Raw genomic sequence first — 72,089 nt, 5'->3', positions numbered from 1 at the left:
TGGCATAGATTCCCAGCTTTCCAGTTGTTTTCCCAGCGTTCACTGCTGTTCTGCTAAGGCCCCTTTCAGACTCTGCATTGTGATGTCCAGAACTGAGGCTGCTGAGCTGAGCTGAGCTGAGCTGGGAGGGGGACCCGGATGCTTGGCCTCACAGGTGACACTAGCTGCAGTGGCTCATGGCTCTGAGGTCAGTGGTCTCTGACACACAAGCTGGTGGAGGTGGCTGTGGTGGGGTCTTGAGGATGCAAAGACTTCCAGGGTAGAGGTGAACAGCTGCACATCTGGGCGCACGCTGCATCTCACAGGGGTGTCAGGAGAAGGGAGGAGACCTGGTAGTTTCTGCTCCCTGGGGTCTGACTAGGGTCATTGGCTGAGGAGCATGAGGAAAATATTAATAGTAACTGCAGTGGTTTGTATTTATGTGTAACTCTTTTAGGAGAATATTTCAAAGGTAATTAGCCTTATATTGAATCAATACTGCAAGGGGTTGTGTAAAATGCAATGAGTGAATTGAGTTATTGATGTTGCATTCTTCAATTTATTGGCTCATGTAAATAAATGGTTTAAAGGGTTGATGGTTTAAAATGTGTAAATTTTTAAATAGGAATTTTAAAAATGACTCAAATGCTGGTTCATCAAGTTTGTAGTAAATAGACTCAAGTCTGTAACCACTGGATCAAAAAATATGAATGCACATTAATCCTATTACGTGCCAAATCACTAATTTAGTTCCAGCAGAATAACATTACCCACCACATTAAATTATTGTTAACTTGAATTTTATTGCTGTTTCCATGTTTATACTTTAAATTTTTTTGATATAAGACAAGCATAAGCATGTGTAGATTTTGTATTTGTACATCTTTGAGTAAAGTAATTATTAAAAATTTAAATCAAAATTGGGATTCAAAGTGTACATGGTGAATTTTACTTGTATCTCTGATATCAGCCCTGGCACTGGTAGTGTCCTCCACGCGTAATGTCAGTGACACCTAGTGGCTCGAGGCAGAACTGCAACCTCACTGAGTGGTGGCCCCTTTAAGCAGCCTCCCCTTGGATAAACCTGCCTTCTTCTGGTGGGGTCTTGAAATAAGGTGACCACCAGTCCCTCGTCTCTCCTATGTTGGCCTGTTCCACACTGTGGCTCTCCAGCTATATGAAGCAACTATATGGAGGAGAGAATTAGACTTCATGTGCCGGGAACAGAACATGGAAACAAATGATGACTTTCAGAGGGAGGAAGATTTCAGGAATGCCTTTCTAACAGAGTGATCCAACACTGTACACAGTTTGGCTAGAAATTCTCTTCTCTTCGATTTTATTTATTTATTTTTTTTGTAGCTCTAACATTTCTTGACCTTGTGCCCTCTGAGTAATACATTCCTTGACACCGGAAGTGTTGAACCAGCAGCTAATGACCACCGGCCAGGGATTCTATTGAAGGGTCTCCTGCACTTTGTGAGAGGATTAGAAGGCCTCCTGGCCCCACTGCAGCCCTGAGACTTTCTGGACTCAGAGTTGAATTTGATTCCAGTGACTGTATGATGGTGGGAGGAGGAAGAGGAGCAGGTGGGCAAGACCCCTTGGTCCAGGTTGTTGGGCTCAGGCCCTCTCTGCTCCATCCCCTTCTGGAAAGTGTCCTTTCGGGCCTCCGTCTTCACCGTCTTCAAGTCCTTTGAGCCCTTATTATGGTCAGTTGAATAAAACCTTGCTGCTGCCCTCTCCCCTGGGGTGTCCTAGAAGTGACTATGCTGACCAGTGGGCAGAGATGCTCAGCCCTTAGACTGTCCTGAGCCGGGTTTGGGGGCATCTCTCTCTCCTGTGGCATCTTTTTCCGAACAAGTGAGGAGATAATCCAGTCCGCTCGGGGCAGCTTGGGCTCAGAATCCTTGTCCTGGGGGTTGGGGATGGCCTGGCCCCCACCTGGGCACAGTGCGGGAGCTTCATGGAGCTTGAGACAGGAGGCGCCCCACGAATGGAAGCCAAGGAGGCCTTTCCCTGACCCTGTCTTGAGCAGCCCCAGGAGAAAAAGGAGAGAAGTGGAACCTTTTCCTTATATAATAAATAGCAGCTGAACTATAAGACCTATCGTTTACATGAGGAAACTTGATTAAAGGTTACAGAATACAGGTGTGTCATTGCTTTAGTTTTATGTCTGGTGCTTGTGTGATGATGGCAGTCAAAAATATGTACAAGATTAGCCAAAAAGTTGGGGGCACACACGCCCCAAATCAACTCAATGTGAAGACATACCCTTAAAAGGCAAAATATTATGTGAGAGATATGTGTTGAAGACTGACCCAGAGACAACGCTGACCTCCTGGTTGTCACTCCTGCCTCCCATATGGGGTGTGACTTTTCTCAGCTCCCCAGGGTTGAAGGTGCCCTCTTGGAAAATGGTGGGTTTCCTGCCCTGGGAGTAATGGAGCAGAGGCTGGAGGAACTCTTGGCAAAGAGGTAATAGAACAGCGTGATTCTTGAATGTTTTTGCCCCAGACCCACAATAAGAAATACATATTACATCACTGACCCTGTGACGTGTGATGAACTCTGTGACTTCTATTCCATTTTCTGGTCCACTAATTTGCTTTTACAACATTGGGACTATGAGATTTTGTTTTATTTGTTAATATATCCTCAGTCCCCAGAAGAATACTGCTTGGAAGATAGTAGATGCCTAATAAACACTGGTTCAAGGATGAAGAATTAATATGGAGTTGTGACTTGCACCAGGACATTTGTGGTTTGGGATTGCCCTGAACATTCTGTGATTTGTCGATGTGTGTCCTAAAGTTATGTGTTGCATCTGACTGTTTTGTGATTCATTAATTTTAACTGAAAAATGTAACATTTTGTCTTTTAGAAAGTAGGTCCTTGCATTGAATTGATTTGGAGTGTGTGTGCCTCCAATTATTTTTGTTTAATTTTGTACATGTGTTTGACTGCCATAGTCATGTAAGTACCAGACATAAAACTGCAGCAATGACACACCTGTACTTTGTAACCTCATGTAATCAAGATTTCTTATGTACAAAATGGGTCTTATTTTTTGGCTCTTATTTACTATATAAATAAAAGTTTCCACTTAAAAGAATCTCCCTGCATTTCTGACTCACAGGGCCTGGTGAAGGAGATCTCCTTTGCACCAGGGCATGTTGGCAGCTTGGGCACATGTGCTCTGACACTGGAAGCCAAGGGCAAGAGATTGTGTGACAGTGTGGCTCGGTGGGGACAAGGCACATGTGCTCCAAACCAACAAGACTCTCTACTCCAGAAACAATGATACTGCTTAAGCCAGTGGTTCTCAAAGTGTGTTCCCAGGACCAGCATCATGGACATCATTTGGAAACTTGTTAGAAATGCAAATTCTGAGGCTCCACCCCAGGCCTTCTAAATCAGATACTCTGGGGGTGGGGCCAGGCCACCTGTGTTCCAACAGGCCCTCTAGGTGGTTCTGATGCAGCCCGGAGTGTGAGAATCACTGCTCTAGAGGAGGCTGCCTGGAACAAAAGATGGTTCTTAAAGCTCTTTTTGAGAGAAAAGGTACTCCAAATTGCCAACAGATCAGGGAAAGAGTTGTGCCTTTATCACTATGAAAGAATCAAAGGTTGCCATTGCTCAACGTGTGGCAATATGTGCAGATGGGGACTCAGGAGTCAGAGCTGGAGATTTGTATAGTAATCCCAATAAGAAGAGTAAGTGCAACCCCCAAAACACCTCCACAAGTGTGAGGCCTGTCCATTATCACCCCTGACGGGAAAACCCGCAGAGGCCAGGAAGAAGAATGAGGACAGTATAAGACTGTTTAAAACAAACGTGACAAATTCAGGAAGGTCATGGGCAAAATGCAATTGAAAGGTTATGAGATATTCATCGTGAGTACTGCTGTGACCAAGTTCCTGTTTAGAAAACAGGCACTTATGGGAATCCTGAGATAAGAAGATCTTGTAATCTAAAGAAATATTGAAAACAAAGCAAAACCAAGAAACTTTCACGGTTCCTACAGAACTGGAGAGCAGGGGCAGAACAACAGAGTTCTCATTACATGAAGGAGGATGCCTATCAGGTTAAGAGGAGTGTGAAGGCCTCCTGGGAGTCCCAGGTTCCCCAGGACTGGACAGAGATCAGATGCAAATGGTTTCTGCATAGCCCTTCTCAGCAATGCCCCGAGGCCTTTCCTTGGAATCTGATTTCTGGCCTCAGAGCCTCTGTGTCATAGGCCCTGGATCTGTGCTGTTTGTGGGAGGTGTGCCCACCCTGGAAGATCTACCTGATCAAAGATCCGAGATCCACATGTTATGCTGGTGACCTGACCGTCCTCTCCATCGTTTGTTTCCTGCCTGCAGACAACCAGCTGGAGACTGTGTGCGCCCTGGACGAACTTGCCAAGAATTTTCTTAGAATCATGTAACACTGTGATCTTTTGCCCAGGGAGCATGCAGACTTCTTCAGGGAATCTGACCTTTGGGCCCCTTTGGGGTGCCCCTGGCAGCGTGGCCACGTTATTGACTGCGATCCCAGGCTTTCCATTTGGAGTCAGAGATGGTTCCCATGGGATGCAGGTGGGGCTGATGCTCTGTAAGAATCAGAGGGAGTTTTTGTGGCCTGGGGATAGGGTATGGTTTTGTGGGTCCTACATGTGACCGACCACCTGGAGACATGCTCTGAGAGCAGAGATTGAGTATGTAGGCTCTGTAGACAGATGGGCAACTCTGTCACTTTCTAATTGGGTGAGATTGGGCAAGTTAGTTGAACTTCTCTGAGCCTTAGTTTCCTTTCTTTATAAAACAAGAATATGAATATAGTAATTGCACCTACCCCACAGGGTTGCATGAAATAATGCATTGAGGTGCCTAGGTCAATGCAAGATACACAGGGGGACCTTGGCAGAGGTGAGCTACAGTTACTGCAATACCCATGAGTAAGATAGAGCAGGGCCAAAAGGGGTTGACTGGTTGTCTGGGATTTTATGGGAGAGGGCTTATGCTGTAACATGTTAAATGGTTTGGATTATGAAGATTGGATTTATAAAATTTAGGAAGCCTATAGAGACCAATCGTGAGGCATCTCTCTCTCTTTCTCCCCCATCCCTGGCTGCAAAAAGATAATTATGAAAAGTCCAGAAGTGTTTGGTGCCTCCATGATGCTACAAACAACTTTCTCTGGATGGCCCATGACTTGGATGGGAAAGCTTTCATGGTAATGGGAGTGGAGTCAGGCATGAGCTGCCGAGGAGGGAATGTTGTAAAGACTGTGATGACCTTTGGAATTCTGTAACTGAACGTCAGTGGGTTTGACTATTCATGAATTACCTGAAGGTCTGAGGCATCTAGTAATTTATAAATTTACAAATACAAAACTTCAGGGGCCGGCCCGGTGGTGCAAGCGGTTAAGTGCGCACCCTCCTCTGTGGTGGCCCAGGGTTCGCCGGTTTGGATCCCGGGCGCGCACTGACGCACCGCTTGTTAAGCCATGTTGTGGAGGTGTCCCATATAAAGTGGAGGAAGATGGGCACGGATGTTAGCCCAGGGCCAGTCTTCCTCAGCAAAAAAAGAGGAGGATTGGCAGATGTTAGCACAGGACTGATCTTCCTCACAAAAAAATAAAAATAAAAAACAAGTACAAAACTTCAAATCATGTGCTCTGTGAGGCTGGTATGGGCTGTAAGTTGCTAGGCTAGTGAGTGAGCCTAGCAGACTGCCCAGCAATCCCAACCAATGTGGTTCTCTGCAGGTCTTCATGAGTATAATAACTTTGGAGACTTGGTTAAGAATGTGTGTGTGTGTGTGTGTGTGTGTGTGTGTGTGTGTGTATGTGTGTGTGAGAGAAAATGGCTCTCCAATGAGAGAAACACGTTGCTGAAAGACAAAATGCCATTGACTTACTGCAGAAAAATATTCACAGGAAACGTGACTCTTAATGAAAGTGTGATTCTGGGGACAGGAGGGAGGCTGCCCCAATGGCTTCTTACGTGTGAGTTTGGGGATATTCACATGTGTTCAGAGAGCTCCTAGAAAATATCCAGAGTGTCCTGGATGATTCTAATGTCCTGGAGGAAGTGAGGCCTTGTCTGCTCAGACTCTGAGGGTGTCCATCGTGCAGGGGCAGGGACCGGCCCAGGCTCCTGGCTGCTATCAGAAGCCGGTCCTTTTGTGATTGGGGCTTGGGGTCTACCAAGTGGTAACAATATCCAGTGACGTCAGGGTGTGACGGCACCGTGGTGACCCATCTATAAATTGTACTGACATTCTGGTAACCTTCCTTACAATAAGATCTTAAGCCTGTGTGCTAATGCTGTGACCAAAATGATGAGAGTTGAATGGAGGCTAAGAAATCACTATGTGTCTCTGCTTTAAGGAAACCTGACCCTTTATGACACTTCCCCTTTTGACCCTTTCCACCATCAGGGCTGACAAAACAAGTGTGTTCGTAAGAGGAGATTATTTTCTCTACTCTTCTCTCCTCTCGCCCCTAGCTGGGAGAAATACACACACGTCCTCTCGCGAGGGTCCTGGACACAGGAACGCTTTCTCCCATCATGTTGAATGTTTCTCAGCTTCTTCATGTGGGGCACGAGTTTTCAGTGTGTCCATGGATGTCGGTCCTGAGACCAGGGAGAGAGCAAGGTGAAAAATGCTGAACCATCTTGCCTCCCCTCCCTGCCACCGCCCTACCCAATGGCTTTCTTTCTGGATGCTTCTTGGCTTTGAGAGTGAGGCACTTGTTGCTCAGTCTTTTTATACCCCTCCCTTTTCCTTTAATATGGGCATGCTCCTTTGCTGAGTGTTCACAGAAATACCGGAAATAGTCCCACATGGTACAGCTCTTGCCTGACTGAGTGATAAATTCTTCCATATGTGCTGAGGCAAGCTGATGTTCTTACAGACGTTGATAAGTGATATTTATGCCCTAGTAAATCATCTTTCCATCTTTCCGTGATTTTACCAAGGGCTCTTTGCAGTCATAAGTAGCTTTCCAGGGCCGGCCCCATGGCTTAGCGGTTAGGTGCCTGCGCTCTGCTGCTGGCGGCCCGGGTTCGGATCCCGGGCGTGCACCGACTCACCACTTCTCCAGCCATGCTGAGGCTGTGTCCCACGTATAGCAACTAGAAGGATGTGCATCTATGACATACAACTATCTACTGGGGCTTTGGGGAAAATAAATAAATAAAATTAAAAAAAAAATAAGTAGCTTTCCAGACTGGGGCAATGGTCTGGCTGTGGGGGAGGGAAGGTGTAAGTTCTCCATGGAGAAGATGTGAGCTCTCTAGTGGGTCTATGGATTTCTGCCCGGTGGAAATGAGGCTCTCCTGAGTTCCTCTGTCAGGCTAAGGACACTTCGCACGATTTGTCTTGAGACGTTTTTCTTTGTTTTTTTCTGTTTGTTGGTTTTTTTGAAAGAACTTGTTTATTACTTAGATTGGCAGTCTTGTGAAAATAGCTTTTCACAAAGAATAAAATATAGGTGTTACTCTAGAAAATATGTTGCGAAAGCCTTTTGCACACAAGTGGGGAGTTTTTGAGGCCTCGGACACTACATCATCAATTATCAAAAAGTTGACATTCCCTTTGGGGAAATGGTTGTTAGCTCCATATGACAGTAGCAGGCTGACCCCAAAAGGGACCTGTGAGAATTTGTGTTGTGCGTCCTTACACAGCTGTGCCAAGGTCTGCACTATCTGAAAAGTTTTTCAAGTCCACATGGCAATATTTTATTATCATGTTTTAATTTTTTGGTTTTGTTTATTGGTTGATCTTTTACAAATGGCCTCTAACCAGATGAGCGGAGGTGAGTGGGGGTGGGAGGGACTGGGCAACGGGAACCTCTGAGAAGGGCACTGTCAGCATCTGTCAGGGGCTCAGTAACTAAGAGCCCAGTTTTGAAATGATCAGTGAGGACTTTTATGTGTTTGCTTGGAGTGTACAGCAGTCTCCTTATCTGTGGTTTCATTTTTCATGATTTCAGTTACTCATGGTCAACTGTAGTCTGAAAATATTAAATGCAAAATTCCAGAATGAAATAATTCACATAAATTGCCTGACGTTCTGAGTAGCATGATGAAATCTCACATCATCCCACTCTGTCGGGCTGGGACGTGAATCATCTCTTTGTCCAGAGTATCCACACTGTGTACACTACCCGCCCCTAGTAACTTAGCCGTCTCAGTTATCAGACGACTATGGTGGTATCACAGTGCTTGTGCTCAACTAACCCTTAGTTTACTTCATAACGGCCCCAAAGAGCACGAGTAGTGGTGCTGGCCAATGGATGTGCCAAAGAGAAGCTGTAAAGTGTCTCCTTTAATTGAAAAGATGAAAATTATCGACTTAATAAGGAATGAAAAAATCATATGCCAAGATCGCTAGGGTCTACGGTAATTCTTATTATAGAATACTGTTATAATTGTTCTATTTTATTATTAGCTATTGTTGTTAATCTCTTATTGTGCCTAATTTATAAATTAAGCTTTATCATAGATGTGTACATATAGGAAAAAACATAGTCTATATAGGGTGGGGTACTATCCGCAGTTTCAGGCATCCACTGGGGGTCTTTGAACATTTCCCCATGAATAAGAGGGACTACTGTATTTTTCTCAAGCTTCGTCTCAGTCATTCAGCACTTTCTGTGATGGAAAATCTTGCTCTGATGCTCAAACATCTGCCTATTCCCACCGACTCTTCTAGAAAACACTGTTGATGAAGCTTCTCTCCGGAGCCCTGACAGTCCCGCCTCACTGGCTGGCCACACACCCACCACATGTCCTGCTTTGGTCACTTGAGTCCTGCACCTGTTATGTTTCCGCATCCTTGTGTTGGTGGTCTGTGCAATTCATACACACCACACGGGGCGAATAGCTCTCAGCGGTCTTAGAGGAAGGACAGAAACTGAAGACTCTTTCTGTTTTGAGGCCGGTGACCTCACGAATGTGGCTCCCAGTCCCACTGTGGATTGAGAGTCTGAAGAGTGTCTGGTGGTCCCACGGGCCTTCCTATAGGAATTCTGGCCCTCCCTGACCCCCTTCCCTTCCCTCCCACAGGACCAAGGGCCTAACTTATTTTTCTTATCTTTTAAAGCTTTCACCAGCCAATTTAACTGGGGTTTTCTCTTCCCTTGACCCTGACTTTGGATCCAGCTGCCTTGTGTTTGCATGTTCCTGGGCCCTGTGTTTTCAGGGTTCTACTGGTCTTTATTCAGGGGATATAGACTAGGGATACAAAAATAGGCAAGTTATAAAGTTCAGGACTTGTACATGTAACCTGAGGCTTAATAGCTGCTGGGAGTTTTTGTGAAAACCTCGTGGTTTTGGTGCAGGCCCTGGGGTAGCTACCAATGTGCGAAAGCTGAGACTGGGTGGCAAGTCACAGCCAAAAGCCTTGGGGGTATTTTTCCACTGCTAGTGGGGGCTGGAGAGAGGGCAGAGTTTGTTTGAGATGTGAAGACAGTGGTTACCAAAATGAAATCACTACATTGGCTTTAGATTTAAAAAAAAAAATTCAGACATCACTTAAAATTTTCTTTTGTTGGAAGAGAACAGTGAAATTGTTCCCTTGACACCACAGTGATATTTTCAGCATTAAAAATAAGTCTTTGAATACTATGCACTTAAAAAGTTTGATGTTTACTACTGAGTTGTTTGTATCAACCTATGTAATTTTCCAAATCACCTTTCATTTTTACCTTACTTATTTTCTTATGACTTAAATAATTAATCTAAATATTTCAAGTCCTTCAAACTATTGAAATGTGAAGGTTTTAATGTGTATTATGTGAGAAAAAATGAACAAGCTTCATTGGATTGGGGAGTTCTCTTTACCATGGTTGGTTAGAAGTTTGTATATAGTAAGTGCAGTCAAAGCAAAACAAAATAAACTGAAAACAAAACCGAATGACAACAAATTTTTGCCCTGAGACTCTTTCTTTAAATCTTGATTCCAAGAACTTTACTGATTAGAGCTGTTGTAGTCAACTAGAGATGCTGTGTTAGTCAGGGTTCTCCAGAGAAACAGAACCAATAGGATGGATGGATAGGTAGGTAGGTAGACAGATACATAGATAGATAGATGGTAGGTAGGTAGGTAGATAGATAGATAGATAGATAGATAGATAGATAGATATAGATAGATGATAGGTAGATAGATAGATAAATAAGATAGATAGATAGATAAATAAGATAGATAGATAGATAGATAGATAGATAGATAGATAGATAGATAGATAGATAGATAGATAGATGACAGATAGGTAGATAAAAAGGGATTTATTATGAGGGATTGGCTCACTCAGTTATGGAGGCTGAGAAGCCCCACAATCTGCCCTCTGCACGGTGGACGCCCAGGAAAGCTGGGGGTGTAAGGCCCAGTCTGAGCCACAGACGCAGAAATCAGGAGCACTGACGTCTGAGGGCAGGAGAAGACGGACGTCCCAGCTCAAGCAGAGGGCGAGTTCACCCCTCGTCCACCTGTCTGTTCCATTCAGACCCTCAACCGATTGGATGATGCCCACTCATACTGCTGAGGGTGATCTTGTTCTTGGTCTACCAAGTCAAATGCTAATTTATTCTGGAAACACTCTCACAGAACACCCAGCATTAATGTTTTACCAGCTATCTGAGCATCTCTTGGCTCAGTCAAGTTGATACATAAAATTAACCTTCACAGCTGCCGTAACAAAATACCACAGGCTGAGTGGCTTAAACCACAGAAAATTATTCCTCCACAGTTCTGGAGGCTGGAAGACCTAGATCAAGGTCCTGAAGGGTTTGGTTTCTGGTGAGAGCTCTCTTCCTGGCTTACAGAATAGGCTGCCTTCTTGCTCTGTCCTCACAGGGCAGAGAGAGACAGAGACAGAGAGAGAGAGTGAGTGAGCTCTGGTGTTTTTTCTTATAAGGACACTAATCCCGTCATGAGGACCCCACCCTCATGACCTTGTTCAACCTTAATTACTTCATTACTCCAAACACAGCCTCTCTGGGAGTAAAGGCTTCAATATATGAATTGGGGGAGGCACAAATATTCAGTCCATACCATTCCACATGGCCCCCGAAAATTCATATGACAAATGCATTCATTTCATCCTAATAGCCCCAAAATCTTAACTTGTTGCGACATCAATTCTAAAATACAAACTCTCATCTAATTATCATCTAAATCGGATATGGGTGAGATTCAAGGTACAATTCTTACTGAGGCAAAATTCCTTTCCACCTGTGAATGTGTGACACCAGACAAGTTATGTGCTTCCAAAATACAATGATGGGACAGGCATAGGATAGACATTCCCATTCTAAAAGGGAGAAATAGAAATGAAGAAAAAGGTAGTGGGAACCAAGCAAATCCAAAACCTAACGAGGCAAGTTCCATTAAGCTTGAGAATAATGTTCCCTGGCTTGATGCTCTGCCCTCCAGGCTCCTGGGGTGGCAGCCTCACCCCCATGGCTTTAGGTGGGGGTCCTGGCCTCCACAGCTCTGCAGGGCAGTCCCACCCCACAGGTTTTGGGAGGAGGTCATCTGGCCTGTTGAAACTGAGGTGATGGCCCTTATGACCTCAGAGTTGCCTTTGGGGTTATTTTTCCCTCCTCTGGAAGAGTAGAGTAGTTAGCAGCCCTGAGAGAGGAGGTGAACCTGGGCGGGTGAACTTGAACTTAGAGGAGAGATAAGATGCAGGAAAGCCCAGGTGAGGAGATGAGAGAGGACCATAGGCCAGAAATAGGTTTAGCAGGTGTGGATCTCATAGTCATTTTATGGTGGTTTACCCACTGAAAAGGTGCCTGTTACCACATTGTGTGAATGATGAGGCTCTTGTTTCACCTCAAAATATTTTGGGGGATGTGGCAGTGTTTTTTCCCTTAGGCATCCCTAGAGTTATAACCATTCATTTCTCCTGCATTATTTCTCAACATATATCACTTTATTTAACCAGTTGATCTTAACATTAACCACAGATAATAAACTAGAAACATTTTTTTATTCAGATAAAATTAGTATATAACATTTTATAAGTTTAAGGCATATAACATTGTAATTCGGCATCTGTATACACGACAAAGTGATCACTACCATAAGTCTAACTACCATCCATCACTATACGTTGAATTTCTTCACCCATTTTGCTCATCCTCTAATCGCTTTCCTTTCGGTAACCACCGATCTGTTCTCTGTATCTATTAGTTTGTTGTTGTTTTGTTTGTTCATTTGTTTTGTTTTTTTAGGTTCCACACATGTGTGAAATCATACAGTATTTGTCTTTCTTCATCTGACTCATTTCACTTAGCATAATACTCTCAAGGTCCATCCATGTTGTCATGAATGACAAGGTTTCGTTCTTTTTTATGGCTGAGTAGTATCCCATTGTGTATGTGTGTATATATATATCTCACATCTTCTTTATTGATTCATCCCTTGATAGACACTTAGGTTGTTTCCAAGTCTTGGCTATTGTAAATAATGCTGCAATGAACATAAGGTTGCATATATATTTTTGAATTAGTGTTTTCATGTTCTTTGGATAAATGCTCAGAAGTGGGATAGCTGGATTATATGGTAGTTCTATTCTTAATTTTTTGAGGAACCTCCAGACTGTTTTTCATAATGGCTGCACCAGTCTACATTCCCATCAGCAGGATATGAGAGTTCCCTTCTCTCCACATCCTCTCCAACACTTGTTATTTCTTATCTTTTTGATAACAGCTATTCTGATGGGTATGAGGTGATATCTTGTTGTAGTTTTTATTTGTATTTCCCTGATAATTAGTAATGTTGAACATTTTTTCATTTGCCTGTTGGCCATCTGTATATCTTCTTTGGAGAAATGGCTATGCAGATCCTCTGTCCATTTTCTAATTGGGTTGTTTGTTTTTTTCTGTTGCATTGTATGTGTTCTTTATATATTTTGGATACTAATCCCTTATCTGATGTAATATTTTCAAATATCTTCTCACATTCAGTAGGTTGCTTTTTCATTTTGATGATGGTTTCCTTTGCTGTGCAGAAGCTTTTTAGTTTGATGTAGTCCCATTTATTTATTTTTGCCTTTGTTTCCCTTTCCTTTGGAATTATATCCACAAAAACATTGCTAAGATCAATGCTAAGGAGCTTATAACCTATGTTTTCTTCTAGGAATTTTATGGTTTCAGTCTTACATTCAAGTCTTTAATCCATTTTGTGTTAAGTTTTGTGCATGGTGTAAGATAGTGGTCTAGTTTCATTCTTTTGCATGTGGCTGCCTAGTTTTCCCAACACCATTTATTGAAGAGACTGTCCTTTCTCCATTAAATGTACTTGGCTGCTTTCTCATAAATTAGTTGACCAAATATTTGTGGGTTTATTTCTAGGCTCTCTATTCTGTTCCATCGATCTATGTGTCTGTTTTTATACCATACTGTGTTGATTACCATGGCTTTGTAATATAGTTTGAAATTAGGGTGTGTGATACCTCCAACTTTGTTCTTCTTTCCCAAGATATTTTTGGCTATTTGAGATTTTTTGTGGTTCCATACAAATTTTAGAATTATTTGTTCAAGTTCTGGGAAAAATACCATTCCTTCCTTCCTCCCTTCCTTCCTTCCTTCCTTCCTTCTCTTTCTCTCTCTCTTTCTTTCTTCCTTCCTTCCTTCGCTCTCTCGTTCTCTCTCCCTTCTTCCCTTTCTCCCTTCCTTCCTTTCTTCTCTTTTCTTTTCTTTTCTTCTCTTCTCTTTCTCTTTTCTCTCTCTCTCTCTCTCCCCCCCACACCCCCCCTTCCCTCCTCCCCTCCTTCCTTCCTTTTTTTCCTTTCTTTCTTTCCTATCTTTCCTCCCTTCATTCATTGAAATTTGCTTTATGGCCTAGTACGTAGTCAAGTTTTATCAATGTTCCATGTGTACTTGAAAATAATATGCATTCTCTAATTATCGGCTATCAGGCTTGGTATTTATTTATTAAATAAAATTATCAATTGTATTGTTCAAATCTCTCTCCTTAATAATTCTTGTCTGTATGCTTTTTCAAATACTGAGGGACTTGTATTAACATCTCCTACTGTGAAAATGGATTTGTCTTTTTCTGCATGCGGTTCTGCCAATTTTGTGTCATATATCATGAGATTATATTGTTGAAAGCATTTTCATACGTTGCCAGTATATTTAGAATTGTGATATAACCCACTTTTTCCCTAATAATGTCTCTTGTAAACATTGTGTAGCTGGATTGAGTTTTCTATGCAGTCTGTGCATATCCATGTCTAATTGCTGAGGCATTTCTCCATTTAAGATACTGTGATTACTGATGTATATGGCATTATTTCTATCATATTGTTAAATCTTTCTTTTTCTTCTTTTTGTCTATGCTTCTTTTCTTCTTTCCTTTATCTAATTAAGTATAAATTTTTTCTCCACATTTTCCTCCACTTTTTTGGAAGCTATACACTGTACTTCTATTCAATTAGAGATTTGACAATTTTTAACATACATATATAATTCAAACTCTAAATCAATAACTCTACTCACTTCATTAAATGAAAAAAATCCTTCGAGCATTTTCCCTCCTCTAATCTCCCTCGTCCTAAATATTATTGTTATCCAATATTTTTGTTATGTATTTCCTATCATTTTATAAATTCTCATTAGTTTTACCCAATCTGTATACAGGTTTACTGCCTGTTTATCACTTTCTCTGCTCACCATTCCTTTTTGTTTTCAAACTACCCTTCTCGATCATCTTTCTTATTCATGAAGTGGTCCTTTAGGGTTTGGCCATTCATGGTAAATGTTCTCAGTTTTAGTTTCAGGCGATGTCTTTATTTACCCCTTTCTCTTGAATGATAGTTCAGTGGAGCATACAATTCAAAGCTGACAATTATTTTCTCGGAAACCTTTGAAGACATTATACATCATGTATTATAGCTGTGCTGTCATTGTCCTGTCATTCCCCGTAGATGATCTGTCTTTTCTACCTCTGGCTATTATAAAATTTTCTCATTGTCTATGGTGTGCACTAAAGCTGTAATGCATTTTGTTTAGGTGGAAAATATCACAGGCAAAGCCAGTGTAAAATGAGGATCTGAGAAAGTCAGACTGATTAATCAATTAAACGAGGAGAAAATGAACACAGAAGATGATACGATCAATGTTTCCAGTGAAAATGATGTGCATAGGAAAGGATTAAGAGAACCTTGGGGGAGGTGAAATACCTATACAATGAAAACTAAAAGACATTATTGAAAGCAATTGATGATGACATAAAGAAATGGAAAGATATCCCATGCACATGGATTGGAAGAATAAACATAGCTAAAATGTCCATGCTACCTAAAGCAATCTACAGATTCAATGCAATCCCAATCAGAATCCCAGTGACATTCTTCATGGAAATAGAACAAAGAATCCTAAAATTCATATGGGACAACAAAAGACCCTGAATAGCTAAAGCAATCCTGATAAAAAAGAACAAAGCTGGAGGCATCACAATCCCTGACTTCAAAGTATACTACAAAGCTATAATAATCAACACAGCATGGTACTGGCACAAAAACAGACATACAGATCAATGGATCAGAATTGAAAGTCCAGAAATAAAACCGCACATATATGGCCAGCTAACCTTCGACAAAGGAGCTAAGAACATAGAATGGAGAAAGGAAAGTCTCTTCAATAACTGGTGCTGGGAAAACTGGACAGCCACATGCAAGAGAAGGAAAGTAGACCATGACCATTATCTTTCGCCATACACAAAAATTAAATCAAAATGGATCAAACACTTGAAAGTAAGACCTGAAACTATAAAACTCCCAGAAGTAAATATAGGCAGAACACTCTTTGACATTGGTCTTAGAAGGATCTTTTCGAATTCCATGTCTACTCAGGCAAGAGAAACAAAAGAAAAAATAAATAAGTGGGACTTCATCAGACTAAAGAGTTTCTGCAAGGCAAAGGAAACTAGGATCGGAATGAAAAGACAACTCACAAGCTGGGAGAAGATATTTACAATCATATATCTGACAAGGGGTTAACCTCCATTATATATAAAGAATTCACACAACTGAACAACAAAAAAACAAACAACCCAATAAAAAAATGGGCAGAGGATATGAACAGACATTTTTCCAAGGAAGATATACAGAGGGCCAACAGGTATATGAAAAGATGTTTAACATCACTGATCATCAGGGAAATGCAAATCAAATCTATACTAAGTTATCACCTTACACCCGTGATAATGGCTATAATCACCAAGACAAAATATAACAAATGTTGAAAAGGAAGTGGAGAAGAGGGAACCCTCATTCACTGCTGGTGGGAATGTAAACTGGTGCAGCCTCTGTGGAAGACAGTATGGGAGCTTCCCCAAAAAATTAAAAATAGAGATACCTTATGATCCGGCTATCCCACTTCTGGATATTTATCCAAATAACTTGAAATCAACAATCCAAAGAGGCTTATGCACCCCTATGTTCATTGCAGCATTATTCACTATAGCCAAGAAGTGGAAACAACACATGTCCGTCCACAGATGATTGGATAAAGAAGATGTGGTATATATATACAATGGAATACTACTCAGCCATAAAAAAAAAATCATCCCATTTGCAATAACATGGACGGGCCTGAAGGGTATTATGTTAAGTGAAATGAGCCAGACAGAGAAAGACAAACACTGTGTGACTTCACTTATATGTGGAATATAAACGAACACACGGACAGAGAGAACAGTTTGGTGGTTACCAGGGGAAAGGGAGAAGGGGTGCATTTATGTGGTGACTGACAAATAGTAATGTACAATTGGAGTCTCACCATGTTATAAACTATTATGACATCAATAAAAAATTAAACACACACTTACCATATAACCCAGGGGGAAAAAAAAAGAAAAGAGAGAACCTTGGGGAAACTGGGGCAGCCCATGCCAAGAGTAAGGTGTCTGGTGTTAACCAAGCCCCTGGTTCCACCACTGGGGCTGGAGCACCTGCTGCCCCTGTGAATTGGAGTTGACAGGATCCCACTGTGGCCCTTAGTGTAACAGTCAGTCAAGGAGGCTACTCCAGACGGGCACAGACTCCGAAGGTTACAACTCACCCGACTGACTCACACGGACACATCCCTGCAGCAGATCGGCAGATCAGCTTGAAATTTGTCTGATTATGGATATGTATTTACCATCAATACATATTTCAATTTACTAGTCTTTTTTACCTATTTCTTCATTCAAAATTTCTGTTTTTGTCCACTCACTTCTGCTTGTTCTTTCTTTAAAATGTTTTGGATTTACACCATAGGCTTGATTTCTTCCTTAATCTCTTCAAACTGTTAGTGCACACAAGTGCCCTGGGCAGAGGAAGGCTCCCCATAGGTCCATTCAGTGTTCACCTTGCTGGGACCTACAGGCGTCACCCAATTTTAAGGTATTTCTGGGCTCAGAGTTTCAGCGCTTAGTGGGAATTCCCACCAACACCCTGCACAGTGCAGGCGTGGATTCCAGTTTCCTCTCATAGTCCAGAGCAGGTGGCAGCCCCCGGGCTGATGTCCCAGGACAGAAGACAGGAACTCTTTCAGCCTGTATTGACCTGAGCCCCTTCTTGTAGCATCCCTACATGCACAAAGCCACACACAGGCTGGTCCCCACTGAGGGATGTATAACATGGGCCTCTGAGGTTTATATCTGGTCCTAATAACCCCTTGGGACATGAGAACTTCCAATCCCACCCCTCCCTTTAATACCCTTTTAGTTCCCTCCTGTTTCTGTAACTGGAGTTTTCTGAACCTGAGATATATTATTAAACATTTTTATTATATTTTTATTAAGCATTATTGTGTGGTCAGAGTATGAGGAGGGGCTTGGAGTCAGTTCAAGGGCCTTCTTGTCTGGAGGTTTCCTAAGCATTTTTTCCACACCTTTGATCCCCATTGCCCACAAACTGCCAACACTTAGGGGTGAGGCAGCCGTTGCTTCAGGCAGAGGAGAGAAGACCATAGAGGATGTAAACTCCATGTTTATCTTTTTACTTCCAAAATAGGCAAGAGCCATATTATTTTGATTGAAAAAGGAGATTTGCGTACTCCAAAACTAAAAATTGTAGATGCAGAGAATAGAGTTCTTTCTGTAAGTCACAAATAAAAACCCTGCCAGGTAAGACAGGAGAGTGGTTTATATATATTACTTTAATTAAGTAAGCATTAAAGAAGTGCATTAAGGATAAGACTCTGATTAAAATTTGAAAGGAATGTGATGTGCTATTCCCTAGGGACTCAACAGCAGGGGGCTGTGGGATAGGGTGGGAGCAAGCCAGGGGCCAGGAACTCCAGATAGGAAGAGCAAGAACCCCAAAGTGAGGGAGCCTCCGTCACACTTATCACTTCTCTGGGAGGAGATGTTCGCTGCCAAGGCCCACAAGGATTACAGAGAACAGCAAAAAGATGGAGCTCCCTTCCCACCTTCACAAGAGCAGGGAGGGAGAGAGGAGCAGTAAAAGTATGGAGATCGGAGGCTCAGGCAGGGCCTTCCTTGACTCCTCCTGCTGTGGAAGTCAGGCAGTTGGTTTCTCTGGGTGTGATAGTGTTTAGGCTGATTCTTTCTCTCATGGGGCATTTTCCATAGGATCCCTGGATACCCCTCCTCTGTCATGCTGGGGATCTCTTGCCTACCTTGTCATAGGTAATGCACAAGATGGCTACTTGTGACTTTCTCTTTGGCCCCTGCTCTTGGCTGGTCCATTTCCACACAGACTCTCTCTGTTGGGGTTCCATGGCCTCTCCAGATGGCCCTGTTATCAAAATTCTTTTAAGCTCCTACCTCTAGTTGATGAAAATCATGTTCATTTGACTTACTAATGCCAATGCAATTTCTTCCAATAAATGGCAGCCAATATTTTACTATGGGCTGTTTCAGCAGCATCTCTTCCCTTGGGTTTATCAGGTATAAATCAGCCACCTTTCCAGTGCTTCCCCTGCTGCAGGGGACACAGGTCCAGCTAACTGAATGGTCTCATTGAAGCCCCTCTCACCGTGTTTGAGGAGAGAGGCAGGCACCCATCCTGTTAGGGAGTGGATTCACAGCAGCACAGCTCTATCCAAAGAAATTCTCTTCCCCCTTATCTCCAAGTCCTAACTTTTTATTTTTTTTTAAATTTTTTGTTTATTGCAGTAACATTGGTTTATAACATTGTATAAATTTCAGGTGTACATCATTATACTTCTATTTCTGCATAGATTACATCATGTTCACCACTCAAATACTAATTACAACCCATCACCACACATATGTACCAAATTATCCCTTTTACCCTCCTCCCTCCTCCCTTCCCCTCTGGTAACCACCAATCCAATCTCTGTCCCTATGTGTTTGTTTATTGTTGTTATTATCTACTACTTAATGAAGGAAATCATACGGTATTTGACCTTCTCCCTCTGACTTATTTCACTTTGCATTATACCCTCAATGTCCATCAATGTTCTCACAAATGGCTGGATTTCATCGTTTCTTATGGCTGAGTAGTATTCCATTGTGTATATATGCCACATCTTCTTTATCCATTCGTCCCTTGATGGGCACTTAGGTTGCTTCCAAGTCTTGGCTATCGTGAATAAGGCTGCAATGAACACAGGGGTGCATGTACCTTTACAAATTGGTGTTTTCAAGTTCTTTGGATAAATACCCAACAGCGGAATAGCTGGATCATATGGTAGTTCTATCCTTGATTTTTTGAGGAATCTCCATACTGTTATCCATAGTGGCTGCACCAGTTTGCACTCCCCCCAACAGTGTATGAGAGTTCCCTTCCTTCCACATCCTCTCCAACACACGTTGTTTCCTGTCTTGTTAATTATAGCCATTCTGACGGGTGTGAGGTGATATCTCATTGTAGTTTTGATTTGCATTTCCCTGATAGTTAGTGATTTTGAACATCTTTTCATGTGTCTGTTGGCCATCTATATATCTTCTTTGGAGAAATGTCTGTTCAGGTCTTTTGCCCATTTTTTAATTGGGTTGGAGGTTTTTTGTTGTTGAGATGCATGAGTTCTTTATGTATTTTGGAGATTAAGCCCTTATCAGATGTATGGTTTGCAAATATCTTCTCCCAATTGTTAGGTTGTCTTTTCGTTTTGTTGATGGTTTCCTTTGCTGTGCAGAAGCTTTTTAGTTTGATGTGGTCCCATTTGTTTATTTTTTCTATTGTTTCTCTTGCCCGGTCAGACATGGTGTTTGAAAAGATGTTGCTAAGACCGATGTCGAAGAATGTACTGCCTATGTTTTCTTCTAGAATTGTCACAGTTTCAGGTCTTACATTCAAGTTTTTAATCCATTTGGAGATAATTTTTGTGTATGGTGTAAGGTAAGGGTCTACTTTCATTTTTTTGCAGGTGGCTATCCAGTTTTCCCAACACCATTTGTTGAAGAGACTTTCTTTTCCCCATTGTATGTTCTTGGATCCTTTGTCAAAGATTAGCTGTCCATAGGTGTGTGGGTTTATTTCTGGGCTTTCGATTCTATTCCACAGATCTCTGTGTCTGTTTTTGTGCCAGTACCATGCTGTTTTGGTTGCTATAGCTTTGTAGTATATTTTGAAATCAGGGAGTGTGATACCTCCAGCTTTCTTCTTTTTTCTCAGGATTCCTTTAGCTATTCGGGGTCTTTTGTTGTTCCATAAAAATTTTAGGGTTCTTTGTTCTATTTCTGTGAAAAATGTTGTTGGAACTTTGATAGGAATTGCATTGGATCTATAGATGGCTTTAGGAAGTATAGACATCTTAAATATGTTAATTCTTCCAATCCAAGAGCACGGAATATCTTTCCATTTCTTTGTGTCTTCTTCAATTTCTTTCAGCAATGTTTTATAGTTTTCGGTGTACAGATCTTTCCCCTCTTTGGTTAAGTTTATTCCTAGGTATTTTACTCTTTTTGTTGCAATTGTAAATGGGATGGTATTCTTAATTTCTCTTTCTGCTACTTCGTTGTTAGTGTACAGAAATGCAACTGAGTTTTGTATGTTGATTTTGTATCCTGCAACTTTACCATATTCGTTTATTACTTCTAAAAGTTTTCTGGTGGATTCTTTAGGGTTTTCTATATATAAAATCATGTCATCTGCAAATAGTGACAGTTTCACTTCTTCCTTTCCAATTTGGATCCCTTTTCTTTCTTTCTCTTGCCTTATTGCTCTGGCTAGGACTTCCAGTACTATGTTAAATAGGAGTGGTGACAGTGGGCATCCTTGTCTGTTTCCTGTTCTTAGAGGGATGGCTTTCAGTTTTTCACCATTGAGGATGATATTAGCTGTGGGTTTGTCATATATCGTCTTTATTATGTTGAGGTACTTTCCTTCTATACCCCTTTTATTCAGAGTTTTTATCATAAATGGATGCTGTATCTTGTCAAATGCTTTCTCTGCATCTATTGAGATGATCATGTGATTTTTATTCTTCATTTTATTAATGTGGTGTATTACGTTGATTGATTTGCGAATGTTAAACCATCCCTGCATACCTGGAATAAATCCCAATTGATCATGGTGTATAATCTTTTTAACATATTGTTGTATGTGATTTGCTAGTATTTTGTTGAGGATTTTTTCATCGATGTTCATCAGTGATATTGGCTTGTAATTTTCATTTTTTGTGTTGTCCTTGTCTGGTTTTGGTATCAGGGTAATGCAGCTTCGTAGAATGAGTTAGGGAGCTTACCCCCTCCTCTCATTTTTGGAGGAGTTTGAGAAGGATAGGTATTAAGTCTTCTTTGAATGTTTGGTAGAATTCCCCAGGGAAGCCGTCTGGTCCTGGACTTCTATTTTTGGGGAGGTTTGTGATTACTGTTTCGATCTGCTTACTGGTGATTGGTCTATTGAAATTCTCTACGTCTTCTTGATCCAGTTTTGGAAGGTTGTATGATTCTAAGAATTTATCCATTTCTTCCAGATTGTCGAATTGGTTGGCATAGAGCTTTTCATAGTATTCTCTTATCATCTTTTGTATTTCTGAGGTGTCTGTTGTAATTTCTCCTGTTTCATTTCTGATTTTACTTATTTGTGCCTTCTCTCTTTTTTTCTTGGTGAGTCTAGCTAAAGGTTTGTCAATTTTGTTGATTTTTTCAAAGAACCAGCTCTTGGTTTTATTAATTTTTTCTATTGTTTTTTTGTCTCTATTTCATTTATTTCTGCTTTGATTTTTATTATTTCCCTTCTTCTACTGATTTTGGGCTTGGTTTGCTCTTCTTTTTCCAGTTCCTTTAGGTGCATTATTAGGTTGTTTATTTGAGATTTTTTTGTTTGTTGAGATAGGCCTGTATCGCTATAAACTTCCCTCTTAGAACCGCTTTTGCTGTATCCCATAAATTCTGACATGTTGTATTTTCATTTTCATTTGTCTCCAGGTATTTTTTGATTTTTTCTTTAACCCAGTCATTGTTCAGTAGCATTTTGTTTAAGCTCCACGTATTCGTGGCTTTTCTGATTTTCTTCCTATAGTTGATTTCTAGTTTCATACCATTGTGGTCAGAAAAGATGCTTGGTATTATTTTAATCTTAAATTTATGGAGACTTGTTTTGTGGCCTAATATGTAATCATTCCTGGAGAATGTTCCATGTGCATTTGAAAAGAACGTGTATTCTTTGGTTTTTGGATGGAATGTTCTGTATATATCTACTAGGTCCATCTGTTCTAGTGTGTCGTTTAAGGCCAATGTTTCCTTATTGATCTTCTGTTTGGATGATCTATCCGTTGGTATAAGTGGAGTGTTAAATTCTCCTAATATTATTGTGTTACTGTCTATTTCTGTTTTTATGTCTGTTAATAATTGCTTTATATATTTAAGTGCACCTACATTGGGTGCGTAGATATTTACAAGTGTTATATCCTCTTGTTGGATTGTTCCCTTGATCATTATGTAATGCCCTTCTTTGTCTCTTTTTACAGTTTTTGTTTTAAAGTCTATTTTGTCTGATATGAGTACTGCTACCCCAGCTTTCTTTTCATTGCCATTTGCATGGAGTATCTTTTTCCATCCCTTCACTTTCAGTTTGTGAGTGTCTTTAGGTCTGAAGTGTGTCTCTTGTATGCAGCATATATATGGGTCTTGTTTTTTTATCCAATCAGCCACCCTATGCCTTTTAATTGGAGCATTTAGTCCATTGATGTTTAAAGTAGCTATTGATAAGTATGTACTTACTGCCATTTTTTAACTTTTTTTTTTCTCAGTGTTTTAGTAGTCCTTCTCTGTTCCTTTCTTCTTCTATACAGAATTGATGGTCACTTTAGTTTGACCTCTGTCTGAAAGCTGTACTCTTTAACTCCCCTCCTCCCTCCTTTTATGTTTTTGATATCATATCTAACCTCTTTTTGTGCGTTTGTATCCATTACGTTCTTATCATGGAAATAGATAATTTTTCCTCTTTGTGGTCTTCTCTTTTCCCCTTAAATCAGTCCCTTTAACATTTCTTGTAGCACTGGTTTCTTGGTGACAAACTCCTTTAATTTTTGCTTGCCTGGGAAATTTTTGATCTCTCCTTCCATTTTGAATGATAACCTTGCTGGGTAGAGTATTCTTGGCTGTAAGTTTTTTCCTTTTAGCACTTTAAATATATCGTGCCATTCTCTTCTAGCCTGTAAGGTTTCTGCTGAGAAGTCAGCTGATAGCCTTATGGGGTTTCCTTTGTATGTAACTTGACATTCTCTTGCGGCTTTTAGGATTCTCTCTTTATCTTTAATTCTGGACATTTTGATTATGATGTGTCTTGGTGTGGGCCTCTTTGGGTTTATCTTGTTTGGGGCTCTCTGGGATTCCTGTACCTGGATGTCTGTTTCCTTCCTTAGGTTAGGGAAGTTTTCATCTATTATTTCTTGAAATAGATTCTCTGCCCCCTTGTCTCGCTCTACTCCTTCCGGGACACCTATAACACGGATGTTAGTGCACTTGATGTTGTCCCAGAGGTCCCTTAGACTGTCCTCACTCTTTTGAATTCTTTTCTCTTTTACCTGTTCACCTTGGGTAATTTCTTCTAGTCTTTCGTCCAGCTCACAGATCCGTTCTTCTGTATCCTCTACTCTGCTTTTGAGTCCCTCTAATGAATTTTTCATTTCCAGTATTGTATTCTTAATTTCTGATTGGTTCTTTTTTATATCTTCCATTCTTTGTTGACATTCTCACTGAGTTCATCTATTCTTCTCCCCCGATCAGTGAGCATCCTTAACACTCTTTGTTTGAACTCTCTGTTGGGTAGGTTGTCTCATTTCTGTTTCACTTAGTTCCTTTTCTGGGGTTTTGTCCTGTTCCCTTATTGGAATGTATTCCTTTGCCTCCTCATTTTGCCTCTTTCCCTGTCCTTGTGTCTACATATTAGGTAGGTCAGCTATGTCTCCTGCTCTTGGATAGGTGACCTTATGTAAGTGATGCCTTAGGAGGCTTCCAGTGTCCTCCCCTCCATTCTCAATGCTCCAGGTGTGACCCCTAAGTGTGCTACGTGTGTCCTTCTGTTGTGGCCTGTTTGCTCTCCCTGTAGGCACCCAGGGAGGCCGAGTTATGCTCCTGGTCAGCTGTTGTAATGCTCTGCTGTTTGTAGTTGTTGTGGGCCCTTCAGTCTCTTCATCAGGTGTGAGCAGCCCCAGCACAGTTGGCTGCAAGTTCTAATACCACATTTGTGTTGCAGTATTTCTTTTAAGTGAGTAGGCCCCCAGGGCGGCAGGTTGTTAGGCTCAGGGCCTTACAATTGCTGTAAGCCTCTAGCCTATTAGGTCTCTTGTCAGCTCTCTGAGGATTGCAGCTGGGTGGGGCTGGCCTCAGGCACAGGAGCACCCAATTGTTTCAGGCTTTGGAAGGTGGGGCAGACCCCCTATGTGGGTCTTTGAGAAGCACAAGTCTTCTGCAGCTGACAATCCCTGCCGCCCACAGGTCCACACATACAGTCAACACAGTCCTGCCCTGTGTGCGCGCCCCGACCACCCGAAGCGGACCCAGTCTCTCCATGGCGGGAGCCCCACACACTCTGCCACTGTTCCACAATCTCCACCTGCTCCTTGTGCACACCCTGCCCCACTAAAGTTGGCTCAGTTGCCAGGCTGCAGAGGATCCAGTCACCAATCTATGCAGGCCCACAAGTTGCCTGAGGGCTTGTTGTTGGGTGGGGCCAGTCTCTAGGGTGGGCTGCCTGCCCTGGGTGAGCTGGATTAAATAGGTTCTCTAGCGGGTGGGGCAGAGTCTGGGCTAGCAGGCCTCAGGGAGAACTCCAATGGAATCTGTGTCAGCATGCCCACACCAGGCCACAACAATGGCCGCCGCCAATGTCCCAGTCCCTGGAGAGATCTCACCCCTCACCGAGATGCACTCAGGGCCTATTAGGTGAGTCTCTTTTCACCACAGCACTGTGCACCTTTCTTTCTGGTGATTTTAGGATGCTTTCTGAAACGGGTGAGTTTGCGCGTGGGCCCTTTAAGAGCCGGTTTTAGTTTCTTTGTAAACCGGGTTTTCTGGGGGTACTCCCCAATGTTTTAGTAGCAGGCAAAGTCAGATATTATGCCGCTGGTCTCGATTGTGCTGGGTCCACAAAATGCCCACAGCGGGGGCGCTCCCCGGCTCAGGGCCTCGCACCTCCAGGGAGGGCTGCGTACCTGTGGGCAGCCGTGAAGCCAGAGGCTTGTTAAGGCGGCGTTTTTCCTCTCCAGAAGGGAGTCTCTGCCTCTTCTACCTCAGTTAGGATTGTCCGTTGTTGCAGGAGTTCCTCTTATCCAGTTTTCAGTTCTGTCTCAGGGGTAATTTTTCCATGAGTAGTTGTAAATTGGCTGTGTCCACGGAAGGAGGTGAGTTCCGAGTCTGCTTACGCCACCATCTTGACTCGAGATCTCCTAACTTTTTATGTGTGCAGTTTCTGTGAGAGAGGGTTAACAGTCTTAAAGCAGTTTCTAGAACCTTCTTTGAAAATTCTGGATACGGAGGTATTTGCCCCAGAAGTTTGATTAGAGCTTCCATGTGCTCTGGGGCTGGTGAAGGATCTGATCATGTGTGTGGAGGGCAAGCAGGCGTGATTTCAGCTGTGTGATGAGGCCTGGGGGTGTGAGTGTTGGAGAGAGTTCATAAAATGGCTGTTTTCCCTTCTCAAAACTGAGATTCTGTATCACCTTCTCATTATACGACTTTGAACAAACCGTTGCACCTCTTTAAGCTTCAGTTTCTCTAGCTATGAAATGCCCTGCCTTCCCAGCAGGGCACTCTGGAACAAAATGAAGCAATGGATGGATAAAGTGCTCTAAAAAAGCAATTATAATTATTTTGCCCCATTTTGGCACAGAAGCAGTACCCATTCCCCAGATCCTGGTTGAGTCATTGTCCATCACACCAGGCTGGTGCAATGTCACCCTGGAATCAGGGCCATGGGAGCCACAGAGGACCTGAACGTGACCTGTGAGAGCAAGGGCCTCCTCAAGGACCTGGAGCAGAGAGGGACATGAGGACCAGCCCCCAACCACTACACCCTGGCTGTGAGGCAGCCTCTGAGCCAGCCCAACACTAGCTACACCTGTGCAGTCAGCAACCATGTGGACCAGAAAACTGCGAACAATGACGTTGGGGAAGTCTGTTGGGATCAAGAAAATGCCCAACAAAGTGAGTGTGGCCAGCTCCTCGACACTCCCTTCCCAGGAGATTAGGGGTATGATAGGTTGGTGCTCACCATCCCCAGGAAATGTGATATCCAACATCTCCAGCCCTTGGGACAACACCAGGTGAGGTGAATCAGAGACAGTAAAGGTTCGCATGTACCCCAGGAAGCACTGAGGGATGGTGGAATTGGGACTTTATGAAGAGCAAGGAACAGCTATGCCAGGCACTGATGTTTCTGTCTGCTCTGCTCTAAATCCCACTTGAAGGGCCATCGAGTAGACAAGGAATCATATTTGCTATAAGTGACGTCAAGATGGAAACTTGAAGCTAAAGAAAGGCAGGTTTTGACTCAATATTAGAGGAGAGATTACTGTAGTCAGAGTCATCCAAAAGTGGAATAGATGCTTTGGGACACAGTGAGGTCCCTGTTGCTGGTGGAATGTGACCACAGGCAAAGTCATTTGGTGGGTTGTTATAAAGTATAGGATGGAATAGGACTCCACAGTGAGTTCTCCTCCAACATGGACATTCTCAGATTCTAGGAAATTTTCTGTGGCAAAATCACGTAGGATTATTCCAAACCCCAAAGTCCCAGTTTCCTCAGAACCATCAGGTGGGGAGAATGCCTGCACTGAGCCAGCCCCCTGCAGGGAGTGAGGCCAGTCCAGGATCCATCACCCAGAAGCCTCTCACTTTCTGTTCTGTTTCTGACTCAACAGGGATGAGAACTCTGTTCTTATCCGCAGTACCGTGGACAAGACTGGCAAAAGGCCTTTGCTTCTCTTGTTCCTTGGGAAGCTGGGAGTTTAGCTCACAAGAAGGGTTTCCAGAAGGAGAAGGGACGTGAGAGGAGCCCAAGCAGCACAGACAGCTCGATTGGGACCTTGTTTCTTCTCTTGTGCTTTGTAAAGTTTTCTAAATCATAAATGGATAATTTCTATATTCTGCCAAGTTTTAAAATGTATTTGATACCACAAAAACTTGTTATTTTTTAAGGTTTGAAGGAATCCACTTGTAATAACATGTGGCTCTTATGCCCTTAAAGAGAAAATACTTCTGTAAGTTTTACAATATATTCTATGTTGATGTTTTGAGGTCTATACACACATGTAAATCAATTTTAGCAATTCATCTTTTTCTAGAAATTCTCCATTTCATGAAGATTTTTAAATTGAATAGACATCAATTACGTATTATATTCTCTTAGTTTTTTCTAGTTGTTATTGTTGTTTTAAATATGAGAGGGTCTTACTGAAAGGCTAAGTGATAAATTGGGTGAAGACTCCGGTCCTGAGAGCTATGGAATCTCATTATTCAGTTATGGCTTTTCTTTTTGGGTCTGTTTGCAAAAGCATTTTAGCGATTCAGCTGGTGGTATGTGGTGTATTGAGGGGGTGTCCTCTCCCTCCATTCCCTGCACTATGACTTGAGAGAAATAAATGAGGGTATTTCTTTGTTTGTTCTTTTGGTGTTTGGAGGTTAAATAAAACGTCACATACCTGGATCACAGGAGAAGTATAGAGATTCCAGATCAGAGACCAAGGCAGGACTTAATCTCGCAAATGAACGTTACCAAAGAAAAATATGTTAATCCGAAGGAGGTTAATAAGAAATGGAGCATAAAGAGAGGTGAGTGACAGAGACAAGTGAAGTTCTGTCAGGCTGGCAGGAGAATCCCGTGCATCAGGCAGGTACATCCTACCATGGAGATGAAGAACTACAAAGCCGTTGGCGTCCAGACCAGCAGTGTCTACTCACCTGCCCTGACTCAGGCTCACCAAGCAGCCCAGTGGCACTTTATTTCCCATGTGGCCTGTCTTTGGGAGATGACACACCGGTCAGGCTCACGGGACTATCAGGCCCAGTTAGCAAGTGTGCTCCTTACTGTAAATTAATAAATTGGCATTCTGGTTTTATCTTGCAGTGTCTTTTGACATTTGTTAGCAAGATTTTGCATCCCCAAGGCGAATCTCACAGGGCAATGGATGAAATAGAGATTCTGGGCTCAGGTTTGGAGTCTAGGTGTCAGACTCTGAAACTTGGTGAACACATCAAAGTAATTCCAATGTGGGTTCTCGTCATTCACTCATTCTTTCACTCAACCAACATTTCTTGTGCTATGTGCTGAGCACACACCACGAACCACCTTGATGACAAACTCTCAGTCTCTCCTTGCCATGTACATTCCCATTTGAATTTTATAAATTCTCCATGTAGACCAAAGGTTTCAGTTCTCAACTCTGATCTTTCATCAGAATCACCTATTGTGTTTTTTTTAAAATACAGATGTTATCTATTTTGGTGATCTAGTCCAAGCCCCTGTTCTTAAAAGCTCTCCAGTTGATCTGATGAACAGCCAGGGTTGTTAACTGGGTCATGGAGAGTGTCCATTTGAATCAATTAGACCAAAATTTTCACTTTGCTTGTACTGTGTAGACAGATCCAGAGATATTTGGGATTATTTCAATAAAGATTCTGAAGGCATCAATTCAATCCAATAGAAAGTGAAAACAAGCATAAACACTTTAATGAATTTCCAAGACGGTAGGCTTCCTGTTGGCACATATGTAGCTTTATCTATCTGATACACAGCTCTGCTCATGTCACTGCCCTGCTCAAAAATTTTAATAATCTTTTTTCTAGTAAGTGTTACAGAGAATCTGATTATACAGAAAAAGTGACAGATTCCAGAAGTTAATCACTATTAACCTCTTGACATATCAGCTTTTAGACTTCCTTTATGCCGACATAAACATATGTTTATATATATTTGTAATAGAAGATAATGCTATGCATACTGTGCCATAATTCATTTAGTATTTCTGGGACAATTTCCCACTTAAATATATACAGATATAATTTATCCTTCCTGTTACATTTAGAGTATTCCATCATGTGGTTGGACTATACTTTATTTAACCGGTATATAGTCGTCAAGAGCAGGGGCTTTAGAATCCAACTCTGAAATCTAATCCCAGCTCTGCCACTTACTAGTTATGTGACCTGGAGCAAGTTCATTAACATATCAGTGTTGCAGTTTCCTGGGAATAGTAATGGTACTTGTGTAATAGGATTTGCGGTTTATACATTGAGGCATCAATTCCCATTTGCCTTTAAACTACAGCCCAGATCAATGCACATTGACTCACAACCTTTTGAAGTACTATGAAGGAAAATAGAGCACAGAGGAGGGAGGATGGTACCTGGAAGAGTTTGCAGCTGTACCTAGGGAGGTCAGGGTAGACGTTACTGAGAAGATAACATTTGTACAAAGACCTGAAGGAGGTCAGGAAATGAGACATGCAGATACCTGGAGGAAGAGAGTTATAGGCAGAGCAAAGGCCCTGAGGCAGGAGCATGCATGATATACTGAAAGAAAGGCAAAGAGCCCAGTGTCCTAGAGTGAATTAAGGGAGGAGGGGAGCATGAGAGATAAGGTCAGATGGTACAGGGTCTTGAAGATAAAGTAAACCCATGGGCGAGTTCTGAGCTAAGGAGTAATGTGATGCAACTTAGATTTTGAAAAGATCCCTCTGGATGACATTTTGATAACAGATGTTAAGGCAATAAGACAAAAGTAGAGAGACTGTGGCTACTGTAATAATTCAGGTGAGAAATGATGGTACTTGGACCAGGGGGTGGTGAGAGGTATTTTGTTATGAATATATACATACAAATATTTGAATATATATATTGAATGAAAATTTATCAGTATTTGCTGTCAGAGTGTGGGGTATGAGAAAAAGATTGAAGTCAAAGATGACAAGATTTTGTGGCCAGAACAAATGGAAGGATTGAGGTGACATTTTTTTGGGATGAGAAACTGTGTGGGCAGCATGTTAGGGGAGTTTGAATTTAGCCATGTCCAGCTGGAGATGCCTGTTATAAATTTAAGTGGAGATGGCAGGTAAACAGTTGAATATTTATAATGTGGAGTCCAGGAAAGGGATCGCATCTGTAAGTCCTTTTTGCCACATAAGGTCATATAGTCACAGGTTCTGGGGATTAGTGCACGGCTATAACATCAGAAGAGAATGAGTGTAGGTAGTGAAGAGAGGTGATCTGGGTGGTCTGGGTGTGAACCCTGGGATATTCCAAATCTTAGAGGTTGGAGAGGTGGGAAAGAAACTGATAAAGGAAACTAAGGACCAACCACAGAGTAGGAGGTAAAGAATGGTGAGTGGGGAATGTAAGGTGAAGACAGTGTTTCAAGGAAGTATAGGTCCATTGCTGCTGAGAGGTCATGGGAGATGAGGACTGAGAATTGACCACTGGATTTAACAACATGGAGTTTCCTGATGACCTAGACAAGAGCAGATTCAATGGAGTGGTGGTGGCAATGCATGGCGAGAGAGAATTTGAGAGAATGAGATTTCTTCAAATAAGGTATACAAATGGTCAATAGGCACATGAAAAGATGTTCAACATCATTAATTGTTAAAGAAATACAGTTCATAACCACAATGAGACACAACTTCACTCACACTGGGATGGCTACAATCAAAAGATACTAAGAGTTGGAGAGGATGTAGAGAAATCCTCAGACAATGCTGGCAGAAATGTAAAATGGTGCAGCTGCCGGTGGAAGATAGAAATAAAAGAATTAGTGGAGGATGGAATACCAGAACCATTATGAAGGATAACCCAATGGAAGATGGTAACTGGTTGTCTGTCTGGGATGAGGGAGAAGAAGGCAAAATGAGTGAAATAATGATCCCCTGCAGACCCAAATCATGCCTACGTCACTTACACTCGGGAGAACATGTGTGAGGTACTTAACGTCTATGGATTTTATTTTTCCATGTGTACAATGGGGATTTCTGCAACATAGAATGGTTGAAGGTCTAAATGAGAACCTTAGAGAAAACTTATTGAATGAAGTTATGAATAATGCAAAAGGGAGTTGCTCTGAGGATGGGGATACTGAAATACACAGCACATCTTGGACCAGAAGAAAGAATTCCCACAAGACACAACACGGAGAAGCATCTCATCATTTTGTCTCTGCCAGAGTGCAAGATCTCTCTTTCCACCTCTCCTGCCCACCAAGGTCCCATGGTCCACTTAAGGAACAATTTCTCTTTCAATCATCAACTTCTCTATCCATCATCAGGATGAGATTCCTAAGTTGGGTCACCTGAGTCAGAAGACCAAGATCCTTGGGAGAGGAATAAATGGAGGATATTCCCATCTGAATATTTCAGGATTCCAAGTTCTACAATGACCATGTGGTAAAGGATAAGATGTGAATGCTGGTATCATCTAGTGTTGGATTTATGGCTTTGTTCTGCCACCAGCTAGCTTGGGACATTGGTTACATGTCATGCAAAATGGGTATAATAATACCTACACTAGAGAGTTCTTGAAAGAGTTAGAAGAAACAATGTTTTTAAAATCCCTAGGACAAAAATGCCAGCCCTGGTGATCTAGTGGTTAAGGTTCAGTGCTCTCCCCACCACGGCCTGGGTTTGTTTTCAGGTCAGGGAACCACACCACCCATCTGTGGGTTGTCATATTATGGCAGCTGCGTGTTGCTGTGATGGTGAAAGTATATCAAACACCAGCAGGGTCACCCATGGTTGGCAAGTTTCAGCAGGTGTCCCAGACTAAGACAGACTAGCAAGAAGGACCTGGCCACCAACTCCCAAAAAAATGGCCATGAGAACACTATGAATAGCAGTGGAGCATTGCCTGATACAGCACCACAAGATGAAAGAATGGTACAAAAAGACCAGGCAGGTTTCTGCTCTGCTGTACACCAGGTCTCTAGGAGTCGGAATCAGCTCAATGGCACTAACAACAAGGGATAAAATATGGTTCATGATAGGCTTGGAAATTCCAGTTCTGTTCCTTGTTTTTTTTTTTTTTAATTCCCTGCTTTAGGTGGGATGGGAAGGGTCAATGGGTGGTTATTGCTTCTGGCCTGATGGGCACTGACACCCAACCACGACGGGTCACCTTGGATGCCAGTGAGGAGATGCCATCTTTTTCTCTCTCAGCTTTCTGCTCAGCTTGAGGGAAAAGAAGTTAGAAACAGCCTTATTATGGATCCCCCTACTCTTCCCTTATCCATGCACCATCCAGCAGGCTCCTAGCATTGCTTCATAATGCTCAAGCCTGTAGCTCAGAACGTTGCCTTCTGAGGTCAGGGATGAAGCAGATGAGCTGAGCTGGGAGGGGAACCCAGACACCAGGAATCTAGGCTGGCAGACCAGGTACCACAGTTCATAGTACTGGTTAGTCCATCTCTGACCCAAGAGCTTGGATACAAGGCAGGAGGCAGAGGCTCTGAGGAGGTGAAAACTCCCATGGAGGAAGAAGATCCCACACACCGCAGTGCAGGCTGCATCAGGTCCTCAGGCAATGTGAGGCTGGAGGTGGGGTGGGGAAGTCCCCACCTCAGATCTCTGGGCCAGGGTGAGGCATGAGGCATCATAGGCAGGGTCATGGGAGGTCATTATGTCCATCCTTGTTTCCATGTGGACCCACCACTAGAAAGATCTTCAGCAGCTTCTGTGCTCTTGGTCTCAGTCTGATAAGCCCCTGTGGGAGGAAGGGTGGCCCAGACCCTTCACAGAGAGAGTTCTTCTTGGTCCTGGCCTTCTGCAGCCCCAACACCCTCCTGAGGGACCCCCAGCCCCAGGTTAGTCCAGCAGGGCTGACTCATGACTAATCCAGGGCAGACTGTGGCATTGGCCTTAGTTATGTCCAAGGTATTTGAAAAAGTGAGATGTGGCAGAGACCATTTCCAAACCTTTGGGAACCAGAAAGGATCCCCGGGACATGTGACTTGGAAAGGAGGTTGGGGCAGGGTGGTAGTATTTCAACAGTCAGGGATGGGAGCAAGGAACAGGAAGAGGGAACTGTCTTTCTAAAAAGAGAGATGTGAACGAGCAAAGAGGAGCTGACCTAGGGTGTGAGGCCAGCATGGTTGTAGGGGATGAAAGTCAGCAGAAGAGTCTGCAGAGGGCTAATTCAGCTTCACCCCACACACCCCATAGCAGCCCCACCAAGGTGGATAGGAAGACACTGCATATCTATTCTAACTACCAGTGCCCCCAATCAGGACAGGGGAAGAGCTGAAGGTGTTTTCCTAAGAATGCAACTCCCAACTTTAGGCCTCTGTGGTCATTCTCTGAGAAACAGAAGACTTGAAAGGGCCTGAAATAGTAAAGATTCCTCTTCCCACTCCACAGGAAGGTGGGTTTGAGACCTATGGACTGACGCTGAGGCTGAGGTCCAGGTCAACACAGGTGGCCAAGAGCAAGGGCTCTGGCCATTGTATAATGTATACTAGATACTCTCCGCAACACACACACACACACTTGCACACACACACACACACTGCCCCACACCCCAAGGGAGCCCTATGCAAGGCACAAAGGAAGTCTCAGACCAGTCCTTTGTGGGCTACCAACCACTCGTGCTGCCTCCATTGACCCCCTTCTCAGCATCCAGCACCAAGGGCCTCACTCCCTCATTTGTGGCATGGTCAACACCTCTACAGAGTCCCCACTCCTGGGCTCGTGTTCTCAGAAAGACACACACCAGCAACACAGTAGAAGCTGTGGGGATTAACACATGCACAGTCAGGAAAGTCCCCTTTGGGAAGCTTCAGGAGGAGAGGGGTCAGGAGCTGAGTCAATGACAGAGGAAGAGCACTCATCCTGCAGGAGTGAGGGTCATGAGTGGGATGGCAGCTTGGGGAGGTGTCAGAGGAAGTGACAGGGCCACATGTGCCCAGGGAGATGAGGATATGAGGGTCAGAGTAATGCAGACCAGGGGCAGCTGGAGCTGGACCAGAGCTGGAAGGGGGGGTTGTCTGCAGGGATCAAGCTCTGCGAGGAGGTGTCCTAGGAATGACGATTCTCCTGCTTTCTGCAATAAATCATCTTCATATGGCCTGGCTAGCTTCTGGACCTCACTGTAGACAGTAGTGAGAGGCTCCTTTTCTTCTAGATGTTGTTCAACCATACCCTAGGAATGCAAGACAGAGGGTTCCTAGAACAGCTGAGGGATAGAGAGGCCCCAGAGGGACCCACAAGGTGCCAATGCTGCTGACGGGAACTGCACATGAATTCCCCCAAAGTGCCCAGCACTACACTGTCCCTAGTTGTAAATTTTCTTAGTAAGTGCTGGTGACTAACTGGAAAGAGTTAAAGAGACGGCAGGGCCAGAAATGTCCAGATCTAGGCACAGAGGGACCTGGGAGAGTCCAGGTTGGGCACCGCTCCCAGCTCTCATCACGTCCCTGCCCTCTCGAGACTCCTGTTGGCTCAGCTCCCCACACTGGATGTCACCATCCTGGTTCCTGTGTTCCTCCTGCAATTCTGCACCTGAGTCATGCACAGAGTGGAGCTTGAATCTGGGCCTTGGAAACCTGTACCCTCCCCCACTGCTATGAACCCCAAGGCCATGTCTACACTGCTATGAACCCCAAGGCCATGTCTACACATCCCTCCAAAGGGATATTCCCTGAGCAGCAAAATGCAGGAGAAAGGGAGCCCAGGGCCCAGTGGGGGAGGGGAGGTATCTGAGCCAGGAAGGAAAAGTGCCACCTGCCTCTTCAAGTCTCCATCTATTTCTTTTTCTCACGTGTCTTCCAAAGGCACAGTCCAGCTCCAAGGAAGAACAGCACAGCCACGATGCTCCTTAGGATGACTTGCAGGGGGCCAGCAATGGCCTCTCCACGTGAATCTGTTTCCCTCACACAGAGAGAGTGAAGAAGGTTAAGGCAAGGGAGAACCTGAGACATCCATTCCCAAAGAGATAGAGAGAGCAGGGGGAGAAGACTGAAGGTCTTGGTTCAGAAGCTGAAGAGGAGGAGCATGGAGGTTCATTCATTGAACCAGTTGCCGAGCTCTTGCCTGGTGCCAGGGATATTGAGACGAACAAGACTTGGTCCACACCCTTGGAGCTCATCACCCAGGGGGGAAGACTGAGAAAATAACAAAGTCTGCCAGCCAGAGAGATCGCAGTGCAATAGAGGTTTACACCTTCTACACAGGTCTTCAGGGATGGCCTCTCAGAGGAGGGGATGAGTAACCTGAGTCTTGAGGGAGGAATAGGAGTTTATCAGATATTCAAGGTGGGCATGGCATTCCAGGAGGGAGGAGAACCACGTTCAGGAAATGGCTATGTCAGAAAGCCAACTTCTGGGATTTGCCAGCACCACACTGTGGCAGGCAGGAGGGGGACAGGGCACGGAGGAGCTTGGCAAAGGAAGGTCAGAGAGGACAGAAGTCTGTTTTCAGAGAGTCTTGTGGGTCGTGCTGAGCATTGATCTTTCTCTGAGGCTCCAGTACTGGGGCTGAGGGGAGGGTAACAGAGGGTTTTATGTGATGCTGACACATCAGGTCCCTCCAGCAGCTCATGGAGGATAGGTTAGAGGGCCAAGGCTGCACAAGGGGGTACCAGGTCATTCATTCATTCAATGAAACACTGTGAACAAACTGTGCCAGAAGCTGTGCTTGGCACAGGGATTCAGAGGAGAACAAGACATGGCCCCTGCCCTCAAGGTGTTCCAGGCTACAGAGGAGACAAGTACATAAACAGAGCATTGCCACTCAGTGGGGGGCCAGCGACCCTACTTAAAGGTGATGTCTGAGGGCAGGACGGCTACAGCCCCTGCAGGGCCCTGTGCAAAATAAGAATGAGGAGCCCTTTGTTCAAAAATTGTTAGAAATGTCAAGATGGCCACTGCAGAGCTTTAACCCAGCACAGGGACTGTGTGACAACATGGGTCACATGTTACTGAGGTCAGCCATGCCTGAGGGAAATCCTTCAATAAGAATAAGGCAAGAAATGAAGGGAAAAGGTGGGAGGAATGATGGGAGAAGAAACAGCATATCCAGAGGCTTAAATCTGGCAACAGCAGAATATATCTGAGAACCCCAAGCAAGCCGTGTGGTGTGAAGTGTGTCACTGAGGCCAAAACCATGGGCAGAGGAGCGTCTGAGCCCTGAATCCTACTGGGAGTCACTGGAGATCAAATCCTACAGGTGACACAGACAAATGGAACAATCCAGTTGCTTTTCCAAAAGACGATTCTGGACTCACTGTGGATGATGAGTGGGGTGGGGAGAGGGACTGGACAGCTGCTGCCTACCAGTAGGGGCATGAGGGCAGAGGCAGAGACGTGAGAGACATTTGAAAGCAGAAACGAGTTGGATGTGCCTCCCAGACTTCTGTATGGGGTGACCAGGTGGAGGGGGGGATTAAGAACATGGTGGGGAGAAAAGCCCAGAATCCTTAGACACCAGAGCTCCCTGAGGTCCCAGAGCACCCCTCCCCTCTGGCAGGTTACACTCACCATGGTCACAGAACTCCCCAAGAGCTGAGGTGACAGTTTTCTGGTCCTCAGAGTTGCTGACCACACAGGTGAGGTTGGCATTGGGCTGGCTCAGAGGCAGGCTCACATTCAGGGTCCAGGAGTTGGGGGCTGGTCCCGGTGTCCCCCTCTGTTCCAGCTCCCTGGGGAGGCCCTTGCTCTCCCAGGTCACATTCAGGTCCTCTGTGACCTCCCCAGCCCTGCACTCCAGGGTGACGTTGCACCAGCCTGCTGTGATGGACAGTGACCAGACCAGGATCTGGGGACGGGGCACGGGATCTCGGGTGGGAGGGCCAGGAGAATGGAGCCTCACATGAGCAGAGAACATTACAGTTTGCACATTCTCATCCATTATCTCACTGAAGCTCTGGCTTCCTCCCTCTATGGAAGGTGAGGCATTTTATACATAAAATAGAACTTGCCCAAAGCTAAATACATAGCAAGAGACAAGAAGGAAGGGAGCCACTGACTTAAGCCTTATGTGATGTCACTAGACTGAACAAGTCTTAAAAATCTCCCACAAGAAGATAAAGCCTGCACTCCACCTACTGAAGGCCCGCTATTTTTAGAACCTGCGTCTTCCCTAGAAGGAGAAGAAGTTGAGAATGAAGGACTTGTCCTTATCCACAGCCCTCCCCCTGCTTCTCCTGCTAAGATGATGTCTGGGACTATACACCCCATGGTGAAGATGGACATCTGGCCAGCTCTGGGAGTCCAAAGAAAGGCCCCACGTGCCCAAAAGTAGAGTCATATGTGGGAGATGCAGTGGTAGTGACTAGGAATGACAGCCTCGAGTGTGGTTAGAACATGACACTGAACTTGTGGTACAGAGAGGAATAGAAGTGACAGATTTACAAGTCCGTCATAGATATTCCATGGGGACCTAAAGCTGTCAAAGCTACTCTCTCCATAGCAGGGTGTTTCTCTATGCAGAGTAACTATAGGGAAAGAAAGAGTTGCTGAATGAGGTTCCTTTTTTTTGTGCGCAAGATTAGCCCTAAGATATCATCCGATTCCAATCCTCCTCTTTTTGCTGAGGAAGATCGGCCCTGGGCTATCATCCGTGTCCCTCTTCCTCTACTTTATATGGAACACCGCCACAGCATGGCTTGACTAGCAGTGCTTTGGTGGGCGCCCGGGATCTGAACTGGTGAACCCTGGACTGCTGAAGCAGAGCATGCACACTTTTAATGGCTACGCCACCGGGCCAGCCCCTAAATGAGGTTCTTAAGAACTGTGGCAAGCTAAACTTTCTCCTACATCTATGAAGGCAATTAGGGCTGGATTTTGTGAGTGAGGCTGGCCTTGGGCTGGGGCTGAGTAAGAGCAGAGGGGACAGGGAGGGTGAATTACACAAGGATTTCTGAATTATGGTGGGCAGAATAGTGCTCCCCCCAAAGATGTCCATGTCCTAATCCTCAGAACCTGTGAATATGTTCGGTTAATGGCAAACGGGAATTAAGGTAATAGAATTAAGGTTGCTAATCAACTGACATTAAAATAGTGACATTATTCTGGATTATCTGGATGGGACCAATATTATCACGGTCCTTATAAGTGGAAGAAGGAAGGAGAGGAGTTCAGAGGGTTGTACTGTGAGGAGGACTCATCCCATGATTGCTGGCTTTGAAGATAGTGGAACGTGGCCACGAGGTGGGTTGCAGGCAACCACTAGAAGGTGGAAAAGGCAAGAAAATGTTTTTCCCCTGGATCCTCCAGAAAGGAAGACGGCCCTGCCAACACCTTGACTTTAGCCCAGTGAGACCCATGTCTGACTTCTGACCTACAGCACAGTAAGATAATAAACTTGTGTTGATTTAAGCTGCTAAGTTTGTAGTACAACAGTCTCCCCATATCCATGGTTTTGCTTTCTGCAGTTTCAGTTACCCACAGTCAACCACAGACTGAAAATATTAAATGTAAAATTCTAGAAATAAACAGTTCATGTTTTAAATTGTGAGCTATTCTGAGTAGCATAGTCACGTCATCTCACTCCATCCCGCCTGGACGTGAAACATCCCTTTGTCCAGTTTATCCACACTGTATACACTACCCGCCCGTTAGTCTCTTAGTAGTCATCTCAGTTATCAGATGTCTGTCATGGTATCGCAGTGCTTGTGTTCAAATAACCCTTATTTTACTTAATAATGACCCCAAAGAGCCACAGCAGTGATGCTGGCAATTTGAACATGCCAAAGAGAAGCTGTAAAGTGCTTCCTTTCTGTGAAAAGTGAGAGTTCCCGACTTAATGAGGAAAGAAAAAAAATTGTATGCCAAGGTTGCTAAGATCTATGGTAACTTTTATTACAGTATGTTGTTATAACTGTTCTATCTTATTATTGGTTATTGTTGTTAACCTCTTACTGTGCCTAGTTTATAAATTAAACTTTATCATACATATGCATGTTTAGCAGAACACATAGTTTATACAGGATTCAGTACTATCCACGGTTTCAGGCTTACACTGGGGGTCTTGGAACGTATCCCCATGGATAAGGGGGACAACTCTAATTTGTGATAGCAGCAATAGAAAACTAATACATAAATTAAGTAAACCTAACCCTATAAACAACAATAAGTGTTATGGCAAAAATTCCATTTCCCCCCAATTAACATTTTCCTCTCCTAAAACACTGAAGTGATTTTATCCCTGTTGTGAATCTCATCTCTGCTCTACATTTGTGGTGATCCCACTTATCCTAATTTCAAGGGAGAAAATAGAGCCTGAAGGCTGGCAACTGTAAGGAGTCTTGCAAAATGGGGCCCATGTGACACTCCTAGGTACAAAAGAAGGCTGCAGCCATGGGACTGAGATGAGAGGGTGTCACATACCATAGACAGTGAGGTGGAAAATCTGGGTAGATTCCACTCCGCCAGTGAAGCTGGCTCGAGCCCGGTAGTACCCACTGTCCTCATGGGTCAAGCTCTCAATCCTCAGGGACGTTATGTAGGGCACATGGACCCTCTGCTTGTACTTGTCCTGGAGGTAGACCAAGGTTGGAGTCTTTTCTGACCCATTATGGACTCGCAGCATGACTCTGTATTTTAAGCCAGGGCCAAAGGACCACGAGATTTCCTCCAGCTCCACTCCTGGCTCCTCGATTACATGAAACAACACAGAACCTCCTAGGATCCTTTTCAGAGGAACGTGGACCCCAGAATCCTGACCTCCAGAACGATGTGCTCCAGAACTCTTGACTCCAGTGCTGCAGATGCCTACGACATTACAAACAGGAACTGTGAGTATTTTTTGATCAACAATAAAAGAGGGAACCACAGAACCCATCTTTTTGGTGTAATCCATCCAATATACTCCCTTGATTCTTGGAAGGCAGCCTAGTACAATGAATTTGAAGCAATTCTGGAATCAAGTCTGGTTCTAGCAGAGTGTAACCTTGAACAGGTTACTTAAACTTGCTAACCTGCAGTTTCCTTACCTGTGTCCAATGATAGTATGAAATAAATGAGATCAAGGATCAAAAGCACCAGCACATTTTCTGACACATATTAACAGCATATCTGTAGGAGGCAGCTTCCAAAGTGGGTCCAAAGACACCCATCCTCATGTTTACACCCTTTGCAACCCTCTCCCCTGGAGTGTGGTCTGTACCTAGTGACTTGTTCTGAGGAACAGGATATAGCAAAGGGGATGGGATGTCACTTAGTGATGGGAAGTTACACAAGACTGTGACCTGTCTTGCTCGCACTGTCTTTCTCCCACCATCTGATGAAGCCAGTTATCATGTTGTCAGCTCCTCTGTGGAGAGGCCACATGGCGAAGAATGGAAGGCAGCCTCTGGCCAACAGCCAGGGAGGAACTGAGGCCCTCGGTCCAACAGCCACAGGAACTGCATCCTATCAGCAATCACACGAGTGAGCTTGGAAGTGGATTCTTCCCCGATGAGCCTTGAGCTGACTGAAGCCCCAGCCAAGACCTTGATTTCAGTCTGAGAGACTGAGCCAGAGGACCCAGCTACACCACTCCTGGATCCTGATCCTCAGAAGCTGTGATACTGTACATGGTGTTGTTTTAAGGAGTTAAGTTTTTGAATAACAGGTTACGCAGCAATAGATAACTAATACAGTAATGAAGGTTGCTCTTCCTGCCCCCTCCTTCTAGGCAGTGTAGTAGCCAGGATGGGCTAGGCTGCACTGCGGTAACAAATAATTACAGTACCTCAGGGTCTTAGAACAAGGAGAGTTTGTATCCCACACCACATGTCCCATGAGAGAGGGAGGGAGGGGGCCTATCACACGTGGTGGAGCCTCCACCACCTTGTAGCTTCACCACATGAAACCACAGAGTCCTCATAGCCTCTCAGTTCACTTCAATGTATGTTTTTATTGAAATGGACTGAGGTATCAGACTGGGTGACCTAGTGTAACGGAGTGGTCTAAAGTTTGGTCTTCAGAGTCAGTGGGACTTAATTTGAGGCCAGGTCCTCCATTTTCTGGCTTTGTCAAATGAATTGATATTCAACTTCTCAGGCTTCAGCCTTCTCATCTGTGAAATGGAAATAATAACAGTGCTTACCTCATAGAATTATTCTGGGGGTTTAAGAAGATAAAAGCTTTCAGCACAGTGCTCAATAATTGTTCCATAAATGTGATCCTTCTCATTATGATGATAATTATTCTTGACCAAATCTACCTGGGATCAGAACCAGACATTCCCAGGTCCAAGGGTGGTGCCCTTTCCTCTCCACCAGCTGCCCCTTCCCCGGGTCTCCTCTTGGGGATGGGCTCAGACACCCGTGGGTGCAATCCCGTAGGTGGCTGTAGGGAGTCGAAGTTCAGCCAGGGCCTTCCTGTGTACCAAAGTCCTGAGATTGGAAGGAAATTTACTGCTGTGTCCACAGCAGGTGGCTTCCATGGCCACTGTCGGCTCCTGTGCTATCAAATACCTGAGGACATCCGTGCTGCTGGGGAGAGGGGTAAAGATGGAGGAAGGACAGGCTACAGGTTATCACAAGCTTAGATTGAAAAAAATTTATATTATCAAGTCTATTTCCTGTGGGCATTTCCCCCTTTCTTTGGTGAGTTGCTTTGTAATTGTAAAAGTATGACGTGTTCATAAACAACTATTATAGGGATTATGGAATTGATTCACGTATAAGTTCGAAGAGTGCCTCCTCGCAGAGGTAAGCACTGTTATTGATGTGGATCCTTCCACACCTTTCTCTATGTAGCCACAAATACCATATACTCTGTAAACACAGGGCATGTGATGGTAAATTTATTCCAGCATTCCCGATGGCCTACATGGGTGTGGTCTCTGCCTCTTCTTTTGAACAGGTTCTAACAACCTGCTGGTTCTTTTATTAAGTAATGAGTGAAATAAAAGTATTCTTCAACATCTCAATCAATCATGGCATTCAGAGTTAATCTCATGTTGAAATATGCAATTATTGGCACAGCAATAGACACTAACCAGAAGTGCTCTATTTAACCTAGAGCTCAAAGGAACAGCACTGTTCCAATGGAGAAACATGTAGATGGACTTTCTGAGAGAGAGAATGTCAGCCTCCAGTGTGGCAACTTCCTAAGGGATTTTCATCAGTAATTCTGACCAAACAATCTTTGTCTATTTCCCCCCAGTGTGGGTAAGAGGGGGTCAGCACCCGGGGAACAGAGTGAAAGAAGCTGGTATTTTCTACTAAGCAGGCAGAAACTGAGAAGCTCTGGCCAAGGTTCTCAGTTAGCTGCTTCTGAACACACAGCTGTAGCGTGCTTTCCTGAGCAGGGTTTGCAGACCAAGTTTCCACACTGGGGGAAGGAGATGATGTCCTTCCAGGTGGTCTGGAGACCCCTCTCAGGAGCAGACACAGAGAAAACAGGGGGCCAGGCTGGATCCTAAAGATGATGCTTGAAGAGGGGGATGCCCTCCCTCCTTGGAGGGCTGAGGAAGTGACCACAGGGACTGCCAGGGGTCTTGTCTGTGAAGGTTTCCTAAACAGGCTCCCAGGTGGAAGTCCCTGTCACGACACAGGAAGGGGACAAAGCAGGATGGAGACAAACAGTAGAAGCCTTGAAGTAGCCACAGGAGAGTCCTCTCTGGGAGAAGGCAGGAATCCCAGAATGTGATAGCTGGGAGGGGCCTTAGAGGGGATCTGCCCAGGCCCCTCCTTTCACAGAGGAGGAGGCTCCCTAGTGGGTGAACTTGTCCTGGGTTGAGTCTCTTCTCTCTGCTCCCAGTGCTTCTCCCCTGCAGGGAGCTGCCAATCAGCTCTCCCACCCTTTCCCTGCCCTCCCCAGGGGCTCCTCCCTCCCAGCACTGCTGTCTGATCACCAGGATGAGCAGGTCCTGGAGTCTCATCCTCCAACTTCTCTCTCCTGGGAAAGGAGAAGCAAGTAGTTAGAGGGGTTAGCAGAGCAGGGATTTCTGGCAAGGGGAGAGTTAAACAGCAGCCCAGCTAGACTCACCACTTTCTAGAAAGGAGGGAACCAGGGAGAGAGGTAGCTCAGCCCTCAGGCTGCAGGGGAGGATCTGCCCCAGTAGCTCAATGGCGAGCACCAGCTGTGAGGAAGATGGAAGATGACTTAGAAAGAGAAGGAAGGCAGCAAGAGCTCTCAGGTCCACAAAAGATCGAATCCTGAAGAAGAAGAACATAAAGCCAGGGGAAGGCGTAGTTGTAAACAAGATAGAGTTAAAAGTGATTCAAATAATAAACATTTAAGACTCAAAAATCTTCATAAAATGTCCCTTTTTCTGCTACTTCCTCCTTTTTTACTTCTTCCCTCTCCCTCCTTTCTTCTCTCCCTCCCTCTCTCTCTCTCTCTCTCTCTCTCTCTCTCTCTCTCTCTCTCTGTCTTTCTTATATAATAATCTTACAACCCCAGGACCTATGGAGAAAACTCTATATAATTTAACCTACGTTATCCTTTTGAATAAAATTAAAGTGGAGAAACTATAAATTTTACTAGGGACACAAAGTTACCTTATTTAAGGGTTCTAGTGCTAACATCATTTTTAATTCAAGACATCCTGTGTACAAATGCTCTCTAATCCACTAATTTCCATATAATTCCGTGCAACTTCATTTAGTGGCTGAGATATTAGAACAAAAAAATACAGCAATGAAAGCTTTCACAGATTTCACCTGAATTCCTAATTCCCTTGTTTTTATTAGTTTCCCATTAGCTCTGATGAGAGATTTTCATATATTGAGGTATGCAGGGTAACTATTTGGGTTCAAAACTGAATTGGCTTGAAACAGAGAAGCCTGATTTATAGCCTATCAAACACCTGAAATTTATACAATATTATAAACCAATGTTACTGTAATAAAACAAAAAATTAAAAATAAATAAATAAATAAATAAGAAGAAAAAAGAGTGCACTGTCAAGATAAGAATGCATACTTCCCCTCCTATGCCCTATTGGTAACACCCAGATTAGTCTCTTTCTGGACATCAAGGTCACGTCGACCTGCTAATTTGCAACTAAATACCTCTTTGAAACTTTTACAAAAATGTATCCTGAGTGTGTTTAATCTATGTTCTTTGTTCTAAAAAAATATAAGACTGTACCAAAAACCATGTTTGTCTGGAACACTGTCTAAGCCCTTCCCTGCTTATAATCCTCACTCTGGCTCAAGTAAAACTGATCTTATTTCTCTTATCTACAGAATGGTTATTGGTTATTTCGTGTTGACATTTCTTGGTGTAGTGCAGCGGGATATCAGAGAAACCCACCAGACCACCTGGAATCTACTTTGAACTGGCACTTGGTACCAGGCGGGACCATTGAGCCCCTCTGGCTTCAGGGCACTCTTCAGCTGCCCCTGGTGAGTTCTCCTGAAACCTGACCTCCTTATTTAAGTTGTAGGTCCTGACTTTTACTTGAGCTGTTTCAAGTCTTAAGACTAGGTGTTTTAGGGGGTACCAGTACATTTCCTAGGTAAGAGGAATCTAGGGGGAGTTTCCTAGACCAGGAGAGCCTATGATGAACTTTGAAGTGAACATATCAGGCTGACCTTTTTAATTTGGCTTTAAATTGGAAGGACCTGTGTCTATAAAGTCTGAACAAATTGTTGAATAGGTCCTTAGAAATTGTTCAAACTTTATAGTAAAACAAAACTAAAAGAAAACGGGAAATCACCCTTCTAAAAGCTGACCAGTTCCTGAACAGGCAGCCTCCCCCTGGAACTCTGGCTGGCTTCATGTACAATGCATACAGTGGAGCGGATACTTGCAAGTGCTTAACAAAATGGGGATAACTGTAAATGGTTAGATCTTTGGATCAAGATAACCCAGGATAATTTAAAATTACATTGACCACTTTGGGACTCCTTTGAGTCTCCAAAACTTGTACACTCACCATTAGAAGGAATGCTCCGATTAGGTAACATCATATAAGAAGTGCACTTATTAAGTCATAGCTTTAAGGACACCCTCATAATCTATCTTTGAAAGAGGATCCAATATGAGCCCCTCTCAGGGTTAATGAGACTCTGAGAGGTTTTTCTGGGAAACTGCTACCCTTAAATAGTCAAGGGGAAACTAAAATTAAAAATTAATGGAGTTGTTTAAAACTGCCAGTTATAGTTACTGTTTATCTCAGCTGAATCCTGACAAGATATTTGAAAGGATTTAATAACTTACAATCAGAAATTTGGCTAAGTTAGATGCTGATGTTCAAAGCCTGAGAGGAATTTTTAGGCCTTCTTCCCTAAATTAAGATAAAACTAAGCACCTAGAGGGAAAGAAGCAAATTAAGGAAAATGTAACTGGATGGGTGTGTCAGTCATTTAATAAGTAAGTAACCTTCCTTGAGTATCTCAAAAAAAAAAGCTTGTGACCTCTCTGGAAGCTGCTATGTAAACTATCCCAGATTCCTAAATCTGGGGAAAAAAAAAGGGGGTAGGGTTGGGGTGGAAAAAAGCTTTTGGAGATGTAAACTGCTATGACAGCACCCTTGCCCAAAAATCTAAGGAAAATTTAAAAAATGGAGGCTATAAAATCTTTGTTGCATCTGTCTGTGTGTTCGTGTGTATGACTACATATACATATACATATATATATATATATGTTATATATGTGATGTTTTTCTACCTTTAGATGGTATAATTTCTAAAGTAGCTCTATTTAATTGGTTTAAAGTAAATGCTTATAGGGGCCAGCCCTGTGGTGTAGTGGTTAAGTTTGTCATGCTCCGCTTTGGCAGCCTGGGTTCAAACATTGTATTCCTGGAAGTGGACCTACACCACTCATCAGCCATGCTGTGGCAGTGACTCACATACAAAATAGAGGAAGATGGGCACAGATGTTAGCTCAGAGCTAATCTTCCTCAAGCTAAAAAAAAAAAAAAACAGGAAGATTGGCAACAGATGTTATCTCAGAGTGAATCTTCATAAGCAAAAATAAAACAAAAGTGCGTATGTAAGTTATTTCTAAATGTAATGGAAACTACCCAAACGTCTTTCAAGTTAACATGATATGAAATAATCTTTGGTAAGTGAAAGCTTGTTTAAGTTTGTTGGTTTCATTGAAATAGGCATGTCCTCAGAGTTATCAGTGTTGGATGTGATGCAGACATGCAGTTTGTGTCTATTAGTCAAATAAGCTCATGTATCACTGTTACAATATTTTTCAGCAAAATAGTGTAGAATGATAGCTGATTTTGTCTAATGTCTCACGAGGTTTTTGTAGGCAATCTGAACATAATTATCAGAAACAAGTAAAGTAAATGGATGTGAAAAGATAAAAGTTTTTGGGTGAACATTTCAACAATAATTATACGTTATTGTGTATGTATTTAAAATAACTTCAAAAACTTTTGGTTACTTGAAACCTTAGAGTTTGGTTAAATTAAGTTAAATGATAGAAATTCATTGAGTATCCAGGTCATTTCCACATAAGATAAAATATTAGATATTAATCACTAAATATAGCTTTATTTACGTTGGCTTCTTATTACAGAGAAACTAAAAGATGTTTGGGTCTGTTAGTAAACATGCCTTTTATTAAAATATTCTACTATGAAGTGATATATTTCTAGAAAGTGTAAAAAGTATTTATAAATTTGCCAAGCCACAGAATGCTAATGCAAAAGACAGTTTATAATTGTCTACTTCTTGGTTTTCACTAAAATTAATGTCTATGAGAGTTAAGAATTATAATTAATATATGTGATTAAAGCTACTAAAAATTAGTAAGGAAACCATCTTTGTATTCAAGGAAAGTAAGATGTATGTTTTCAGTAAAGAAGATATAAGGAAAAGAATTATTTTTGCTTGTTTTGTTGAGAAAGATAAATTTGTCCTAAAATACTAGGAAAAAAAAAAAGAAGGCATCAGGCAAATTATGAATGTAAAAAAATAGTTACAGAATGTTTGCGAAAAGGAAACTTGAGAAAAGAGTTTTATGCATGGCCCGGGCTGGCTAAGATTGGAATAACTTGAATTAAGTAAATGATTTTTAATATCAAAAGTAAGGTGGTGCAAAATTAGAAATTTGTTTTCTCTTTTTTAACAGGATCATTTTCCTGCACTTTTAGTCTGCTCTTGATAGTGAGATGATAAAGGATTTTTATTTTTCTTTGAGTAAGTCTACCTAAAAGACAGAAATTCTATGTTTTGTCAAAATAATTTCCTATGTTCTAAAAGGCTAAAATCTCTCTATTAAAAGAACTAAGGTTTTTTTTTTTTTAACTGTTTGTCTTAAACATCTGTTGTCACCTTGGTTAAATGGATAACTAAGCATTCTTTCACAGTGACCAGTGTTTCAGAGAAACACAAGATCAGCAAAACACCTGATCTTGTTTGAACAAGTGTTTAAAAACCTTTTGATATTTTTGAGAAGCTTCCTCAAAAACTCAGATCCTAAATGAAGTCTTTCATTTGACCTGAAAAGAAAAAACTTTCTTTGAGAATTTTCGGATGGCCCCTGGAATTCCTCAAAGAAATTTGTTTTCCCTAGTAAAAGGCAGATACTGAACTAATTAGGCTTGTTTGGTATGCTAAATTGCATGGGAAGCATTGTCAAATAAATGATGATAAACCTTCTTAGGTTATATGGCATAGGTAGATATTATTCACTATCTTAACACTGCTACCTTGCTTCCAGCACCAGAGGAGGAAAACGACCATGACTTCATTCTATTATCTAATTTGGTTTACAGATTGGTCTTACTTAAAGGATAAGCAAAGACATTATCAAGCTGAATATGCTGTCCTGCCTCAAGAACGCCGACTATTTTCTATTAGCTTTGCTAACCCAGTAAAAGATTTCCTTCTACACGCTCCAGAAATCACCACAGAAGAAGAGAAATAAAAGTGGTGGCAAAAGTGGGGAATTTTTGACCCCACTACGCAGATGTGGTTCTGGCCTGATAACAAACCATAATGCCTATTAGAGCACAAGCCACTGCTCCACCATGTGCATCAGTTATCCATTGGGTACCTGAAAAGATAATTTTGTGAGGAAAACAATATTTTTAAAACTTTATCCCACAGTGGCTCAGAAAGCATATGCTTGTTGTACTTTATGTCCTAAATATAATCCCAGGAAAAAATTTCATGGGTTGAAAGATCAGTTTCCCCTTCCTAAGGGACTCTTTGAGGTATGGCAATTGAATTTTGTTCAAATGCCACCATCACAAGTGTATAAACATCTTAGTAATGATCTGTGTGTTCTCACATTGGGCTGAGGCCTTTCCCTGAAGAAGAGCAGTGGCGTTAGTAGTAGGTAAATTATTAGAAAGGATAATTCCTGTTCGAGAAATTCCTACTGAGTTACCCAGTGACCAGGGAACTCATTTCACTGGACAAAAAAATTAAATCTATTTATGACATTTGGCCAATAATGCAGCATTTTAACTAATGGTACAATCAAAACCCAATGGGCAAAGCTTTCAGAAGCATTTAATCTCTCATGGACAAAAGCCCTTCAGCCAGTTCTTCATAATCTTAGATCTACACCTTTTGGTAAACATCAGCTGTCTCTTTTTGAGATAATAACATGACAGCCTATGTAATCAGATGAGGAAACGTATGAACCAACTTTTCTTAAGGGGGATATATTACATTGTTTTCAGGGTCTTATTGAGGTGCTTAAAAGAAATGAAAGGTTGGTAGCTGATTCCTTTCACAGAGAGCTCCTGGGAGATGAAGACCTTAAGGATCATGCACTATAACCTGGACAATTTATTTATTAGAAGAGGCATCAAATAAAAGACTCTCTGCAGCCCCATTGGAAAGAACCATAACAGGTACTTTTAACCAACCCATGATCTGCAAAATTAAAGGTCACAGACTCTTGGATTCACATTTCTCATTAAAAAAAATAGGCTCCTCTGCATGAGTGGATTTCAACTCCTTTTTCTGGCTCATGACTTCAACTGATTAAGACAAATACCTCCAAACCAGGATGAGAAGAAGACAGCTGTCCCAGGACTCTGGACCAGGCCTGTATTCCCAACTTTATATCTCTTCATTTAAACCCTGGTAATGCTAAAACTGTATTCCCATTTTATAATTGTTCCACTTAAGGTTTTCATAATACTATCATATTTGTTTGATTGGTATGATGTTGGTATGATTGGTTTGGAACAGATTGGTCTGGAAGGCCAGGCATTTATTAGGTGGATCCTAATGGAAATCAATGGTTATGTGGAACAAACTTCTGGCCTTGACTACCACCCAGATGGCTAGGATGCTGCATCCTGGGTTTCCCTTGCATGCAGGGAAGGATTTTCCCAGAATTAAGAACTGTTGCCCATCTTTCTTTCCTTAAGGACAGATGGGGTTGTTCAGTGTTCCACTGGTATGGCCACCTATAAGCTATATTTGCTCCTTCTTTGAGGCTAAAAGATGTCATATCACATATAGAAACCTTGACTAAATTTACTCCACAAGCCCTTAGTGATAGGGCAGGAATAGCCTTATTAAATATTGAAATGTTTTTAATGAGAAAGGCTGCCCTTTAAAATAGAATGGCTTTAGATATTTTAAGTGCATTCCAAGGTGATATGTGTGTAATCAGTCAACTAAATGCTGTGTTTTTATACCTGATGAATCTTCTTACAGCACAAGAAAAAGTAGGTGAATGCCCTAAGTGACACTACACCAAGTCTTGATTTGTTTAGTTGGCTCCTTTCCGGTCTTGGTTCCCTTTTGCGATCTAGGTTGCAATTCTTTTTTCTATTACTCCTTAGAATTCTTGTATTTGTCATAAAATTCTAACTAATTACTGTTTTCTTTGCTCAGCGTTGTAAGACTGGAATGCAAGCTAGAGTAGTGAGTGCTCAGTGACCTGAGATGATCAATCAATCTTAAAACTCTGAATGAATTTCCTTTTCTTATTAAGACTATGCCTAAGAATTCATTTTTAAGCAAATGATTTCAAGTATTGGATTACCTGTTGTGTAATTGCTATAAACAATGTAACTATAGGAAGTCATGTAAAAGCACATGAACAATGTTTGTGTGATAATCTAAAAATAATTGACAAATTACATAACCTATGAAACACTTCCCCTTTAATATATACCTCTATGATTGTCCACTATACCTGACTTTTTCCTCCCAACATGGATAACTGAGCAAATCAATGAAATAAAAGCCTAGAACAGAGGGACACAATGGACCCAAGGCAGGCAGCAACCACTCTGGAACAAAAGGACAAGATTTTGATCAGCAATGGTTTCTATCAAGAGGTTATTGATCAAAAGGGGAAGAGATTTTCACATATTGAGGTATATGGGGTAACTATTTTGGTTCAAAGCTGATTCAGCTTGAAGTAAAGAAGCCTGACTTATGGCCTATCAAACATACATTGTACTTCTGCTTTAACCATTAAAATAAAGCATACACTCTCCAGATAAGAATGCATACTTCCCCTCCTACACCCTGTTGGTAACACCTGGATTAGTCCCTTTCCCAACATCAGAGTCATGTTGACCTGCTAATTGGAAACAAAATACCTCTTTGAAACTTTGATGAAAATATATCCTGGGTGTGTTTAATGTATATTCTTTATTCTAAATAGATATAAGACTGTACTGAAAATGGTGCTTCTCTGGAACGCTTTCTAAGGCCTTCCTTTGTTATAATCCTCACTCTGGCTCAAGTAAAACATCTTATTTCTCTTCTCTATAGAACGGTTATTGGTTATTTTGCTTCAGCAGTTCTTTATTTAATTTTGTTATACATAGACATGAATCTCAAAGTCATAAATGGGGTATTCCGCCTTCCTTAGGACAGTCTTTCTTTCAGTTCTCTTTTTGCTTAACCCTCCCCCCATCTTACTTCCCCTTCCTCAATTTCCTCCTCCAGTTCACCCTCTCTGGGAACCCATGTTAACAGTCTACTGTTTCCTTCCACATTTTCTCCATTTATAAACTTGTGGATACACAGATATTCTTAAATTTTGAGGGATCCCTTTCATGTACAAAATTAGCATTTCAATTCAGTCTCCTGCATCTTGCTCATGGAAATCCATGTATCTGACCTCATGGAAATTGGAAATCCCACCCAGACAACTGGTGCATTTGTTTTTTAATCCTCCATATTATTCCATGGTAGAGATAGTCCTGAATTTGTTCAATAATTCCCAAACTGATGGATACCTTCTTTGCTCCAGGGTTTTTCTGTAAAACAGTGCTTTCAGGCTGGGGTCTCCAGGACCTGAGCAGCATTTGGCAGTGGAGGGAGATGCAATCCACAGGCGTGAAAAAGGGGCCCCACTAGAGGATTCACTTTACTCAAAGATAAATACTTAACTTTTGAAGATGAAAACACTGTAGCGGAATGCAAAATTCACAAGTAATTTTAAGTTAAATGTGAGGCTTCTAAGGACTCTCTCCTGTGTGATAATCTGCTTGGAGCTGAACCCAAACCCAGTCAGCGAGTGCTCATTTGCTCTCTTTTTTTAGTAGAGAAGCTAAGAAGCCCCGACTAAAGTAGATTCCTCCAGCACAAACTGGAGGGTGCTAGGTCATCCGCCTCCTCCACATGACAGCTGCAGAGGCTGACATGTCCCCTCTGAGTTCCAGGCCATGGTACCCCATTCTCACCCCTTCTGTCCCCAGGAGTTGGCTTCTTTGTCTGTCTTCATCCCTCTCCTCAGGAAGTTCCAGAGCCTCCAGGCTTTCCTGTTATTGCAGCAGAAGTGGCCTCATTTCCCTGTTAACGATCCCCTTAGTGTGGCCAGGGCTGCCCAGAGCACAGGGTTCCCAGTCTCCCCACAGCCAAAAGGCCATTTGTTATTTCCGATCACCCCTGGACTGTAAACCAAATGTAGTGCATTTGCTAAATTAAAAGAGTTGTTTGGTTTTTTTCTTAACCAAAGATATCAGAGGCCCTACCTCTCTGCTCCACCCAACTGTCCTCCCTCCCAAGAGCCCCAGCCACTCACTGAGGAGGAGGCTGGTGAATCCCAGGAGCCAGGAGGACCAGTAGAGGTGGGTGTCTTCTGAGCAGCACCCCATCGCAAGCTGCCTGCCAGCCTGCTCAGTTGCAGAGAAAACATCTAAGAGGCAGAGACAAAGGCAGAGGAAAAGCTTCACTCAGACAAGCCTCTTAAGCTCTATCCACCCCAAGGGCGGAGCTAAATAGTTGTTCTGGGATCTCACTCAAATAGTTAGAGTAAGCCTTCAGAGCTTTCATATCGTCCCTAGCACCTACAGTAAGACCCCAATAATACTTGCAGAATAAATTATGAACAGCCTTACTCTATGATATGCCTGACATGGTGTAGGAGAGGCCCCCTCCCTGTAGTAAAATCAGTTTGGTGATCTCATACTTTCCACCACTACACCCGCTTGAAACTCTTACCTGATTGTCTGGTTAACAGCTTGCTCCAGGCGGCACTGCCCACCGATACCAACCTATGGTCCCCTCAGAGGTCACTCTACTACAGCCAGGCTGGACTAAGCCTTTCCTGTCCTCTGTTCCTATACTGTTTAATGGTTCAAATTTCCATTTGGATTTTCCGAAAGTTTCAACTGTCAGTTGCCTAAGTAAGAAGCTGTGAGCAAAACAACAAAGCTGTTTGTGGGAAATGTGAAACCCCTATACCCCAAAAGCACATATTGGCATTTACCTATTGCTGGCACCTATATGACCTTCTCAGCTGCCACTAGCTCTAGTAAGGCTCCTTACACACAGGGCAAAGCCAACCCCCCAAAAAAACTGATAGGCACTTTGCTGCATCAAAACCAAGCATTTCCCTTTAAGCCTCTGCCAGCCCTGCTCTGCTATCAAGGAGTTGAAGTGATAGAGACCTACACACTCCTGCTGGCCACAACCTCAGCTGCCTCAGACTCACTGTCCCCTACTGAGGGTGTGTCCCTGGACTCTTCTCCCCAGACTGGGTATTCTGCAATATTGCAACATCCGAGAACTCTTGCCTCTCATACCCTTGGGGAGTAGCACCATCTTCCTAACCCCCAGGCAGTGCCTCCTTCTCCTCCCCTTTGAAGCTTCCTCCTTAGCTGCCCAGGTAGAACATCCCAAGGCTGGATCTGCAAGTCTGGTCCCATGACCCTGTACTCAAGGTGGTCAGGGCTCTGTGTGCTAAAGCCATTTTATGGATGTGAAACCTGAGTCCTATGGGGTTGTACAACCTGCAAAAAGTCACACAGCAATCAAGAGTCAGGGTCTGGACCCAACAACGAACTCTGGAAAAAATCCCCAACATCACAGCTGCAGTCCAATCCTATTGTGTGGCCTCATGCAAATCACCTGAGTCCAGTCTGTGTGTCCCCTAAACTGCTCTGCAGCATCCCACACAAGAGAATATTCAATATTGATTCCCCCATCCCAGCTAGTAATGAGGAAATTACTACAAAGTCAGTCCATGAGCCCTATGGTCAGAAACTTCTTGTATGGAGCCCAAATCTGGGCAGCCCCTCTGATGGTCACTCTTAGGGTGATGGGGAGCAAATCTCATATGTCCCTGTCCTTTACATCCTCACACCTCTTGTGATAGCACTCTGTGTGTAATAACTATTCAGTTATAAAAACCAATTGCTTAAGGTGAATGGAGAGGAGGAGCCTAGAAAGAAGGAACCAGCAATGTGGATGCAGGCCAGGGACACTGGCGAGAGTCAGACAGTAGACTTTTACATGCTGGCAAAATGCCAGGGATTTTTTTTTTTTTTTTTTTTTTTTTTGTGAAGAGATCAGCCCTGTGCTAACATCTGACAATCCTCCTCTTCTTTTTGCTGAGGAAGACTGGCCTTGGGCCAACATCCATGCCCATCTTCCTCCACCCCATATGGGACGCTGCCACAGCATGGCCCGCCAAGCAGTGTGTCAGCGCGTGCCCGGGATCCAAACCAGCGAACTCCAGGCTGCCTCAGCAGAGTGCACACACCCAACCGCTTGTGCCACAAGGCCGGCCCTGCCAGGGATTGTTTTAAGAAAACAGTTATCAAACTTCATTTCTACATCCCAGCCATCCTGTACCAAGGCATAACACACAAACAAGCACACATGCCACCTGCAGAACCTTTGGTAAGAGTGTAGTACACACAACTAACTGATGCCAGGAATGTTTTTGGAATTAATGGACGGCACACCTGGATCTACAGAAGCAAAATGTGTGTGTCAGGAAGTGCAGGTAGGAGAAAAATGTAGAATTCAGTGAGCTTAGCACACAGGAAGAACAAGAGATCTGAAAAGTGACCAGGAGAATTAAGTTCCTAGGATTTCACAGAAACTATAGGGAATTCTCTGGACCTCAAGGGACTTGGTGAGTGGTCATGTCTATTTTTTTTGAATTCCAAAGGCAGGACACCCCAGTTGAGAGAGCGTTCTGTGAAGAATACATTTATTGAATATCTACTCTATGCCAGAGGCTTTACATGTGTTCTTTCAACTAATGTACAGTATACACTTAATTAAACACATGGATCATCCAAACAGAAGCTCAACAAGGAAACATTGTCTTTAAATAACACGTTAGACTGGATGGACTTAGTAGATATATACAGAACATTCCATTCAAAAAAATGCAGAATACACATTCTTTTTGAATGCACATAGAATATTCTCCAAGATAGATCACATATTAGGCCACAAAACAAGTCTCAATAAATTTAATAAGATTGAAATAATAGCAAGCATCTTTTATGACCACAATAGTATGAAACTAGAAATCAACTACAAAAGGAAAATCTGAAAAGACACAAATACGTGGAACTTAAAGAAAATGCTACTGAACAATGATTGGATCAATTAAAAAATCTAAAGAAAAAAATCCCAAAATACCTGGAGACAAATGAGAATGAAAATATGACATCAAAATATATGAGATACAGCAAAAGCAGATGAAACAGTGAAGTTTATAGCAAAATAGGCCTACTTCAACAAACAAGAAAAAAATCTCAAATAAACAACAGGAGTGCACCTAAAGCAACTAGAAAAAGAAGAACAAAGAGCCCCAAATCAGCAGAAGGTAGGAAATAACCAAAATCAGAGCAGAAATAAATGAAATAGAGACCAAAGAAAAAAATAGAAAAAATCAATAAAAGGAGGAACTGGTTCTTTGAAAAATAAACAAAATTGACTAGGCTTTGTTAGATTCACCAAGAAAAAAAAAAAAGAAGACGCAAAAAAATAAACCACAAATGAAAGAGGAGAAATTACAACAGATACCTCAGAAATACAAAAGATTATAAGAGACTACTATGAAAAGCTATACACCAACTAATTGGATAATATAGAAGAAATGGATAAATTCTTATAATAACACAACATTCCAAAACTCAATCAGGAAGAAATAGAGAATTTGAATAGACCAATTATCAGTAAGGAGATCAAAACAGTAATCAAAAACCTCTCCAAAAATAAGAGTCCAGGACCAGATGGCATCCCTGGTGAATTCTACCAAAGATTCAAGGAAGATTTAATACCTGTCATTCTCAAACTCTTCCAAAAAATTGAAGAGGAGGGGAAGTTTCCCAGCTCATTCTGTGAGGCCAACATTGCCCTGATACCAAAACCAGGCGATGACAACACAAAAAAAGAAAATTACAGGCCAATATCATTGATGACTATTGAAGCAAAAATCCTCAACTAAATACTAGCAAATCGAATACAATAACACATTAAAAAGAACATACACCCTGATCAAGTGGGATTTGTTCTAGGGATGCAGGAATGGTTAAAAATCTGCCAATCAATCAGCCTGATGAACCACATTAACAAAATGAAGAATAAAAACATATGATCATCTCACTAGATGCAGAGAAAACATTTGACAAGATACAGTATCCATTTATGATAAAAACTCAGAAAAGAATGAGTGGAGAAGGAAAGTACCTCAACATAATAAAGGCCATATATGACAAACACACAGCTAATAACATACTCAGTGGAGAAAAACTGAAAGCTATCCTTCTAAGAACAGCAACCAGACAAGGATGCCCACTTTCACTACTCATATTCAACATAGTATTGGAAGTCCTAGCCAGAGCAATCAAGCAATGAAAAGAAATAAATTGTATCCAAATTCGAATGGAAGAAGTGAAACTGTCACTATGTGCAGATGACATGATTTTATATATAGAAAATCCCAAAAACCCCACCAAATACCTTTTAGAAATAATAAATGGTTACAGGAAAGTTGCAGGATACAAAATCAACAGACAAAAATCAGTTGCATTTCTATACACTAACAAGAAATTAGTAGAGAAAGAAATTAAGAATACAACACCATTTACAATTGCCACAAAAAAATAAAATATCTAGGAATAAATGTGACCAAAGAGGTGAAAGTCCTCCACACTGAAAACTATAAAACTTTGTTAAAGGAATTGCAAAAGACACAAAGAAATGGAAAGATATTTTGTGCACTTGGATTAGAAGAATTAACATAGTTAAAATGTCCATACATCCTAAAGCAATCTATAGATAGAATGTAATCCCTATCAAAGTTCCAACAAGATTGTTTCACAGAAATACAACAAAGAATCCTAAAATTTATATGAAAAACCAAAAGACCCAGAACAGCCAAAGGAATGCTAAGAAAAAAGAACAAAGCTGGAGGTATCACACTCCCTGATTTCAAAACATACTACAAAGTTATAGTAAATAAAAAAGCATACTTTGGAGATTAAGCCCTTATCAGATGTATGGTTTGCAAATATCTTCTCCCAATTGTTAGGTTGTCTTTTCATTTTGTTGATGGTTTCCTTTGCTGTGTAGAAGCTTTTTAGTTTGATGTAGTCCCATTTGTTTATTTTTTCTATTGTTTCTCTTGCCCAGTCAGACATGGTGCTTGAAAATATGTTGCTAACACCGATGTCGAAGAGCGTACTGCCTATGTTTTCTTCTAGAAGTGTCATAGTTTCAGGTCTTACATTCAAGTCTTTACTCCATTTGGAGTTAATTTTTGTGTATGGTGTAAGGTAAGGGTGTACTTTCATTTTTTTGCATGTGGCTATCCAGTTTTCCCAACACCATTTGTTGAAGAGACTTTCTTTTCTCCATTGTAGGTTCTTGGCTCCTTTGTCAAACATTAGCTGTCCATAGATGTGTGGGTTTATTTTTGGGCTTTCAATTCTATTCCGTTGATCTATGTGTCTGTTTTTGTGCCAGTACCATGCTGTTTTGGTTACTATAGCTTTCTAGCATATTTTGAAGTGCCCATCAAGGGACGAATGAATAAAGAAGATGTGATATATATACAGAATGGAATACTACTCAGCCATAAGAAACGATGAAATCCAGCCATTTGTGACAACATGCATGGACATTGAGGGCATTATGCAAAGTGAAATAAGTCAGAGGGAGAAGGTCAAATACCATATGATTTCCTTCATTAAGTAGTAGATAACAACAACAATAAACAAACACATAGAGACAGAGATTGGATTGGTGGTTACCAGAGGGGAAGGGGGGAGGGAGGAGGGCAAAAGGGATAATTGGGCACATGTGTGTGGTGATGGGTTGTAATTAGTATTTGGGTAGTGAACATGATGTAATCTATGCAGAAATAGAAGTATAAGGATGTACACCTGAAATTTATACAATGTTATAAACCAATGTTACTGCAATAAACAAAAAATTAAAAAAAAAAAGCATAGTACTGGCACAAAAAATAGACACACAGATCAATGGAACAGAATCGAGAGCCCAGAAATAAACCCATATATCTGTGAATAGCTAATTTTTGACAAGGGATCCAAGAACATACAATGGAGAAAGGAAAGTCTCTTTAATAAATGGTGTTGGGAAAATGGGACAGCCACATGCAAAGAATTAAAGTAGACTATTATCTTACACCACACACAAAAATTAACTCTAAATGAATGAAAGGCTTGAATGTAAGACCTGAAACCATAAAAATTCTAGAAGAAAACACAGGCAGTATGCTCCTTGACATTGGTCTTAGCAGCGTATGTTCAAGTACCATGTCTTGCCAGGCAAGGGAAACCATAGAAAAAATAAACAAATGGGACTACATCAAACTAAAAAGCTTCTGCACAGCAAAGGAAACCATCAACAAAACAAAAAGACAACCTAACAATTGGGGGAAGATACTTGCAAACCGTATATCTGATAAAAGGTTAATATAAAAAATATATAAAGAACTCAGACATCTCAACAACAAAAAAATTAATAACAATTAAAAAATGGTAAAAAGATTTGAACATGTTTCCAAAGAAGATATGCAAATGGCCAAGAGTCACATTAAAAGATGTTCAACAGCACTAACTGTTAAGGAAACTCAAATCAAAACTACAATAAGATATCACCTCACACCTGTCAGAATGGCCATAATTAACAAGACAGGAAATAACAAGTGTTGGAGAGGATATGGAGAAAAGGGAACTCTCATACACTGTTGGTGGGAGTGCCAGTGATGCAGTCCCTCTGGAAAATAGTGTGGATATTTCTTAAAAAATTAAGAATAGAACTACCACACAATCCAGATATTCCACTGCTGGGCATTTGTCCAAAGAACATGAGAAAATGAATGCACAAATATATATTCTCCCCTACATTCATTGCAGCATTATTCACAATAGCCAAGACTTGGAGGAAATCTAAGTGCTGATCAAGGGATGAATGGATCCGGAAGATGTGATATATATATACACAATGCAATACTATTTCACCATAAAAAAGATGAAATCTTGCAATTAGCAACAGCATGGATGAACCTTGAGGGTATTATACTAAGTGAAATAAGTCAGAGGGACAAAGTCAAATGCTATATGATCTCACCCATAAATAAAAGTTTAAAACAAGAACAAACAAATACATAGAGACAGAGATTGCATTGGTTGTTACCAGAGGGGCAGGGGGAGGGAGGAGAGTGAAAGGGGTGATTTGCACATGTATGGTGATGGATAGTAATTAGTCTTTTGGTGGTGAACATGATGTAATCTACACAGAAATCAAAGTATAATGATATAAACTTGAAATTTATATAATGTTATAAATCAAGCTTACCTCAATAAAAAAGAAGACAGTACCAAATAGAAGACATGGATATGAAGAATACAATAACTGAACAGAAAAATACAACTGAAAGGTTCAGTAACAGATGAGGTGAATCAAAAGAAAGTATCAGTGAAATCTAAAGGCAATGGAACTCACCCAGTCAGAGCAGCAACAAGAAAAAAAAAAAAAAGAGAGTGAAGATAGCTTAAGGGACTTTGGAGACAACTTCAACTGGACCAACTATCACAGTACAGAGATTCAAAAAGGAGAAGAGAGAGAGAAGGGGGAAGAAAATATATTTGAAGAAATAATGACTGAAAACTTCCCTTATCTGGGGAAGGAAATAGACATCCCAATCCAAGAAGCCCAGAGAGTACCCAAAATGATGAACCCAAAGAGACCCACACCAAGACACATTATAGTTAAAGTGTGTAAAGTTAAAGACAAGAAATAATCTTCATAGCAGCAAGAGTAAAACAACTTGTTACCTACAAAGGAATCCCCATAAGACCATCATCAATTTTTTAGCAGAATCTTAGCAGACCAGAATGGAGTGGCATAATATATTCATAGTGCTGAAAGAAAAACTACCACCAAAGAATATTCCACCCAAGAATACTCCACCCAGCAAAGTTGTCTTTCAGAATTGAAGGAGAAATAAAAAGTTTTCCAGAGAAACAAAAGCTAAAGTAGTTCAGCACTGCTAGGCTGACCTTCAAGAAATATTAGAGAAACTTCTTTAAGCTGAAATGAAAGAGCAGCTTTTAGTAACAAGAAAGCATATGAAAGTATAAATCTCACTGGTAAAAATAAATATATAGTAAAATTCGGAATGATCTAATGTTGTAAATGCAGTGGGTTAATCACTTATAAAGCTAATATAAAGGTTAAAAGGCAAAAGTAGTAAAAATAACTACAATTACCATAATTTGGTAATGGATACACAAGATAAAAGATATAAATTGTCATATCAAAAACATAAAATAGGGGGGAACTAAAATATAGAGCTTTAGAACATTCAAGCTTAAGCTGTTATCATCTTAAAATATACTTCTATAAGTATAAGTTGCTTTATGTAAGTTGCATGGTAACCACAAAGCAAAAATCTATTGTAGATACACAAAAGATAAAGGAATCTAAGCATACCACTATGGAAAATCATCAAATCATAAAGGAAGAGACCAAGAGAAGAAGAAAGGGACAAAAAAGTTACAAAACAAAGAGAAAACAGTTAACAAAATGGCAATAAGTACTTACCTATCAATAATTACTTTAAAAGTAAATCAGCTAAATTCTCCAATCAAAAGACATAGAGTGGCTGAACAGATAAAAAAACTAGACCAATCTATATGTTGCATACAAGAGACTCACTTTAGAGGTAAGGACACATACAGACTGAAAGTGAAGGGATGTAAAATGATATTCCATGTGAATAGAAAGTAAAAGAAAGCTGGGTTAACTATACTTAAATCAGACAAAATGAATTTAAGACAAAGCATCTAATAAGAGACTAAGAAGGTCATTATATAATGATAAAGGGGTCAATCCAATAAGATGATAGAACATCTGTAAATATTTATGGAGCCCACATAAGATCACCTACATACATAAAGGAAATATTAACAGTCCTAGGGGAGAAATAGACAGCAATATAATAATAGTAGGGAACTTTCATACCCCACATTCATCAATAGATAGATCATCCATACAGAACTTAAATAAGGAAGTATTGGTCTTAAAGGACATACTAGACTAGATGGACTTAATAGACAAATACAGAACATTCCACCCAACAGCAAGAAAATAAACATTCTTCTCAAGTGTACATGCAACATTCTCCAGAATAGATCATATATTAGGCCACAAAACAAGTCTTAATACATTGAAGAGGACTGAAATCATATCAAGCATCCTTGCTGACAACAATGATATTAAACTAGAAATCAATTTCAAGAAGAAAACTGGAAAATTCACAAATATGTGGAGACTAAACAACATGCTACTAAACAACCAATGGTCAAAGAAGAAATCAAAAAATACTTTGACATAAATGAAAATAGAAATACTACATACCAAAACTTATGGGATGCAGGAAAAGCATCTAAGAGGGAAGTTCATAGTGATAAATGACTACAAAAGAAACAAGAAAAATCTCAAATAAACAACCTACCTTTACACCTAAAAGAACTAGAAAAAGAACAAATGAAGTCCAAAGTTAGTAGAATGAAGGAAATGAAAAAGATGAGACTAGAATAAATGAAACAGAGGCTAAATGATAATAAAAAAGATAAATGAAGCTAAGACAAGGTTTTTCAAAAAGATAAACAAAATAGAGAAAGTGTTAGCTAGACTCACCTAAAAGAAAAGGGAGAGGAATCAAACAAACAAAATCAGAAATGATATAGTGGATGACACAACTGATACCAGAGAAGTACAAATGATCATAAGAGACCACAATGAATAAAGATATACCAAAAAATTGGACAGCCTAGAAGAAATGAATAAATTCCTAGAAACATGAAACCTACCAAGACTGAATCAGGCTGAAAGAGAAAATCTGAACAGATCGATTACTAGTAAGTTGAGTAAATGTGTAATCAAAAACCTCCCAACAAACAAAAGCCCAGGACCAGAATTACCCTTAATCAGTGAATTGTATAAACATTTAGGGAAGAATTAGTACGCATCCTTCTCAAACTCTTCCGAAAGAACAGAAAAGGAGAGAACAATTCCAAAGCCATTCTATAAGGCCAGTATTGCCCTGTCATATGAAAACCAGAAAAGCCACTACAAGAAAAAAAATTACAGGCCAATAATGCTGATGAACTTAGATGCAAAAATCTTCAATAAAACATTAGCAAATCTAATTCAACAATACATTGAATAGATCATACCACTTGATGAAGTGGGATTTACATGGATGCAAGGATGGTTCAATATCTATAAATCAATCAATGTGATATATCATATTAATAAAATGGATAAAAATCATATGATCATCTCAATAGATGCATAAAAAGCATTTGAAAAACTAAAACAAGCATTTATGGTTACAACTCTCAACACTGTCAGTACAGTGGGGACATATCTCAACATAATGAAGGTCACGTATAGCAAGCCCAGAGCTCACATCATACTCAATGGTGAAAAGCTGAAAACTTTTCCTCTAAGATCAGGAACAAGACAAGCATGCTTCCATTTGCCACTTTTACTCAACATAGTATTAGAAGTCCTAGCCAGGGCAATTAGGCAAGAAAAAGAAATTAAAAGGCATTCAAATCAGAAAGGAAGAAGTAAAACTCTCAGTATTTGCACATGACAAAATACTATATATAGAAAATGCTAAAGAGTCCACCAAAACACGGCTAGAAGTAATGAACGAATTCAGGAAAGTTGCAGGATAAAAAATCAATACATAAAAAACATTTCCATTTCTCTACACTAATAACAAACTAACAGAAAGAGAAATTCAGAAAACAATCCAATTTACAAGTGCATCAAAAAGAACAAAATATCTAGCAATAAATTTGCCAAGGAGGTGAAAGACCTGTATATTGAAAAGTATAATACATTGATGAAAGAAATTGAAGAAGAACAAATGAATGGACAGATATTCCATGCTCATGGATTAGAAGAATTAACATTGTCAAAATATGCATAACACCTAAAGCCACCTATAGATTCAATGGAATCTCTACCAAGATTCCAATCACATTTCTCACAGAAATAGAAAAGACAATCCTAAAATTTGTATGGAATCACAGAAGGCCCCAAATAGAGAAAGAAATCTTGAATAAGAAGAACAAAGCTGGAGGAATCATGCTTCCTGATTTCAAGCTGTACTACAAAGCTAAAATAATCAAAACAGTATGGCATCGTCATAAAAACAAACACATAGGCCAATGGAAGAGAATAGAATGTCCAGAAATAAACCAACTCATGTATAGTCAATTAATTTACAACAAAGGAGCCAAGAATGTGCAATGGGCAAGTAGTCTCTTCAACAAATGGCGCTGGGAAAGCTGGATAGCCATATGCAAAAGAATGAAACTGGATCACTATCGTACACCATAACACAAAATTAACTCAAAATAAAGACTTGTAAATAAGTCCTGAAACCATAAAACTCCTAGAAGAAAAGAGTAAGCAGTACTCCCCTTTGACATTGGTCTTGGTGATAATTTCTCGGATTTGACACCAAAAAACAAAGGCAGCAAATGTAAAAATAAATAAGTGGAACTACGTCAAACTAAAAAGCTTCTGCACAGCAAAGGAAACTATCAACAAAAGGGAAAGCCAACCTACAAAATGGGAGAAAATGTTGCAAATCATATATCTGATAAGGGGTTAATATCTAAAATATATAAAGGACTCATACAACTCAATAGCAAAAAAAAAAAAAAATCCACAAGCAATCTGAATAAAAAATGAGCAGTGGAATGAAACAGACATTTTTCCAAAGAAGATATACAGATGGCCAACAGGCACTTGAAAAAATACTCAGCATCAGTAATTATTAGGGAAATGTAAATCAAAACCACAATGAGATATCACCTCACACCTGTTGAAATGGCTGAGGACAAAAAGACAAGGAATACCAAGTATTGGTGAGGATGTGGAGAAAAGGGAATACTTTTGCACTGTTGGTGTGAATGTAAATTGGTACAGCCATGAGGGAAATAGTTTGGAGATTCCTCAAAAAATTAAGAATAAACTACCATATGATCCAGCAATTCCAATTTTGGGTATTTATCTAAGGGAAAAGAAGATACTAACTCAAAAAGATATACATGCCTTCATGTTAATTGCAGTATTTATTATAATAGCCAAGACATGGAAGCAACTTAAGTGTCCATCAAGGATGAATGGATAAAGATGATGTGGTGAATATATATACAATGGAATATTATTCAGCCATAAAAAAGAGGGGAATCTCATCATATACAACAACATAGATGGACCTTGAGGGCATTATGCTAAGTGAAATAAGTCAGACAGAGAAAGACAAATACTGTATGATCTCACTTACATGTGGAATATAAATAATAAATGAACTCATTGATACAGAGAACAGATTGGTGGTTGCCAGTAGCAAGACTTGGGGGGGGGTGAAATGGATGAAGGTGCTCAAAAGGTACAAACTAGGTATAAAATAAATAAGTTTGGGAATGAAATGTACAGTGTGGTGGATATAGTTAATAATACTTTGTTATATATTAGAAAGTTGCTAAGAGAGTAGATCTTTCCTTATCACAAAAAAAAAATATTTGTAGCTATGTGTGGTGATATATGTTAACTAGATTTATTGTAGCAATAATTCACAATATAATCAAATATTGTATCATTATGTTGTACACCTGAGACTAATATAATGTTAATTGTCAATTATATCTCAATAAAAAAGGAAAGACAAACAGGAATTACTGCAAGCAGGAATAGAGAAGTTACTCATCACATACGAGGCATCCACAATGAGACTAACAGCTGATTTCAGAAACCATGGAGGTGAGAATACACGGGGGAGACATATTTGAAGTTTTGAGAGAAAAATATGTCAACTTAAATTTTCTACCCAGCCAAACTATCTGTCAAAAATAAAGGAGAAATTTAGACACACCCAAATAAATGAAAACTGAGAATTTGTCACTAACCAATCTGCCGTATAACAAATGCTAAAGGGAGTCATTCAGGCTGAAATGAAAGGACAATAGTCAGTAAATAGAATGCGTAGGAAGAAATAAATGGCACCAGTAAAAGTCAATAAATAGATCAATAACAAAGAAAATGTTAATGGGTGTTTTTTATTGCTGTACTTTGCTAGAGTTTTTTCTCCTAACTGGCTTAAAAGAAACTTGCATAATGCCAAAATTATAGATCTGTGTTAATGAGCACTCAGGGTAAAAAATGGTGTTCATATAAGAATAACAGCACACAGCAGGATGAAACACAAGTATATAGGGTCACAATTTGGTTTACTATTGAAATTAAGTTGGTATTAATCTAGTTTAGATTGTAGAAATTAAGAAATTAATTTAATTTACACAAAAAAAATCTTGTTATGAGGAAGTACTATGAACAACTGTATGAAAAAAATTACATAAATTAGATTATGGACAAATTTCTAGAAAGACACAACTATCCAAAGTGACTTCACCAGGAGGAGAAGTCAAGATGGCAGCGTAAGCAGACTCTGAACTCACCTCCTCCCATGGACACAGCCAATTTACAACTACTCGTGGAAAAATTACCCCTGAGACAGAACTGAAAACTGGATAAGAGGAACTCCTGCAACAAAGGACAATTCTAATTGAGGTGGACGAGGCAGAAACTCCCTTCTGGAGAGAAAAAATGCCACCTTCACAAGCCGCCAGCTTCACAGCTGCCCTGGAGCAGCTCAAAAGTATGCAGCCTCCCTGGAGGAGTGGGGCCCTGAGCCAGGGACCGCCCCCGCTGTAGGCATTTTGTGTAGCCAGCACAATCGACACAAGTGGCATAATATGTTACTTTGTCTGCTACTAAAACATTGGTGAGTACCCCCAGAAAAGCTGGTTCACAAAGAAATTAAAACCGGCTCTTAAAGGGCGCGCGCAAACTGACCCATTTCAGAAAGCATCCTAAAGTCACCAGAAAGAAAGGTGCATAGTACTTTGGTGAAAATAGACTCACCTGATAGGCCCTGAGTGCATCTCGGTGAGGGGTGAGACCTCTCCAGGGACTGGGACACTGGCAGCGGCCATTGTTGTGGACTGATGTGGGCATGCTAACACAGATGCCATTGGAGTTCTCCCTCGGGCCTGCTAGCCCGGGTATGCCCCACCCACCAGAGCACTGATTTAATCCAGCTCAGCCAGGGCACGGAGCCCACGATAGAGACTGGCCAAACCCAACAACAAGCCCTCAGGCAACTTGTGAGCCTGCATAGATTGGTGGCTGGATTCTCTGCAGCCTGGCAACTGAGCCAACTTAGGTGGGGCAGGACGTGCACAAGGAGAGGGTGGAGAGTGTAGGGCAGTGGTGGAGTGTGTGGGGCTCCCGACGTGGAGAGACTGGGTCCACTTCAGGAGGTCGGGGCGCATACACAGGGCAGGACTGTGTTGACTGTGTGTGTGGACCTGTGAGCAGCAGGGCTTGTCAGTTGCAGAAGACTTGTGCTTCTCAAAGACCCACATAAGGGGTTTTTCCCACCTTCCAAAGTCTGAAACAATTGGGTGCTCCTGTGCCTGACACCAGCCCCACCCAGCTGAAATCCTCAGAGAGGTGACAAGACACCTAAAGGCTGGAAGCTTATAGCAATTGTAAGGCCCTGAGCCTAACAACCTGCCATGCTGGGGGCCTACTCACTTAAAAGAAATACTGCAACACAAATGTGGTATTAGAACTTGCAGCCAACTGTGCTGGGGCTCCCCACACCTGATAAAGTGACTGAAGGGCCCACAACAACTACAAACAGCTCAGCATTACTACAGCTGACCAGGAGCATAACTCGGCCTACCTGGGCGCATACAGGGAGAGCAAACAGGCCACAACAGAAGGACACACATAGTCCACATAGGGGTCACCCTTGGAACATTGAGAACTGAGGGAAGCACACTGCAGGACTCCTAAGGCATCACTTGTATAAGGTCACCGATCCAAGAGCAGGAGACGTAGCTGACCTAACTAATACGTAGACACAAGCGCAGGGAAAGAGGCAAAATGAGGAGACAAAGGAATACATTCCAAGTACGGGAACAAGACAAAATTCCAGAAAAGGAACCAAGTGAAACAGAAATGAGCAACCTACCCAACAGAGGGTTCAAACTAAGAGTGTTAAGGATGCTCACTGATTTCGGGAGAAGAATAGATGAACTCAGTGAGAATGTCAACAAAGAATTGGAAGATATAAAAAATAACCAATCAGAAATGAAGAATACGATACAGGAAATGAAAAATTCGCTAGAGGGAATCAAAAGCAGAGCAGAGGATCCAGAAAAACGGATCTGCGAGCTGAACGAAAGACAAGAAGAAATTACCCAAGCTGAACAGGTAAAAGAGAAAAGAATTAAAAAGAGTGAGGACAGTCTAAGGGACCTCTGGGACAACATCAAGAGCACTAACATCCGTGTTATAGGTGTCCTGGAAGGAGAAGAACGAGACAAGGGGGCAGAGAATTTATTTCAAGAAATAATAGATGAAAACTTCCCTAACCTAAGGAAGGAAGCAGACATCCATGTACAGGAAACACAGAGAGCCCCAGACAAGATAAACCCAAGAGGCCCACACCAAGACACATCATAATCAAAATGTCCAGTTTTAAAGATAAAGAGAGAACCATAAAAGCTGCCAGAGAAAGACTAGTTACATACAAAAGAAATCCCATAAGGCTTTCAGCTGACTTCTCAGCAGAAACCTTACAGGCTAGAAGAGAGTTGCATGATATATTTAAAGTGCTACAAGGAAAAAACTTACAACCAAGAATACTTTACCCAGCAAGATTATCATTCAAAATGGAAGGAGAGATCAAAAATTTCCCAGGCAAGCAAAAATTAAAGGAGTTTGTCACCAAGAAACCAGTGCTACAAGAAATGTTAAAGGGACTGATTAAAGGGGAAAAGAGAAGACCACAAATAGGAAAAATTATCTATTTCCATGATAAGAGGGCAATGGATACAAATGCACAAAAAAGAGGTTAGATATGATATCAAAAACATAAAATGAGGGAGGAGGAGAGTTAAAGAGTAGAACTTTCAGACAGAGGTCAAACTAAAGAGACCATCAATTCTGTATAGAAGGAGAAAGGTACAGAGAAGGACTTCTAAAACACTGAAAAAAAAAGTTATAAAATGGCAGTAAGTACATACTTATCAATAGCTACTTTAAACGTCAATGGACTAAATGCTCCAATTAAAAAGCATAGGGTGGCTGACTGGATAAAACACCAAGACCCATATATAGACTGCATACAAGAGAAACACTTCAGACCTAAAAACACTCACAAACTGAAAGTGAAGGTATGGAAAAAGATACTCCACGCAAATGGCAATGAAAAGAAAGCTGGGGTAGCAGTACTCATATCAGACAAAATAGACTTTAAAACAAAAACTGTAAAAAGTGACAAAGAAGGGCATTACATACTGATCAAGGGAACGATCCAACAAGAGGATATAACACTTGTAGATATCTAGGCACCCAATGTAGGTGCACCTAAATATAAAGCAATTATTAAAAGCCATAAAAAAAGAAATAGACAGTAACACAATAATAGTAGGGGACTTTAACACTCCACTTACACCAACGGATAACTCATCCAAACAGAAGATCAATAAGGAAACATTGGCCTTAAATGACACACTAGAACAGATGGACCTAGTAGATACATACGGAGCATTCCATCCAAAAACCAAAGAATACACATTCTTTTCAAATGCACATGGAACACTTTCCAGGATTGAACACATATTAGACCACAAAAGGAGTCTCCATAAATTTAAGAAGATTGAAATAATACCAAGCATCTTTTCTGACCACAACGGTATGAAACTAGAAATCAACTATAGGAAGAAAACCAGACAAGCTACAAATACATGGAGATTAAACAAAATGCTACTGAACAGCCACTGGGTCAACAAAGAAATCAAAGAAGAAATCAAAAAATACCTGGAGACAAATGAAAATGAAAATAAGACATGCCAGAATTTATGGGATACAGCTAAAGCAGTTCTAAGAGAGAAATTTATAGCAATACAGGCCTATCTCAACAGAAAAAAAAAAAATCTCTAAACAACCTAACAATGCACCTAAAGGAAGTGGAAAAAGTAGAACAAACAAAGCCCAAAAGCAGTAGAAGAAGGGAAATAATAAAAATCAGACCACATATAAATGAAATAAAGACTAAAACAACAATAGAAAAAATTAATAAAACCAAGAGCTGATTCTCTGAAAAGATCAACAAAATTGACAAACCTTTAGCTAGACTCACCAAGAAAAAAAGAGAGAAGGCAAAAATAAGTAAAATCAGAAATGAAAGAGGAGAAATTACAACAGACACCTCAGAAATACAAAAGATTATGAGAGAATACTATGAAAAGCTCTATGCCAACCAATTCGACAATCTGGAAGAAATGGATAAATTCTTAGAATCATACAACCTTCCAAAACTGGATCAAAAATAAGTAGAGAATTTGAATAGACCAATCACCAGTAAGGAGATCGAAACAGTAATCACCAACCTCCCCAAAAATAAAAGTCCAGGACCAGACGGCTTCCCTGGTGAATTCTACCAAACATTCAAAGAAGACTTAATACCTATCCTTCTCAAACTCTTCCAAAAAATTGAGGAGGAGGGGAAGCTCCCTAACTCATTCTACAAAGCCGACATTACCCTGATACCAAAACCAGACAAGGACAACACCAAAAAAGAAAATTACAGGCCAATATCACTGATGAACATTGATGCGAAAACCCTCAACAAAATACTTGCAAATCGCATACAACAATACGTTAAAAAGACTATACACTATGATCAAGTGGGATTTATTCCAGGTATGCAAGGGTGGTTCAACATTCTCAAATCAATCAACTTATTACACCACATTAATAAGATGAAGAATAAAGATCACATGATTATTTCAATAGATGCAGAGAAAGCATTTGACAAGATACAGCATCCATTTATGATAAAAACTCTAAATAAAATGGGGATAGAAGGAAAGTACCTCAACATTATAAGGGCCATATATGACAAACCCACAGCTAATATCATCCTCAATGGTGAAAAATTGAAAGCTATCCTTCTAAGAACAGGAACCAGACAAGGATGCCCACTGTCACCACTCCTATTTAACATAGTACTGGAAATCCTAGCCGGAGCAATCAGGCAAGAAAAAGAAATAAAAGGTATCCAGATTGGAAAGGAAAAAGTGAAACTGTCACTATTTGCAGATGACATGATTTTATATATTGAAAACCCTAAAGAATCCACCATAAAACTTTTAGAAGTAATAAATGAACACGGTAAATTTGCAGGATACAAAATAAACATACAAAAATCAGTTGCATTTCTATACACTAACAACGAAGTAACAGAAAGAGAAATTAAGAATACAATCCTAATTACAATTGCAACAAAAAGAATAAAATACCCAGGAATAAACTTAACCAAAGAGGTGCAAGATCTGTACACCAAAAACTATAAAACATTGCTGAAAGAAATTGAAGAAGACACAAAGAAATAGAGAGATATTCCGTGCTCTTGGATTGGAAGAATTAACATAGTTAAGATGTCCATACTTCCTAAAGCCATCTATAGATTCAATGCAATCCCTATCAAAGTTCCAACAACATTTTTCACAGAAATAGAACAAAGAATCCTAAAATTTATATGGAACAACAAAAGACCCCGAATAGCTAAAGGAATCCTGAGAAAAAATAACAAAGCTGGAGATATCACACTCCCTGATTTCAAAATACACCACAAAGCTATAGTAACCAAAACAACATAGTACTGGCACAAAAGCAGACACAGAGATCAGTGGAATAGGATCGAAATCCCAGAAATAAGCACTCACATCTATGGACAGCTAATGTTTGACAAAGGAGCTAAGAACATACAATGTTGAAGGAAACCATCAACAAAACGTAAAGTAAACCTAATGATTGGGAGAAGATATTTACAAACCATACATCTGATAAGGGGTTAATCTCCAAAATGTATAAAGAACTCATGCATCTCAACAACAAAAAAACTAACAACCCAATTAAAAAATGGGCAAAAGACCTGAACAGATATTTCTCCAAAGAAGATATACAGATGGCCAACAGACACATGAAAAGATGTTCAAAATCATTAACTATCAGGGAAATGCAAATCAAAACTACAATGAGATATCACCTCACGCCTGTCAGAATGGCTATAATTAACAAGACAGGAAAAAACAAGTGTTGGAGAGGATGTGGAGAGAAGGGAACTCTCATACACTGCTGGGGGGATTGCAAACTGATGCAGCCAGTATGGAAAACAGTATGGAAATTCCTCAAAAAATCAAGGATAGAACTACCTTATGATCCAGCTATTCCACTGCTGGGTATTTATCCAAAGAACATGAAAACACCAATGCATAAAGATACATGCACCCCTGTGTTCATTGCAGCCTTATTCACAATAGCCAAGACTTGGAAGCAATCTAAGTGCCCATCAAGGGACTAATGGATAAAGAAGATGTGGTATATATACATACACAATGGAATACTACTCAGCCATAAGAAACGATGAAATCCAGCCATTTGTGACAACATGGATGGACATTGAGGGTATTATGCAAAGTGAAATAAGTCAGAGGGAGAAGGTCAAATACCGTACGATTTCCTTCATTAAGTAGTAGATAATAACAACCATAAACAAACACATAGAGACAGAGATTAGATTGGTGGTTACCAGAGGGGAGGTGGGAAGGGAGGAGGGCAAAAGGGATAATTTGGCACATGTGTGTGGTGATGGGTTGTAATTAGTATATGAGTGGTGAACGTGATGTAATCTATGCAGAAATAGAAGCATAATGATGTACACCTGAAATTTCTACAATGTTATAAACCAATGTTACTCCAATAAACAAAAAATTAAAAAAAAAAGTGACAAGAATAAATTGAAAATCTAGATATACCTATAACAAGTAAAGAAGATGAATTAGTAACCAAAACACTCTATCAATGTAAAGCCAGAATGGCTTCATCCTGAATTATACCAGATATTTGAAGAACTAACGTCAATCCTTCAAAAATGCTTCCAAAAAATGTAAAAGGGAAATGACACGTAGGCACTTGCCAACTCAGTCT

At 41.2% G+C, this 72,089-nt stretch overlaps 1 protein-coding gene across 1 annotated transcript; it reads right to left on the bottom strand.

The window, feature by feature from the left end:
• Positions 1–29,611: 29,611 nt before the first annotated feature.
• LOC106802758 (SLAM family member 8-like) lies at positions 29,612–52,358 on the bottom strand. Its single transcript, XM_087441279.1, is given in 6 exon segments — positions 29,612–34,529; positions 34,800–34,882; positions 35,115–35,249; positions 36,865–37,161; positions 39,715–40,098; positions 52,240–52,358. Coding segments are annotated over 6 exon segments (1,287 nt in total). The 5' UTR covers positions 52,313–52,358; the 3' UTR covers positions 29,612–34,214.
• Positions 52,359–72,089: the final 19,731 nt, after the last annotated feature.

The sequence above is a fragment of the Ceratotherium simum genome, chromosome 2, assembly GCF_057802395.1.
Source record: "Ceratotherium simum simum isolate JZ-2026a chromosome 2, ASM5780239v1, whole genome shotgun sequence".
Taxonomy (NCBI): domain Eukaryota; kingdom Metazoa; phylum Chordata; class Mammalia; order Perissodactyla; family Rhinocerotidae; genus Ceratotherium; species Ceratotherium simum.
The sequence above is the reverse complement of the archived record's forward strand: the minus strand, read 5'-3'. Positions and strand labels throughout refer to the sequence as shown.